The sequence below is a fragment of the Dendrobates tinctorius genome, unplaced genomic scaffold, assembly GCF_039654945.1.
Source record: "Dendrobates tinctorius isolate UK_male_01 unplaced genomic scaffold, ASM3965494v1 ptg000075l, whole genome shotgun sequence".
NCBI classification, from domain to species: domain Eukaryota; kingdom Metazoa; phylum Chordata; class Amphibia; order Anura; family Dendrobatidae; genus Dendrobates; species Dendrobates tinctorius.
The window spans coordinates 41,519,164-41,591,252 of record NW_027361743.1 but is presented as its reverse complement, the minus strand read 5'-3'; positions in this window follow the sequence as shown (position 1 = coordinate 41,591,252).

The following is a 72,089-nucleotide window of genomic DNA, read 5'->3' as shown; positions in this document are numbered from 1 at the left end:
TCAATGCAAGCTGTGGCAAGAAGGGTTGTCAGTTCAGTATCCAGAGCATGGAGAAGATACCAGCAGACAGGCCAGTACACCAGGAGATGTAGAGGGGGTCATAGGAGGGCAACAACCCAGCAGCCGGACTGCTATCTCCTCCTTTTTGCAAGGAGGAACAGGAGGAGCAGTGCCAGTGCCCAGCAAAATTACCTCCAGCAGGCTACTAAGGCAAGCAAACGCTTACTGGCAGATTCCTTTTGAGTACCCCATATACAGTATGACTTATTCTTGAAGACAGTATATATGTTGGTGTTCGAAAGAAGCTACCACTACACTACATGTGACCCATTACAGATGCTTAAGGGATCAGCAGATAGACAAATTCTCTCCTATTTCAGTCTCATGGCCTGACCAGGTTAAGGCTTTGAAGAAAGCATGCAGTGGGACGACAGTCTGAATATGCATATTTGACATTTGTATCAAGTGAATATTTTAATATAAAACACAATGTCTGATAATCAGGGGGTCCATTTACTTATGTGTTGTCTTTACATGTCCAAGGAACAATAATTAGCTCAGTTAGCGTTATTTAAAAGAGAGAAGAGCTTTTATGTTGTCATCTCTGTTTGCTTTGTTCTAGTACATTACAATGGCGCTCTCTCTGAAGTTTTATCAATGTTATGATTACCCTTGAACTATTATTCTTCCTGTTAATATATTCCGAGCTCAGTCAGATGAGCGGCTCTATCAGTTTCAATTAAATAGCCAAGTGGCAGGAATACGCAGTCACTGTGCCGGTTGTACATCATAATTATTTCAACAGATTGGGATGGTCAGTTATGTTAATAGATGACCTTAAGTCACGTTTATGGAACAATTTTATTGTGTAGGATGAGAAATCACATAATACTTACTGGACATGGTATTGGCAGGAAGACCTTTTCTTTTAAAAGATAACTCGCAAATCTGTTCTTACCATTCCTATCAATGATTTACATCAAGGGGGTGGGAACAGAACATTGGAGGGAGTTCAACACCGAATTTAGTTGGTTGCAGTAATTATCAACTGTTGCTTATATAAGATTGTTTTTGTTTTATATGATGTTATCGCTGTAAAAAATGTCAGATCCATTATTAACATATTTTATGTTCATATTGACACACTGGGATTCACCGATAGAAACTATTATATGAATAAAGTATTATCAGGAGAGGTCAGTCCCACTGGTGTTAAGCCCCCATACACATTGGAGAAATGTTAGCCAATCCCGCCGATACTGATGGGTTTTAACTCTAATGCAGTGTTTCTCAAACTAGTTCTCATGGTCCCCAATATGTCATGAGTTCAGAATTTCCTTAGTATTGCACAGGTGGTGGAAGTATCCTCAAGGCATCAAAATTTTTCTCACCTGTGCAATACTATGGAAATCCTGAAAACATGACCTGTGGGGGCCATGAGAACTAGAGTTTTGCAAACAGTGCTCTAATATGTATGGGGGCGATGATCAACTGATTGTTGGGAGTGATGTCAATCGTGAATGTCTGATTTTGGCCTCAATTCTGTGGATAAAGTACGGTATAACTTGCTAAACTGGGAATAAAAGTTCAAGCATCGAATGATTGTCATGCATCCATTCATATACACAATAGAAAGGGTTGATTTACAAAGACATAAACAGAGTATAGAATCTCATGCAAGTAGTCAATGGATTGCGATTATCAAGGCAATGCACTCTTTTTCTATTGACTCACAAATTCATACAATATCTTCTAGTACAGAGAAAGCTTTGCACCCAAAATCTATTGGGAAAGAACTGTGTGAATAATACATCTTAATGCCCTCGGTGTAAAGTCTTGAAAGTGATGACTGATGTATTTCAGTCTTGTATATGTAATTTGGACACTTTGCTCTCAGGTGATAAAAAAGGCTTTGAAGGTCAGTTTACTATGAAGCTCTGTCATTGGTGTTTTCACATCACTAAAACAAAAGTGTAAGGTAATTATGATTATTGTGAGAAAATGTGTGACACACCATTGCCTTATATGAATGAAGGTTCAGATAAGCATGCTTGAGACAATGTGTTAAAAAGGCTTCTAATGTTAGAATATGAGTAATATAAGTAATTCATGGCCTCTTGCTTGACCTTTTTGCTAAAAATTTACTTATCTAATTTTTATGCTAGAGAGCTGCAAGTACAGGGTGTGACGCTATTCACAATTCACGGACAGGCCGTGAGTCAGCGAAGTCAGACGTTCCGGGGTCAATACCAAAAGAGCACGTAGTAAACCAAGGGAACATACAAAGTTGTAAGGCAGGTCACATGCCAGGGTAAGAATACCAAAGAAATAGCAGATAAGCAAAGTCACAATAACAAATGGGTAGTCAGAACACGGTCCAAAGGTCAGCAGCAGAAGATCAGAACTTACAGCACAGGGATCAGGTGAACACACTAGAGTGCACAGGCTTAGAACAAGCTTTTGACTGGCAGTGATCTGTGCCAGACAGCTCACCTACATCACGAAACAATCACTGACCTCAGGGAGACCAGCCAAAGAAAACACTGCGGGAGCCAGCAAAGGCGCTCAATCAGTGAAATCCTAGGTGCATTGCTCCCTGGGAAATACGAATATGCAAATAAAGTCCGTGGAGCCACATTTAAGAGTCTCAAACACGGGATTAGCTAGATCTTCCTCCAGGGAAGGATCCAGCCAAGGAGTGGCTCTTTTCGGAAACCAAAATTACCACCATATTAAGTGGCCCTTTAGGTCAATATCCAGCTCTTTACGAGTTTACTGATATGACAAGGGAAATACCAAGGCCAGGTATCCATCCACAGACAGCTGTTTCGGGGTGTTGACCCTCATCAGTGTGGAGTAGGATTCTGGCTAGGTGGGAGCAATGCCTAGTAGAACAACATCACGAAACAATCACTGACCTCAGGGAGACCAGTCAAAGAAAACACTGCTGCAGCCGGCAAAGGCTCTCAATCAGTGAAATCCTAGGTGCATTGCTCCCTGGGAAATGCGAATATGCAAATAAAGTCCTTGGAGCCTCAGACGTCAGCGAAGTCAGACGTTCCGGGGTCAATACCAAAAGAGCACGTAGTAAACCAAGGGAACATGCAAAGTTGTAAGTCAGGTCACATGCCAGGGTCAGAATACCAAAGAAATAGCTGATAAGCAAAGTCACAATAACAAATGGGTAGTCAGAACACGGTCCAAAGGTCAGCAGCAGAACATCAGAACTTACAGCACAGGGATCAGGTGAACACACACTAGAGTGCACAGGCTTAGAACAAGCTTTTGACTGGCAGTGATCTGTGCCAGACAGCTCACCTAAACAGCAGTGCAATTACCAAAAACAGGAAGTACCTGTAGAAATCTCTGAACCTCCCAGTCAGAAGATAGGTCAACCGAGCTGTCAATCCAAGCACTGACAGCTCAGCACGCCCCAGCACAGGATAGGATGACAGAGCTGTCCATCTCTGAATCCCAGACAATCTGAGCAGAGCAATCGTGACAGAATCCTCTCTTCAAGGGGGGGGGGCCACCAGACCCCCAGGTTTCCTAAGAAATCTACCATGAAAAGCTCTGACCAAACAATCAGCCTTCACCAAATGAACCGGAAACCATGATATCTCCTCTGGTCCACATCCCCTCCAGTGAACAAAATATTGGAGTGAATTTTGGACCCTCCAAGAATACACAATCCTCTGCATCTCATACTCTAAACCTCCATCAACAGAGACTGGAGGAGGAGGGGAAGAGACAGATAAGGCAGAAGGAGCAAACTTCTTTAACAGGGAATTGTGAAAAACTTTGGGGACACAAAGGGACTGCGGAAACTTTACTCTAAAGGCAACTAGATTTGCTACCTCCAGAATCTGGGAAGGGCCAACGAAATTCAGACCCAACTTTGCCGAAGGTACTTTTAGCTTTATATTCTTAGACAATAACCAAATTTTATCCCCAACTTTGAAAGTGGAACCCCCTGAACATTTCCTACTGGCATTACGTTTTGGTCAAAATTGAGCCACCCCAATATTGCTCTGAGCCTCCCTTCAAACATCCTCAAGTTCCTGAATGGTCAACTCCACTCCAGTGCATCCAGAACTCATCATAGAGAATTCACTAAAATGAGGATGAAAACCATAATTACAAAAGAAAGGAGCGATTCCACTGGACTGATTGACCCGACTGTTAAAGATGAACTCCGCAAGAAGCAAAACTGAGAACCAGTCCTCCTGGTGAGCTGCCACAAAACATCTTACAATTTGTTCTAGCGATTGATTTGTTCTCTCTGTCTGACCATTTGTTTCAGGGTGATAAGCAGAGGAAAGTAACAAATCAATCCCCAACTTCCTACAAAATGCACTCCAGAATTTAGAGACAAATTGCTCCCCCCCCCTATCAGGTACAATTTTTAAAGGAATGCCATGCAATCTCACCACATGATTGATAAATAACCTGGAAAGTGTTTCAACATTACGTAACCCAGATAACGGTACAAAGTGAGCTTGTTTAGTGAATCAATCAACTACCACCCAAATAACGGTTTTTCCACCAGATAAAGGCAAATCCATAATGAAGTCCATGGACAAATGATTCCATGGTCTTTCTGGAATAGGCAATGGAGCCAATTCCCCGGCCAGTTACAACAGACTTTAGCCATGCACAGATCTCACAAGTGGATACAAATTCCTTAATATAGTTAAGCATGGATGGCCACCAAAAGAGTCTAGCAACACTTTTCTGTCTAGCAGTGACTCCCGAGTGACCGCTTACGATGGAGTCATGAAATCCCTGCAATAGACATATTCTGAGAAACACAGGCACAAATAATTTAAATTCAGGAGTAGCGGATGGGGCCAACGACTGGACCTCATGAGTTTCAGCTTCCAATTCTGTGGATACCACAGAAATCACAATTCCTAGAGGAAGAATGGAGGATGAAGGCTCTGGAGGAGAAATGGAATCTAGGCTGTGTGACAAAGTGTCAGCCCTAACATTCTTAGTCCCCGGTCTGAACGTGATGGAAAAATTGAATCTAGAGAAAAATAAGGACCATCTGGCCTGGCTAGGGGTTAATGGTTTAGCAGATTCCATATAGACTAAATTTTTACGATGTGTTGCCACAGTAACAGGATGAATAGCTCCGTCCAAAAAATGTCTCCATTCTTCAAAAGCTAACTTGACAATGAGCAGTTAGAGATTCCCCATGTCATAATTTCTTTCAGCAGACGAAAATTTCCTGGAGAAAAATGCACATGGACGCAAGTTGGTCTGAAGTTTGGAACCTTGAGACAAAACAGCCCCTACCCCAACCTGTGAGGTATCCATTTCTACTATCAATGGATTCTGGAGACCAGATTGAATCAAAACTGGATTGGACATGAAGCACTCCTTTAATTTATTAAAGGAGCCAACAGCATCCAATGACTAAACCTTAAGATCCGCCTCTTTTTGTGTGAGGTCAATAAGGGTTTTCACAATCTGAGAAAAAGCCTTAATAAACTTTCTGTAGTAATTGGGCAGCACACTGGCTCAGTGGTTAGCACTGCAGCCTTGCAGCACTGGGGTCCTGGGTTCAAATCCCACCAAGGACAACATCTGCAAGGAGTTTGTATGTTCTCCCGGTGTTTGCGTGGGTTTCCCCCCACACTCCAAAGACATACTGATAGGGAATTTTGTTTGTGATGATAATGTGTGCAAAACTGTAAAGTGCAGTGGAATATGTTAGCGCTATATACAAATAGAGATTATTAGTAGTAGTAATTAGCGAACCCTAAGAATCATTGCTGTGCTTTCAGATCATGAGGGTGAACCCAATGCACCTTCCCAGGAATATTTCCTGAACAGAAAAAGTACATTTTTCCAATTTATCAAACAAAGAATTTTCCCTGAGTTTCTGTAAAACAAATCGAACTAGCTTGTAGTGAGAATTCAGATCAGGCAAAAAAAATTAGAATGTCGTCAAGGAATATCACAATAAACCTTCCAATAATATCAGAAAAAATGTAATTCAAAAAGTTTTGAAAGACTGCAGGTGCATTAGTTAACCAAAAAGGCCTGACAAGATTTTCAAATGAACCCTCCGATATTTAAAATAACATTTTCCATTCATCACCCTCCTAGATACATATCAGATTATATGCCCCTCTAAGGTCAAGCTTTGAAAACCATTTAGCCCTTGTGAGCTGATTACATAGGTCAGGGATAAGTGGAAGCGGATATGTATTCTTAACCATAATTTTGTTTAGTTCACAGAAATCGAGGCAAGGACGGAGGCCAACATCTTTCTTTTTCACAAGAAAGGACCCCACAGCTATAGGCAAGAAGGAAGGATGGATATGACCCTTACATAAACTTTAATTTACATATTCTTTCATAGCGGTCTGTTCAGGTCCTGACAAACTACACAGGCAAGCTTTGAGTAATTTGGCATTAGGAAAAAGATTTATAGCACAATCATTAAGACAATGGGGAGGTAGTATCTCAGCCTCTTTCTCTGAAAATAAATCTCTGAAGTCTTTCAGGTAAGCCGGAAGACCCTCCAGACTAGCGGAGCAAATTTGTACAGAGCTAAAACATTTCTTATGACTGAAGGAACTCCATTTAACAATATCCTTCTGACACCAATCAATTACAGGATTATGGATATGCAGCCATGGAAATCCCAACACCAACCCAGCAGATAAATTATCCGACATATAGCAGGAGCTAGACTCAGAGTGAAAAGTTCCCACTCTAAGTGTGAATTCCACCGTTACCAGCTGGACAAACTTCTGAAGTAACGGTGTCCTGGCAATGGCGACAATTTGAATGGGTCTATTTGATCTAACTGTCCCTAATCCTAATTTAAGAACCAGTTCAGAATCAATGAAATTGGCGGCAGATCCACAGTAAATGAAAACAAGAGCAGATAACCACAGGTTCTGAAAACAAAGTTCCACGTTCAGCAAAATACTTTATCTGAAGAGTAAAAGGATACCTGGAAGTCTGGGTGACCTCCTCAAATATCACTGAGAATTAGATGTTTCCTGATGGCTTGCTGTCTTGAGGGCTTATCAAGCAGTCTTTGAGAAAATGTTCAGCGCGACCACAATAAAGGCAAAGTCCAAGAAAAAATAGATTGCAGCTCTCCCTAAACACCCTAAATTGATCCTTCTTCCCTGAGAACTTGTCAGGAAGCGCCACTACAGGTTCAGGAAAGACCAACTGCATGTCAGAAGGTACAGGAGTCATTGTTACAGTCAATGGTGGAGAGCTTTGGAAAGCATCCATAGTTCTAGAAAACGGATCCAGCCGCTGGGACTGTGAAGATTCTAGTTTTTGGTGTTCCCTTGTCAGATCCTGAACCACCTGGGTCAGATTCGCCAACTGATCACCGAGTACATGAATGAGATCTATAGGTGGAGAAGAAAAAGTACTTTTGTGGCCAGTGATGCTAGTCACAACCCACAGACAGGCCATGAATCAGCGAAATCAGACATTCCGGTGTCAACACCAAAAGAGCATGTAGTAAACCAATAGAAAATGCAAAGTCATAAGTCAGGTCACATGCCAGGGTCAGAATACCAGAGAAATAGCGGATAAGCAAAGGGGCAATAACAAACGGGTAGTCAGAACACCGTCTAAAGGTCAGCAGCAGCAGAAGATCTGAATTTACAGCACAGGGATCAGGCGAACACGGACCAGAGAGCACAAGCTTAAAACAAGCTTTTGACTGGTAGTGATCTGTGCCAGACAGCTCACCTAAATAGCAAGGCAATTAATATAAACAGGGCGCACCTGTGGAAATCTCTGCACCTTCCAGTCAGATAGGTCAACTGAGCTGTGAATCAAAGCACTGAAAGCTCAGCACGCCCCAGCACAGGATAGGATGACAGAGCTGTCCATCACTGAGTCCCAGACACTCTGAGCAGAGGAATCGTGACACAATGGCTTGACCCTTCACTTATCCTGTTATTCTCCTGCCCATCAACCTCTTTCCCCACCCACAGCCAGCTTCCTATCACTGACTAACAGATCACTCTTCTATCAGTGACCTGCTCCACAGCCCGACATCTCTTCAATCCCAGGGACGGCACATGCGCAGATCAATAATCCATCTATCACAATGTCTCAGGACCTTACTGTGCATGCAACATCTGGGAATGACCTAACTCCTGCAAGATCTGGGTGGAGGGGCAGGTCATTAACAGAAGAGTGACCTGTCAGTCAGTGACGGGAGGCTGTAGGTGGGTGGGGAAAGAAGAAATAGAGGCCAGAGAACTGTAAGTGCAGGGCCAAGCCCCTTGTACTTGCAGTTCATTAGCACAAAAATTGGACAAGGTATTTCTCTGAAACAAAAATGTGAATTGCTAAAGGAAAGTGGCCGATTCATGTCTGGAGTTGGCGTGTTGTAGCGCCGGAATCGGCGCCTGCGCAGTCCGTGCTTATCGCCGCCATTTTCTTGAACAAACACTGCACTGTGTCTTCAAGAACATGGCGGCGGAAAGTGAGGACTGCGCAGGCGCCGAGTCCGGCACCACAACACGCCCACTCCAGACATGAATCGGCGCCTGCGCAGTCCGCGCTTACCGCTGTCATTTTCTTGAAGACACACTGCAGTGTGTCTTCAGCAATATGGCGCCGGACAGAGCAGTATGGGCATGTGCGTACTCAGGCACCAGACTCCGGCCTCCGGCAGAACAGGACAGCGCTGGACACAGGGAAGAAAGGTGAGTATGAATGTTTTTTTTTTTATGTGTGCAGATTAATAGGGGTGAGGGGGACCATTCATATCAGGATTGGGGGGTAAGGGGACCATGCACGCAAAGAAAGGGGGATGAGGAGACCATGCATACCACGAAAAGGGGGTGAGCGAACCATGCATACCACTAAAGGGGGGTGAGGGGACCATGCATACCAGGATAGGGGGGTGAGAGGACCATGCATATCAGGATAGGGGGGTGAGAGAACCATGCATACCAGGATTGGGGGGTGAGAGGACCATGCATACCAGGATTGGGGGGTGAGAGGACCATTCTTACCAGGATAGGGGGGTGAGGGGACTATGCATAATAGAATAGGAGGGTGAGGGGACCATGCATACCAGGATTGGGGGGTGAGAGGACCATGCATACCAGGATTGGGGGATGAGAGGACCATTCATACCAGAATAGGGGGGTGAGAGGGCTATGCATACCAGGATAGGGGGGTGAGGGGACCATGCATAATAGAATAGGAGGGTGAGGGGACCATACATACCATGATAGGGATGAGGGGGTACCATGCAAACTAGGATTGGGGGGGTGAGGGAACCATGAGTACCAGTATATGGATAAGGGGGTACCATGCATACCAGGATTGGGGGGTGAGGGTACCATACATACCAGGATAGGGATGAGGGGTGCAGCACATACCAGGATGGGAGACCATATACCAATAAAAATGCCCACCACCCGGGTGTAGAACGGGTTCATAGCTAGTAGACTATAATGATGCCGACAGAGTAAAGGTGTGCTCTGCTATGCATCATCTTTGGGCAGTCTAGGACGTCTGAGTGTCCGCCTCTAGTAGACGTACACACCTGAAAATGATGCATGACAGATGGGTCGCCCTCCCAGGGCTGTGGGGTACTCGGTACCGGGCCGGTGTCAGGGGGATGTGTCACAGCAGCGGTGACCCAGTCCGTGGCCCTTGGCGCCCAAGTAAATGGCGGAATGCCTATGTAGTTAATGGAATGGAATAGTTTGTGACGCCACCTGTGGTGCTTGGCAAGGGAGTTGTTAAGCCGACGCTGCAGACAGATCCTCTGGGACAGATGGTAGGATGCAGCAGTGATGGTATAGCCCTCCACAGGCAGGGCTGATGTCCCAGGGCAGTGTAGTTGTAATGGTTATGGAAAGGCGCAGGCAGTGTAAAGAATGGTACCCAGATGTAGCGGTGCTGAGCAGATTGGCGCAAGAATGAATGGAGGACACCGAGGCTTGCAGTTCCAAAGCTTTACTCACAGTCTGCAGTACACAAGCGTGCCTGCCTCCGGGCCGTGTCCTCCGGGTCAGAGACTCAGCCAACCTCCAGGCCAGATGGAAAGCTCCTCTCCAACACTCCGCCAACATGTATCTTTCCTGAACGACTCCTCTATTGCGCCTTAAGGTGTGAAGATCCCCAGTACCGTGGTACTCTGGAGTTCCTCCTGTCAGATGTTCCTAACAATTCTACTCGTATGGCAGACAGCTGTAGTCTCTCTCGGGGACTCCTTCTCCGGAGTCCTGGCTCTCTATTCAATTGCTGTTGTTCCCCAAGTCTTAGTTGGGAGTAGTGCATTTACAGCCAACTACTCCACCGGTGTCTGCTGCAGAACCATAAGTGTCCATACAACCTCGGGGACCGGGCCCCGGCCTTGCGCTGAGAACCTATAGGCAGGGTTCCTCTTCCAACCCACGTCTCCTCTCTGTTCTCCTACTCCTTCGCTCCGTACTGATCCTTCTCTCTCTTATGGAAGCTTAGGTTGCAGTTCTACGTCTTTCTCCTTCTGTTCCTTTCCCATGCCAGCTGGCTCAGATCACTGAGGCAGCTGCAACACTCCTTCCTCCATCCCTTCTTCCAGGGATCCCCACTCCTCCCGAGTGGCTTCCTTCTTCACTGACCTTCTGTCAGACTGCACTCCAAATCCTTCACTTTCCCACTCTTTTATATATCTAAACTCCACCCACCTCCCAGCACATCCAGTGTTTCATGCAGGGAACCACCAGAGGTGCTCTGCTACTCTCCAAGCACTGAGCCACAATGTGGTTGTGCAGAACTACCCTGTTGTGTGGGGTGCGAGTGTTGGAGTGTGGAAAGGAGTTCCCGTCTTACCTGGATGGTGAGGCACTACACCTTAGGAGAAGGTGCAGTACCTCTGTGGCGACTGAGCCTCAGGGGCACCACACAGAGCACACGTTATCTCTGTCAGCACCATTAAAGTGTTTGGCCCCGTTGTTGCATAAGCCTGAATCCCGTTTTGCTGGCGGGTTGGACGTAAGTATCAAAGGGACCAACAAATAGGTGCCACAATGCAGTGTGAAAACAGCCTTAAGAGTTTCTGTCATTGGTGGAAATATCACATTTTTCTTAAATCACTTTAAAAAGAATGAAAACCAATGCATTACATCATCTCTTACAGTTCATTCTTTTATATGTTCATGTTCCAGTGAATATTGCCGCAAAGAGTTTGTCTGTTCTTCAGCTATTGTAATTCACAGACGTTAGCCAGGGTCAAAATTGTCAGTGTGCAGGCCGACCCGTAATTGGTTTTGCAGGCTAGCGAATAAAAAAAAAGGAAACCCCCCTTCATTTCTGTTTTCACATTTCTTTTTAATCTCAGAAAGAGCATTGTGGTTCAAGCTCCTTCACATTAAATCAACCAAACAGTCACCGCATTTCTATTACAGAGGTCTAAATCACTAAGACTGCAGCAAGCCAGAAACCAGATTCTCTAGAGGATGTGTGATATTTGTGGAGTCCATTGCTAAGTGCCAACTATTTCCAAATGCTTCCTAATGAAATGAAAAGTCGCAGGGTGAGGCAACAATTAAACTGGACTGGAAGTACACAGCATAGTCCTGAGAATAATACAGAGGCAGCAACATATTGAGGACTAATTTTTCATGGTAACATATTGTAATTATGCAGGTTTGTCAACAATATTTTAAAATCACTAAATCTACATTAATAACTGATTGAAATTTTCGTTTGTACAGTCAGTACATCTAATAGCCCTGAAGATATAACAAGAAGGGAAACTTTCTGGAAGATTTTACTAATCAAAGTGAAAGAAGGTGACGCATCCAGCAATGATGGCTTTGCTTTATTACGGTATCACAAATACAAAAGAAAGCAGCAACGCTTCGACTCCTAGTATGGGTATTGGTTTTTGTGAAGCTACCGGTATGGCTGTGTAAAGCAGGTGACCAAAATGCACGAGGCAGGAACAGTCAAATTTAGACAAAATTTTATGATAATGTTCTCATTACAAGGGTGGTACTCCCATTGGTGGGAGGTACCACGCTAGTTTTCATCTACTAAACACATGAAATAGATCACTCTGTTGGTAATTACTCTATATAATATATCAGTTTCAATCATTGAAGAACAGAAATAAATTAACTTTTTGATGATATTCTAATTTTGTGAGAATCACCTGTATTTTTCTCTGAAACACTGCAGTGTTTCCGAATCAAACATACCTGGCTGACATACAGCCAGTGCCTGATACATGTTGCCCACAAATTGGGTAGCATGGATTAGCTGTCAGGTTCACTTTAAGCTAATTTACACATGGTACTGTTATGATATCCGAAATGCTTTTTTTTACATTTGAAAGTCACATATGAACATTATGGAAAAAGAAGGGAAAAGGTAATCCAAAGTTATTGGATAGTGATGCCTTAGGCTAGTTTCACATTTGCGCTTTTGAGTGCAGCGACGGCCCGAGCACGGCCGCCGCTAAGCCCCGCCCCCTGCCGCGCCTCCGCCGGTAGCTCTGCCTACCGGCGCATGACGCTGCATGCGTCCTGCGTCCCCTATCTTTATCACTGGGGGCGCAGGCCGTGTGCAGTATGCGTTTGGCGGTGCATGCGTCCTTTTCACGGTGCGCCGAGCGCAACCAAACTGCAGCAGGTTGCGTTTGGCGCTGGTCGGCGCACCGTGAAAAGGACGCATGCGCCGCCAAACGCATACTGCACACGGCCTGCGCCCCCAGTGATAAAGATAGGGGACGCAGGACGCATACAGCGTCATGCGCCGGTAGGCGGAGATACCGGTGGAGGCGCGGCAGGGGCGGGGCTTAGCGGCGGCCGTGTGCGGGCCGTCGCTGCGCTCAAAAGCGCAAATGTGAAACTAGCCTAAATTGTGTCCCGTAAGTTCTCCCAGAGGTGCATTATTTCATCTGGCACAGCTGCCTTTACCTGTATTAGACATGCGATCTTCTGTATGCTCATCTATGAAGAACATCGTCAAAATACTGTATGCGTGTATATATATATATATATATATATATATATATGTGTGTGTGTATCAGTCTATGTACGGCATTTTTTATATATCCGTGGCCTATGTTTTTTCTTTTAAGGCCACCTTGAACCCATTTGTAAAATACAATATTGTAGCAGAGAGCCACTGTAATATAGCTGATGGGGTTATCCCTCAAAATTATAGGCAGTGCAAAAATCTACAGCTGGAATTGCTCAGGTTCCACAAAAAAATCTCTGTAGTTAGTTACAATGTATAAAGACGCACCAAGTATTTGTGAATAATACTTAACATTATTTGGAGAAAAATAGAAATTAGTATGTAATATGAACATAATTATTACCAAAATCTCAAATATTCCAAATAATCCATCTCATAATGTGAAACAGTGCAAGAGGTAGAAATTTTAGCTAAGTAATAAAAACTTGGGATGCTGCAGTCTGAATGCAATCAACTGTTCTGTTACAATGGATATATTTCGTGCATCTACAGTGACTTTTTTCATTAGATGGGATATGCTATGATTAATTAAAGATTATGGAATAGCAGCAATAACATCTGCAGGAATTTAAGACGCGAGGCCGATCCTCCGGCACTCAAGAGCATTGCCTGTACGTGAGTGATGAGCTGATAAGTCTACGTCTGTAATCAGAAGCTGGTTTTCCATGTGATGACATTGCCTGTTTAACTTAATGTGGCAAAATAAATATTATCACAGAAACCAACCTGATCATAAAATTTCAAGAGCGATGCTGCATGCTGAAATCAAATTGTCTCGTTTTCATTTTTATGAGGAGGTTATCAGGGATGCAACCACTTGCCCTATTTTTTTTAATAAAATGAGAAAACAAAAGATGTGAGAAATGATTGTAATAAAAGCCATAATTATCCCAATCAGACTGATTTAATTAAATAAGTAATTTAGAACCTGTGATTCTTAGCAGTATGCTGATGAAAAGTGATCATTATTCCAAGGTACCAATGCTGATTATATTTCATACAGAATGTCATTACTGTCGAGAGCAGATGTACAGTGAAATTTCTTTATGTCCATATTTCATGATTTCATATATTCTTGTGGTGGCAGGTGAATTGTCAGTTGATTCAGGTTGTTGTGCCATATACTGGACAGCAACCTGGCCAGAAAAAGTTCTTACCCAACCAATATCTCCCTTTATTCGCGTCACCAGCGACCAAGTAATTACACTGTCTTCCTACTTGCTTATGGCCTCTTTCACACATCAGGTTTTCGCCGTCAGGCGCGATCCGGCGCTTTTGACAGAAACCGGATCCGGTGAAATGCAATGCCGGATCCGGTTTCCCCCCCATTGACTTGCATTTGCGCCGGATCGCGCCGGATGGCCATGCGTTTCATCCGGTTTTCGCCGGATCCGGCAATGTGTCGCGATCCGGCGTCTGGAAAAAACGGAGACTGTAACGTTTTTTGTCTCCGGCGAAAAAGCCGGACACGCCGGATCCGGCGCGTCCGGCTTTTTCACACAATGAAAGCCTATGAGCGCCGCAATGCGCCGGATCCGGCGAAAGCCGGATCCGGTGGCCGGATCCGTTTTTTTGGGTCTGAGCATGCTCAGTAGCTCTGCCCACAAGACATATATAAAAGCAAGACAGTGGGACCCACAGCCACACCCAACATGCCACCCAAGAAAGCAACCAAGCGCAGCATGAGAAGGCAGGAGACCACTGCAGCACCATCAGCACCACCACCACCCCAAATGGAGCAGCAAATGGAACATGCTGAGGAGGGGAGGCCAGCAGCAGATGAGAGACGGTAATTATCAAATCCCCCATTCCTCCAAACTAGGGCTATTGAATATCAAGATATTCATTGGCCCTTTGTTTCTCTTTATTCAACAGCCGCCCAATAGATGCAGCAGCAGCAATGGCAGCAGGTGGAACACCACCCACAGGCATGGAGTGTGGCCACCAGGAAGACAGCACATCATCTTCTGGGAGCCCTCCCTCGCATCGTCAGCATTTAACGGTAAGTTTTTATTTCCAAAATCCATCATCTCTGTAATATATGTCTATTCATTGCCTTTTATTTCAAAACAGGATTCACAAGATGAAGAGGAGCTCCCAGAAGAAGAAGGAAGGGGTGGACAGACACTTGGAGTGGGCTCACAATTGGTAAGTTTTTTGCATCAAACGCAGAAACACAACATCACACTACACACAACACATAGAAAACAATGTTCTGCAGACCACACACAGCAAACAAATGCCTACATCCAAAGACATAACATTTTTTGTTTTCTTCTCTAGTCTTCCCAATCTGGTGCTCGGCCAAGAGGTCCTCGCAGTGCCTCCCAGGGTCGTCGGCGACAGCAACGCGGCGGTCACCAGCGTGTAAGTATAAATATTTTTGCTTTGTTTTTTTGCACTTTTTATTTCATTTCTTTTGTGGAGGCTAATTATGTTATTTTTGTCTTTTTCTTTAACAGCCTTCACAGCGTGCTCCCGACTCTGACAGTGAGGATGGAGGACTCGATGTGGACCACCTCATCGATCTCGTCAGAGAAAGGGAGCCGCTCTGGAATATGGCTGACCGCCGCCACGCTGACCTTATCATTACCCGACGACTCTGGGAGGAAATCTGTTCGCTCCTTGTGGGCCGCTGGGAGGACCTCGATGTTCGGGCCCAGATTAAAGAGCGTAAGTATATACAGTACCGGTTGCTTGATGTAAACCAGTGTTTCCCGAACTCCAGTCCTCGTGGTCCCCACGGATCATGTGTTCAGGATTTCTATTTACTATGGAAATCCTGAAAACATGACCCCTGGGGACCATGAGGACTGGAGTTTGGGAAACACTGATGTTTTATACTTACCACTTTGTCCTTTCTCGTTTCAGGGAGCAGAATTGTGAATCGGTGGCGGACTGTGAGGGATCGTTTCAAGAAGGAGTTCAATAAAGAGATGCGGGCCCCGAGTGGATCTGGAGGACGCAGGAGCAAGTACAAGTACGCAGAAGCCCTGTCGTTCCTCCGGGAAACAATGGTCACTAGAAGGTAAATATTACACACCACATGTGAAAAAAATGTTAGATGTAACTTTTTTTTTTCAGACAGGGCCATACCATGTCAGTATTTTAATTGTTTTTTTTTCTCTTTATTCCACAGCACGGTGAGCAGCACTCGGGAGCCTGCACGATTGGACCCTTCTGAGGCGATCCCTGAGGAGACCGGCACCGAGGGACACTTCGACCGCCCAGGTACATCTGCACCTTCCCAGCCTTCCCACACATTCGACCCATCTGTCCCATCCACCAGCACAGGAGCATCGTGGCCGCCTACATTACATGAAGCTGCTGGTGAGGAGATCGCTTTCCCTTTACCCCACCCTTCTGCCCCTGCCACCTCTAGTACACCTGCGGGTACTGGGCGGCAGCGGCAGAGGGGTCAGGAAAAGAGTTATGCGCCACAGTTCTTGCATCTGAATGCATCTTTCCAGAACTGTCTAAAAGTCTTGTCAGAGCAAATCTCCGCAGGCTTTCAGCAGATCAACTCCAGCATTCTGGAGGTGAAGACACTTCTGCAAACCATGCATTCAGAAGCAAGATCTTCGCCAAACCACACCTTTTTCAGGTCTGTTGTGGAGCGCATGGCAACACTATCTCCTACCCAGCAGATGCATGTAATGCATTCGTGCCACGGTGCTCTACAGCAGGATACCTCCCAACCTCCACCTCCCACCACTGTAGTTCCTCCACCTGCACCCCCTCCAGCCACTTTCCATCCTCCCCCTCCTATTACATCTGCACCCCCTCCAGCCACTTTCCATCCTCCCCCTCCTATTACATCTGCACCCCCTCCAGCCACTTTCCATCCTTCCCCTCCTATTACATACCAGCAACCTCACCAGTACCAGCAACCTTCCCAGTACCAGCAACCTCCCCAGTACCAGACATCTCCCCACTTCCAGCAACCTGCCCCGTACCAAACTCCTTCCCCGTACCAAACTCCTTCCCCGTACCAAACTCCTTCCCCATACAACTTTCCATCAACATCATCTGCTCCTACAGTCCCTGCCCAACCCTCCACTCCACCGCCCACCACCTCTTCTGCCTCCCACATGTCCACCCATTCTGTAGCTTTTTCCACACCATCACCTCTAACTGTTCCTTCCCCACCACGATCCCAGTCCTCTCTCCACACTCCCATTGTCGAAGTGTCCTGCAGCCCCTCCAGCAGTATTTCCACCCCACACTACACCGAGTTATAATGTTTTTATTGTAATAAAAATGCCCATTTGGTTGGTTTCAAACCTTTATTAAAAAAGTTTTTTTAACTTTAAAAACAGTTTACACAAAAAAAAATATTTTAAATAAAAGTTAAATTATTGTTTACACTGGTTGTCTGTCATTTCTTTCTGCGGCGAAATATGTTTAAAAAAAAGGTTAAATACAGGGTATTTAAAAGGTAAAAAGGTATTCAAAACCAGTTATATAACTGTGGGTAAATTTTAGCTTTTTGCCACAGTTGTGTTCCTGGTTGTGTTTGAAGCAAAGTATTTCACCTGAAAAGTTGTGTTTATTGTTGGTGATTTCCTAACAATGTACACAACTTTTGTTAAAAAGTGAAATACTTTGCATAAAACACAACCAGGTACACACCTGTGGCCTAAAGCTAAAAATAGTAAGACCATGACAAGATAGCCAACTTTGGTTGGCAAAGGTATATACTGTTGGTCCAGAAAGTACACAAGTTTGGTTAGGGCACAAATCTTTCACACTCTGTCATCCTGCCAGTGTACTCTGCCTTGAGGTGACATAAAGTATAGTGCAAAATTGTCCCTCATTACTGAAACCGTCACAGAACTTCTAGTGGTAATATTTCCAATGACAACATCCATCTTCGCCAGTAACTTGCTCTTCTCTCCAACCTGCACTTTCTCCTCTACAACCTGTCAAAGAAGGGCTGTAGGAACATGCTATATATAGTTTTCCAGTAGCCAATCCCGTTCGGAAGGCCACAAGGGTCAATTTTAAAAACCAGATCCGGCGTAATCCGTCGAAAAACGGATAGAAAAACGGATGAACCGGATGAGACGGATCCGGTTTTGTCTGTCAAGAACAAGACGGATCCGGCACAAAACCGGATCCGGCACATCAGGTTTTACAAAACATTTGCCGGATCCGGCATTCCGGCACGACGCCGGATCGCGCCTGACGCCGAAAACCTGATGTGTGAAAGCTTGCTTATGCCAGATTGTAATGGTTTGCCTTGCACCAAAGTAACACACACCCCAATAAGCCTTTGAACCCACATACTGGATGGCCACAGGAAAACCAAGTTCACATTATTCATTTGGTACTCCCACACTGCTTGCTTATGCATTGAATGCAAGGCCTGCCCTGCACCAAAGTTACATGCACCCCAATAAGCATTTGAACACATGTACTGGATGGCCACATGAAACCAAAGTTCCCATTAGTCTGATTTTTTTAAGTCACCTAAAATTTGCCCATGAAGTGATTACAAGGTCTGCCCAAAATTTGCACACACTCCAGTCACCCAAGGAACAAATGTGGAGGATGGTCTCAAAAAAATGTTTTCCCAGTTTACAGGAGCGGGTCTCCTATACTTATAATGCCCACACTAAATGTATTGGCTGACAAACATTTCCCCCTGGGAGGTACATATCAACCTACTGTGTAAATATTTTTTTTTACGGCTATCATAAACACCCTTGCAAAAAACTATAGTGGCTGTTGCATCACAGACCACAATTACCCAGGGGATCTAGTGGTGGTGTCGGAAGAGACATGGAGGATAGCCTACTAAAAATGTTTTCCCAGTTTACCGGAGTGGGTCTCCTATACTTGTACTGCCTGCACATTAAGTGTATGGGCTGACAAACATTTCCCCCTGGGGGGACACCTCAATATAGAGTGTAAACATTTTTGGAACGGTCATCATAAACACCCTTGAAAAAAACTACTTGGCTGTTGCATCACAGAACACGTTCACACTGGTGATCTAGTGGTGGTGTCGGAAGAGACGTGGAAAATGGCCTCCGAAATATTTTCCCAGTTTAAAGGAGCGGATTTCCTATACTTGTAATGCCCATACACCAAGTGTATAGGCTGAAAAACATTTCCCCCTGGGGTGGGGGGGGCAGCTCAACATAGAGGGTAAACTGTTATGATTGGGTCACTGAGGAGGGAAGCAAGACCAAGCTAAGCCACAGAAAACCAGAGGTTGGTAACTAAGTGGATTGCAGACCCCTGATACTATCCACACAACTAGCAGTAGCCGTGGAGCGTACCTACGATGATTCTAGACGCCTCGAGACAGCCGGAGAACTAAATAAGCCTAAAGCAAGAAAGGGGAAATCTAAACTGCCCCAGAGCAGACCCCAAAGGAATAGATAGCTCCCAAACATATATTGTCGTTGAGACAAGATGAAAACACAAACGCAGGTAGGAAAATAGGCTGAGCAAATGATGGGGCCCACACTAACTAGACAGGACAGGAAAGACACTGTCTGCAATCATGCAAAAAGCCCTGCAAAAAGTGTCCAACACGTCTCATAGAAAAATACTGAAGTCACTCGACTTCGCCCACTATATCAGCACTCTGGCATATTCTGAAAGCAGAGCAAAAATAGGCCAATCTAATAAGGGCCAAAAAAACAAACTGGCACAAGCAGTAACATAAGGATGGAAATTCAGCACAGCCCCTGCCGGGACTGGCTGACCACACAAAACTGAACAGACAAAACCAAATCAAATGTGAACAATAGCAAAAGAACACTTAGCTTGAGCATGCAGGGACTGAGCTGGAAACTAAGACCTCAGGAGGCAGGAAAAAATCACTAGCAGGGATAGAGAGAGTCGGCTGTCTTAAATCCAGTCAAATACTCCAGATGTCCAATCGTCCTCCTCATTATCAGGTGGCAGGCCCCTGTTAATTAGATCAGCTCCATTACCTCCTGTAACCACCAGAGGGAGCCCGGAAAGAGAACTCGCGACCCCTCTGTCAATATAACCAGCTCCACTACCTTCACTAGTAACCAGAGGTAAGCCAGAAAGTGAATTCACAACAGTAAACATTTTAGTACACCTATCTGCCTCTGGAAGAAGATATTGAAAGCTCTCCTTGTAGAGTGGCAGACTGCTAACAGGCAAGACTTCCGTGTCCTCACCAAGAGGACAACTGACCATGCTCTCCTCCTCCAACTCATCCACCTCCTCCCTGTCCTCAGGTCATCTACGCTGAACAGACAGTATGACAGTTGTCCTTGTAGTACCGTCTATAGCACATGAAAGTAGCTCCTGTCCTTCCTCCTCCTCTTCCTCAATGTCAAACAATCCACGTTGGGATGACATGAGGTTGGGCTGTGTGTAATCACCCTCTTTGCTTCCTTGCTTCATCTCACCGTGCTCAGCCTGCAATGCCACCTCTTTGATTGTGAGCAGAGAGCGTTTCTGAAGACAGGGAAGTAGGATGGCGATGCTAGTTATGGCGTTATCGCAGCTCACCATCTTGGTGGACTCCTCAAAGTTTTGTAGGATGGTACATATGTCTGACATCAATGTCCACTCCTGAGGTCTTATGCGTGGAGTCTGAAATGAATACCGATGGCCTTGTTGATGCTGGTAGTCAACAACTGCCGTCTTCTGCTCACAAATCCTTACCAACATGTGCAGTGTTGAGTTTCAATGTGTTGAGAACTTACACACCAATTGATGAGCCGGAATCTGCAAATGCTGCTGCGGCACGTCAAGGGCGGCGGAAGCTGGAGCTGACTTTTTAAAATGGCCACATAGGCAGCATACATTGACAAGCAGATCCGGGAGGTCTGGGTAGGTTTTGAGAAACCGTTGAACAATGGGCCAGGCATGCTATGCGTGTGAGCTCGCCTCGCCTCAGAGCCGCCAGCAGGTTCCAGCCATTGTCACACATGACCATGCCTGGCTGTAGGTTCAGCGATGTCAGCTACATATCTGCCTGCTCTTTCAGAGCTGTCCACAACTCTACAGCATTGTGCGGTTTGTCACCTAAGCATATTAGCTTCAGTACAGCCTGTTGACGCTTGGATGAGGCAGTGCTGCAGTGCTTCCAGCTTGTGACTGATGTGGTCATTTCTGAGATGGAGGCTGAAGAGGAGGAGGAGGATGAGGTGCCAGAGCTGTAGACTGTGGGGGCAACCCTGATTGACGTAGGGCCCGCAATCCTCGGCCTCGGGAGGACGTGTTCCATCCCAAGGTCCTTCTGGGTCCCAGCTTCCACTATGTTAACCCAGTGTGCCGTCAGCGAGATGTAGCATCTCTGCCCACAAGCACTTGTCCACGTGTCCATGGTTAGGTGGACTTAAAGTAACAGCATTGTTCAGGGCACGGGTAATGTTGTGGAACACGTGCTTGTATAATGCCGGGACGGCACACCGGGAGAAATAGTGGCGGCTGGGGACCGAATACCTTGGGATTGGCTGCCGCCATCAGGTTGCGAAAAACTTCCATATCCATGAGCCTAAAAGGGAACATTTCTGTCATGGGAAGCCTAGGTAACTTTAGGCTGAAACCCCGGGGCCCCTGCGGTGTCCCTCGGACTAGGGAAAACCCTGTATGTCCCTCAACCCAGGGTTTACACTGAAGGTGTGCCTGCCTGGGCCTCCACCCTGTCCTTGTCTCCTGTCCAGCCCTAAGCTGAACCCACCACCCTCCACCCAGTGAGGAGACCAAGCACCAGACCCCACAAATAAGTAAGGACAGGGATAATGGAAATGCACCAAACCGCGTACACACAGGGGAATACAGTAATGTGCAAGGGCAACCAAATAATACAACACAGGGAGGCAAAATGGCAACAATGGAATATACTACACCAGCAACCGTATGCTCCTTAGACCACCACTTCAGACCGGTATCGCTTAGCACAAGGCAAGAGCTATAGTCGGCGACGCCCATAGTCACACAGGGCAATTTAAAGACAGAGGGTGTGGCTAAGCCCTCAGCCAGAATGACAGCCTGGTTAACCCAATCCAAGCCGGATCAGAAGACCAACCAGCGCCAATGAGAACCATGTGGTAGGATGGGGTATTACCGCTGTCTGCCGGACACCCTGGTGTGAACAGTGTCCGACATGACAATTTCGAACACAAGCAGATAGGAAATGTGTGACTTTAGTACTTTGGCCTGTGGGGCATTGGCTGCGTATTTATGCTTGCATTCCAATTACTGGGTTATCGACAACTGAAGGCTGCACCGGGACAAGGACGTGCTTTATGATGGTGGTAGTTGAGGGTGGGCAATGACAGGTGCAGGGCAGGAGGCATCTTCGCATGCAACGTGAACGGTGGATTGACTTGCATGCAGTGGAAGAAGCAGTGTTTTCACCCGCAGACACTGTTCCTGGAGCCTGGTGTTCGGTCCACAAAGTCGGGTGCTTTGCTGCAAAGTGCATGATCATGCTGGTGGTGGTCAGGCTGGTAGTTTTGCTACCCCTGCTGATGCAGGCATGGCAGGTGGTACAAATGCCTGTTTGGGGTTATCGGCAGAATCTTTGAAAAACAACCAGACTCGGGAAGACCTAGCAGTTGTACTGCCAACTTCTGTCGTGTTGGTGTTACGAGGAATGGTTGCCTGCCTTCTGTCTGCGGACACCACACTGCTTCTTCCTGCCTGTTGGGGTGCTGCGCCTCCCTCCCCCTGTGTGCTGCTGGCCTCATTGTGCATGTCCACCTGCCAGTTTGGGTCATTTCCTATATAATCAACCACTCCTCCTGACTTTCTGGCAGTTGTGTCTCATCATTGTCCACCTGTTGTGACACGTTCCCACCATCGCCTTCATGTGATCATGGCTGCTCAAATATTTGGGCATTGCTTCATGCGATCTCATCTTGCCCCGCTTCATGTGGACCGGGTGAGAGGCCCGAATCATTAAATGGAAAAGTGAACAGCTCTTCGGCGTGTCCAAGTGTGGGATCAGTTGTCTCCGGACACTCAGCATGGCAGGAGGAAGGAGGATCAGGGTGAGGAATATGAGGTCCAGACTCACAGCTACTCAGACTTGTCTGAGTGGAAGACAGGGTGCTGGTGATGGTGGAAAAGTGCTGTTCTGTGGTCTCCTATGAATTCGGACATGAAGGTCATGCTTGAAGATGTTGGTGTTTGTTGTGGCACAATTTCAGCTTGCCCACGGCCTCAACCTCAGCCTCTGCATGCACCATCACCATCATGTCCACTTCCCCCACGCCTTGCCCATTTTAAATGGACTACAATATTTTCCACGTTCACTATAAATGGCTGAATTGGGAGCGAACTTTTATGTGATCCGTGTGTGGGTAAACCACACTTTAAAATATATGGAATGTAGGTAAAAATTTATTTTTTGTTATCAAACTGGTGTCAATATCTGTTAGGAGTCGGATTTCTGCGTTTACTCAGCAGGGATCCAGATCCTCACATTCTGCACTCTCCTCCTATTTATCCACTGCAGAGGAGATTGCCTTGCAGCAAATCTCTCCTGAGGCTAAGTCCTTCTGTCCTCTTACTGGGCATGCTCATGGGACGATCTCCCATTGGAGATCGGGAGTCATGTGCTCAGGTCCCGCTCCTGTTCTCATTGGTTCCTCTCAGAGATATGGAAGCGTGCAGAAGGTCCCAGATGCTATAAAAGGCGCGCATGGCTGTTCCGCCATGCGCTAGTATAGACTTACTTGCTGCTGTGTGTATGAGGACGGATGCATGATTCTGGTGACTCACTCATTTGAAACCCCTTCCCTCTGATATTACGCATGTGGATAGGGACTGAGTTAGAATCAGCGCCAGCGCTCCTCTGCTGCAACATCCACAGCTGCTAGCTTCCGACATTGCGCTTGCGCCTTGCCTTTGTCGTTTAGCGGCAGTGTCCACGCCGCGCTGCAGTAGCAGCCCCCTTTGCGTTCGCAGTTGCAATGCCGCGCACACGGTAGGTCTAGACGGACGTAGTGCCGCCGTCTTGGGCTACTCCTGTGACCGTATACCGTGTGTGCGTTTTTTACTGAGTACTGTGACTACAGCAGGCTCAGTCATTTGTACGTTTTGGGCATCTCTGTGAGTTAAATGAGATTGCTGTGCGCACCTGGGTGAAGTTTAACCGTGTGTGCATTTCCGCCATATTGCTCCTGCCACCACTTAGCAGCGGTTATATCACCAACTGCACAGTGGACCCCGAGCGGCGAACGCACTTTATTATTATTTTTATTTAGTGCGTTCCGCCGCTCCTAATAATAACTTGGGTAACACACAGCAAATACAGTGGAATGGAGGCCTGAAATGCAACAATTTGTAGCCCATGGATAGATCAGGCGTCTGACGGAGATACCAGACTGTTCAATACGTGTCCTGTATTTTAATTTTTTTACAGGAAAATAGTTTCAAGAACTAGGGTAACAGACAGCCAAAAAAGTTAAATGTTGGTATCACATGCCACAATTTGTAGCCCACAGATAGATGAGGAGTCAGATGGAGATACCACACTGTTTAATATGTGGCCTGTATTTTTATTATTTTTTACCCCAAAATAAGCTATAGAATTAGGCTAAGACACAGCAAAAAAAAAGGTGAATGTAGGCCTGAAATGCCACAATTTGTAACCCACAGATAGATCAGGCATCTGATGGGGATACCACACTGTTCAATATGTGGCCTGTATTTTTTTTATTTTTTACCCCAAAATAGTCTATACAGTAGATCTATGGTAACAGACAGCAAATACAGTGGAATGGAGTCCTGAAATGCAACAATTTTTAGCCCACAGATAGATGAGGCATCTGACGGAGATAGCCACTTTCAAATATCTGCCCTGTATTTTTTTTTTTGGCCAGCAAAATTGTGTCAATAAGTAGACACAACAAAAAATATTCTATGGAGGCCTGAAATAGAAAAATTTTGAGCGCAATGATATGCGATATGTGTTGCGGACAAAACCCAGTGTAAAATATCTGCCCTGTAGCTAAATATTTTGGCAGCAAAATGGTGTGAAAAAATTGATTAAGACACTCCAAAAAAATTCTACAGTACCACAAAAAATGGCAGATTTTTCTGCGCACTCAAATGTGATGCCAGGGACGGGCTAACCTGTTTAAAATTGCTGGATTTTCACGCTGTACTATCAAAAGGATCTGGCTGTAGTCTGCAGTATCTACAAGCAAATGGAGAAAAAAAGGGGTTCTGGATTGCTTCGGAATAAAAAAATTAGGATTAAGATGCAAAAAAAATTTATTCCTAGCCACTGATACCTGGGGCTAGGTATATACAGTCAATATATGTAATAAGCAGCAGCTGCAGACAGTAATGGAATGGACCCTCTTGATGCATGCAATGATATCTATATACCCACATACAGTGCCTGCATGCTTTGCACTGATATGTATATAGCCACATACACTCCCCTACTTACCTAGCACTACAATCTATATACCCCGTAATTAGTCCTTAGAAGGACTGTTGGTTTAGCTGGATTTGTGTATTCTATGATGGTATACCCACACTAATTTATAGAATCTGACCCTATGTCAGCAGCAGCTCTCCCTACACTGTCTGATTCCGGACGTGACTCGGACGAGCAAGGCGGCGGCAGGTCTCTTATAGACCTGATGACGCTGTGCGGCCAGCCAATAACTGTAATACCACAACAAAGATGGCTGCAGCATTACAGTGCATGGCAGACAATCCCTGCATGTTGTTTGGCACTCTAAAGAGCGCCAAACTTGCAGAGTGGAGACCCGAGTTCCCGCCAAATAATCCCGAACAATGCTCGGCGATTGTCGAGTACCGCGAGTACAGCAATACTCGGGCGAGTAACGAGCATTATCGAGCCTGCTCACTCATCACTAATAAAGATTCTAAACACAAATCACAATCCACAATAGACTACCTCAAAACATGCATGCTGAAGGTTTTACAATGACCCTCATGGTCCCCTGTCCTCCTCCTCCTGGACCTGTCGGCTGCCTTTGACACAGTGGACCATTCCCTATTATTACAGACCCTCTCATCCCTCGGCATCACAGACTTGGCCCTCTCCTGGATCTCATCATACCTAACAGACCGGACATTCAGCGTCTCCCACTCACACACCACCTCCTCACCTCGCCCCCTATCTGTCGGAGTCCCACAAGGTTCAGTCCTAGGGCCCCTGCTGTTCTCTATTTACACCTTTGGCCTGGGACAGCTCATAGAATCTCATGGCTTTCAGTATCATCTTTATGCTGATGACACACAGATCTACATCTCTGGACCAGATATCACCTCCCTACTAACCAGAATCCCTCAATGTCTGTCCACTATTTCATCCTTCTTCTCCACTAGATATCTGAAACTCAACATGGACAAAACAGAATTCATCATCTTTCCCCCATCTCACGTGACCCCCCCTACGAACCTATCAATTACAGTAAATGACTGCCCACTCTCCCCAGTCCCACAAGCTCGCTGCCTCGGAGTAATCCTTGATGCTGATCTCTCCTTCAAACCACATATCCAAACCCTTTCCACTTCCTGCCGACTTCAACTCAAAAATATTTCACGCATCCGTTCATTCCTCACCCAAGAATCTGCAAAAACCCTAGTCCATGCCCTCATCATCTCTCGCCTTGACTACTGCAACCTCATGCTCTGCGGCCTCCCCTCAAACACTCTCGCACCCCTCCAATCTATTCTAAACTCTGCTGCCCGACTAATCCACCTGTCCCCCCGCTATTCCCCAGCTTCTCCCCTCTGTCAATCCCTTCACTGGCTCCCAATTGCCCAGAGACTCCATTACAAAACCCTAACCATGACATACAAAGCCATCCACAACTTGTCTCCTCCATACATCTGTGACCTCGTCTCCCGGTACTTTCCTGCACGCAACCTCCGATCCTCACAAGATCTCCTTCTCTACTCCCCTCTTATCTCCTCTTCCCACAATCGCATACAAGATTTCTCTCGCGCATCACCCCTACTCTGGAACTCTCTACCACAACATATCAGACTCTCACCTACCATCGAAACCTTCAAAAAGAGCCTGAAGACCCACCTCTTCCGACAAGCCTATAACCTGCAGTAACCACCGATCGACCAAACCGCTGCACGACCAGCTCTACCCTCGCCTACTGTATTATCACCCATCCCTTGAAGATTGTGAGCCCTCGCGGGCAGGGTCCTCTCTCCTCCTGTACCAGTTATGACTTGTATTGTTTAAGATTATTGTACTTGTTTTTATGTATACCCCCCTCACATGTAAAGCGCCATGGAATAAATGGCGCTATAACAATAAATAATAATAATAATAATAATAATAATAATAATAATCTGAGCGTCATCGAAAATCTGTGGCTAAACCTCTTAATAGCAATGCATGCAAGATGACACAGGACTCTCAAAGAAGTGGAAGAATAGATGGAAGGAAGGAAGGAAAAATAGATGAAAATCCCTCAAACAATAATTTAAAGACTTTTGGCTTGGCTACAAAAAGCGTTTACAAGCTGTGATACTTTCAAAAGGGGGTGCTACTAGGTACTAACCATGCAGGGTGCCAAAACTTTTGCATCAACCCATTTTCCTTTTTGTAATATTTAAAATGTAAAAGAAGAAATTATTTTTATAGCTTAAAATGAAAAGGAAATTTGTATTCTTTTAATTTAGGTCTTTTAGAGACCATTTAATCTTCATCTTGCTTAACTGTTCACAATAACAATAGATTTGACCAGGAGTGCCCAATCTTTTACATGCCACAGCATCTGGAAGAAAATTAAATTGGGCTCTAGCCTTTGTCATGCTCCTCTAATCATTCCTGAACAAGGTTTGCAGGGTGCTTTAATCTGCTGAAAGAGGGCACTGTTAGCAGCTTGGTCTCCCATAGTGTTTTAGGTAGGTGGTACACATCAAAGTACCATCCTAATATATTCCAGAAAGCAATGTTTCACAGTAGAACAAAGCTGAGATCAGTGTTGATACTGGGACTCCTTGGGCTTACCAAAAGAATTTGGAGAATCTAACCTTCTGCAATTGATCATTTTCAGGTTCAGTCATATATAGCAGGTTTGTTGAAAAATTTCTGCAACTATTCCATCCAAGTGAGGACGAGGCTAGCAGAAAATAATATGCTTGCTGTCAAAGCAATTTGGCAACCCCGATCAGTCGCTTGTGTGTAATCCATGTTTTACTTTCATTATCCATGTTTTATTAGGCTACTTTCACACTTCAGGTTTTCGGCGTCAGGCGCGATCCGGCGTCGTGCCGGAACGCCGGATCCGGCAAATGTTTAGTAAAACCGTATGTGACGGATCCGGTTTTCTGCCGGATCCGTCTTTTTCTTGACTGACAAAACCGGATCCGTCTCATCCGGTTCATCCGTTTTTCTATCCGTTTTTCGACGGATTACGCCGGATCCGGTTTTTAAAATTGACCCTTGTGGCCTTCCGAACGGGATTGGCTACTGGAAAACTATATATAGCATGTTCCTACAGCCCTTCTTTGACAGGTTGTAGAGGAGAAAGTGCAGGTTGGAGAGAAGAGCAAGTTACTGGCGAAGATGGATGTTGTCATTGGAAATATTTTGAAGAATTTGGCGGATTTTATAGCGGAGGCGAATCGTTTGAGGGTGATTGTTCTGGAGAAGGAGAGAGCGAGACAGCAGCGCATCAGGCATCGTAGACGACGTTTGTGGATCCACCCCATCACAGCCAAGAGAATGACGCGTGGGGTCTATTCTACACTCTGCATGGACCTTCGACGAAACCCGGATAAATTTTTTGGATATGTTAGGATGAAAATGGAGAATTTTGATTACTTGGTGGAGCGCATTGCACACCTCATAAGAAAAGCGGACACCTATTGCCGCTTCTCTGTTTCACCCGCAGAGCGTCTGATGGTGACTTTAAGGTAAGCCATATTTATTGGATGTGATCGCATCAGAGCACACTTTCACTGCAATCTTGTTGGTGGTAGTTTGTATCTCCAAGTGTATAGCTCAGTTTTGGTATGTAATGCTGTGATTTAAAACTAATTTATTGTTTTTTAATTCCCCACAGATTTCTTGCAACTGGAGAATCCCTTTCGTCACTGCATTTCCAGTACAGACTCGGGATTTCCACCATATCTGGAATAGTGAAGTACACATGCCGTGCACTGTGGGACTCCTTAGCTGAAGAGTTTTTACCAGAGCCCACAACAGAGAGGTGGATTGAAATTGCTGACAAGTTTCAACAGATATGTCAGTTTCCCAACTGCTTGGGCGCTGTGGACGGGAAACATATCCGCATTGTAAAGCCAGCTGGATCGGGATCGGAATATTTCAATTACAAGAAATATTTTTCAATTGTCCTCATGGCCATCGCTGATGTGGAATACAAATTTATTGCGGTTGATATTGGGGCCTATGGCCGCTCCAATGACTCTCAAGTTTTCAAACTGTCTGCCATGGGGCGTAAACTGTATGGAAACACCTTCCAGTTCCCACCACCTAGACTGCTGCCGCAAACATCTGGTCCACCTATGCCATTTGTCTGTGTAGGGGATGAAGCCTTCCAGCTGTCAGAACACCTTTTGAAACCGTACTCTAGCAGAGAATTGACAAGACCAAAACGCATTTTTAATTACCGCCTCACAAGAGCAAGAAGAATGGTTGAATGTATCTTTGGTATTCTGACAGCCAAATGGCGGGTCCTATTGACTGCGATCAACCTCAAGACAGAAACTGTGGATGAGGTGATCAAAGCGTGCGTGGTACTCCACAATTTTGTTATCTGCAAGGAACCCATTTCCATTGAGGACACCTCTGAAGAAACCACCTTGCAAGATTACCATGACATTACCACTAGAAGTTCTGTGACGGTTTCAGTAATGAGGGACAATTTTGCACTATACTTTATGTCACCTCAAGGCAGAGTACACTGGCAGGATGACAGAGTGTGAAAGATTTGTGCCCAACCAAACTTGTGTACCTTCTGTACCAACAGTATATACCTTTGCCAACCAAAGTTGACTATCTTGTCATGGTCTCTATTTTTAGCTTTCGGCCACAGGTGTGTACCTGGTTGTGTTTTATGCAAAGTATTTCACCTTTTAACAAAAGTTGTGTACATTGTTATGAAATCACCAACAATAAACACAACTTTTTAGGTGAAATACTTTGCTTCAAACACAACCCGGAACACAACTGTGGCAAAAAGCTAAAATTTACCCACAGTTATATACCTAGTTTTGAATACCATTTCACCTTTTAAATACCCTGTATTTAACCTTTTTCGCCGCAGAAAGAAATGACAGACAACCAGTGTAAAATAATTTAACTTTTATTGAAAAATGTTTTTTTTAGTAAACTTTTTTAAAATTTTAATAAACTTGTTTAATAAAGCTTTGAAACCATAAAACTGGTCATTTTTATTTAAATACACACATTATAAATCTGTGTAGTGTGTGGTGGAAATACTGCTGGAGGGGCTGCGGGACACTTCGACACTGGGAGTGTGGAGAGAGGACTGGGATCGTGGTGGGGAAGGAACAGTTAGAGGTGAAGGTGTGGAAAAAACTACAGAATGGGTGGACATGTGGGAAGCAGAAGAGGTGGTGGGTGGTGGAGTGGAGGGTTGGGCAGGGACTGTAGGAGCAGATGATGTTGATGGCAAGTTGTATGGGGAAGGAGTTTGGTACGGGACAGGTTGCTGGAAGTGGGGAGATGTCTGGTACGGGGCAGGTTGCTGGAAGTGGGGAGATGTCTGGTACGGGGCAGGTTGCTGGAAGTGGGGAGATGTCTGGTACGGGGCAGGTTGCTGGAAGTGGGGAGATGTCTGGTACGGGGCAGGTTGCTGGAAGTGGGGAGATGTCTGGTACTGGGGAGGTTGCTGGTACTGGGGAGTTTGCAGGTACTGGGGAGGTTGCTGGTACTGGGGAGGTTGCTGGTACTGGGGAGGTTGCTGGTACTGGGGAGGTTGCTGGTGCTGGGGAGGTTGCTGGTGCTGGGGAGGTGGATGGTGCTGGGGAGGTGGATGGTATGTAATAGGAGGGGGAGGATGGAAAGTGGCTGGAGGGGGTGTAGATGTAATAGGAGGGGGAGGATGGAAAGTGGCTGGAGGGGGTGTAGATGTAATAGGAGGGGGAGGATGGAAAGTGGCTGGAGGGGGTGCAGGTGGAGGAACTACTGTGGTGGGAGGAGGAGGTTGGGAGGTAACTTGCTGGAGAGCAGCGTGGCATGAATGCATTACATGCATCTGCTGGGCAGGAGAGAGCGTTTCCATGCGCTCCACAACAGACCTGAAAAAGGTGTGGTTTGGCGAAGATCTTGCTTCTGAATGCATGGTTTGCAGAAGTGTCTTCACCTCCAGAATGCTGGAGTTGATCTGCTGATAGCCTGCGGAGATTTGCTCTGACAAGACTTTTAGACAGTTCTGGAAAGATGCATTCAGATGCAAGAACTCTGGCGCATAAGTCTTTTCCTGACCCCTCTGCCGCTGCCGCCCAGGACCCGCAGGTGTACTAGAGGTGGCAGGGGCAGAAGGGTGGGGTAAAGGGAAAGCGATCTCCTCACCAGCAGCTTCATGTAATGTAGGCGGCCACGATGCTCCTGTGCTGGTGGATGGGACAGATGGGTCGAATGTGTGGGAAGGCTGGGAAGGTGCAGATGTACCGGGGCGGTCGAAGTGTCCCTCGGTGCCGGTCTCCTCAGGGATCGCCTCAGAAGGGTCCAATCGTGCAGGCTCCCGAGTGCTGCTCACCGTGCTGTGGAATAAAGAGAAAAAAAAACAATTAAAATACTGACATGGTATGGCCCTGGCTGAAAAAAAAAAGTTACATCTAAACATTTTTTTGTCACATGTGGTGTGTAATATTTACCTTCTGGTGAGCATTGTCTCCCGGAGGAACGACAGGGCTCGTGCGTACTTGTACTTGCTCCTGCGTCCTCCAGATCCACTCGGGGCCCGCATCTCTTTATTGAACTCCTTCTTGAAACGATCCCTCACAGACCGCCACCGCTTCACAATTCTCTCCCCTGAAACGAGAAAGGACAAAGTGATTAGTATACAACATCAGTGTTTCCCAAACTCCAGTCCTCATGGTCCCCAGGGGTCATGTTTTCAGGATTTCCAAAGTAAATAGAAATCCTGAACACATGATCCGTGGGGACCACGAGGACTGGAGTTCGGGAAACACTGGTTTAAATCAAGCAACCGGTACTGTATATACTTACGCTCTTTAATCTGGGCCTGAGCTTCGAGGTCCTCCCAGCGGCCCACAAGGAGCGAACAGATTTCCTCCCAGAGTGGTCGGGTAACGATCAGGTCAGCGTGGCAGCGGTCAGCCATATTCCAGAGCGGCTCCCTTTCTCTGACGAGATCGATGAGGCGGTCCACATCAATCCCTCCATCCTCACCGTCAGAGTCGGGAGCACGCTGTGAAGGCTGTTAAAGAAAAAGACAAAAATAACATAATTAGCCTCCACAAAAGAAATGAAATAAAAAGTGCAAAAAAAACAAAGCAAAAATATTTATACTTACACGCTGGTGACCGCCGCGTTGCTGTCGCCGACGACCCTGGGAGGCACTGCGAGGACCTCTTGGCCGAGCACCAGATTGGGAAGACTAGAGAAGAAAACAAAAAATGTTATGTCTTTGGATGTAGGCATTTGTTTGCTGTGTGTGGTCTGCAGAACATTGTTTTCTATGTGTTATGTGTAGTGTGATGTTGTGTTTCTGCGTTTGATGCAAAAAACTTACCAATTGTGAGCCCACTCCAAGTGTCTGTCCACCCCTTCCTTCTTCTTCTGGGAGCTCCTCTTCATCTTGTGATTCCTGTTTTGAAATAAAAGGCAATGAATAGACATATATTACAGAGATGATGGATTTTGGAAATAAAAACTTACCGTCAAACGCTGACGATGCGAGGGAGGGCTCCCAGAAGATGTGCTGTCTTCCTCATGGCCAGACTCCATGGCTGTGGGTGGTGTTTCTGCTGCTGCCATTGCTGCTGCTGCTGCTGCATCTATTGGGCGGCTGTTGAATAAAGAGAAACAAAGGGCCAATGAATATCTTGATATTCCATAGCCCTAGTTTGGAGGAATGGGGTATTTGATAATTACCATCTCTCATCTGCTGCTGGACTCCCCTCCCGTTGTTCAGCATGCTGCTCCATTTGGGGTGGTGCTGATGGTGCTGCTGCTGCAGATGTCTCCTGCCTTCTCCTGCTCCTGGTTCTTGGCTTGGGTGGCATGTTGGGTGTGGCTGAGGGTCCCATTGTCTTGCTTTTATATATGTCCTGTGGGCAGAGCTACTGAGCATGCTCAGACCAAAGAAACCGGATCCGGCTGTCGCCGGATCCGGCGCATTGCGGCGCTCATAGGCTTTCATTGTATGAAAAAGCCGGACACGCCGGATCCGGCGTGTCCGGCTTTTTCGACGGATACAAAAAACGTTACAGTCTCCGTTTTTTCCAGACGCTGGATCGCATCACATTGCCGGATCCGGCGAAAATCGGATGAAACGCATGGCCATCCGGCTCGATCCGGCTCTAATGCAAGTCAATGGGGGGGAAACCGGATCCGGCATTGCATTTCGACGGATCCGGTTTTAGTCAAAAGCGCCGGATCGCGCCTGAAGCCGAAAACCTGATGTGTGAAAGAGGCCTTAGTCATAATTAGGGATGAGCGAACATGTTCGGTGATACTTGGTTATCACGTGAGCATCACGGGGCTGGAATTGTGTACGTTATTCAGTGAGTAATGGTCGGTGCTCAATGTAAAACTCGAGTCCCTGCCCCGCATCTTTGGTGCCTGTCACGTGTAGGATCGGTGGGCCAGACTGGGGGGTGGTCCCTCTCTTACCGCGCAGAGATATAACAGAGACACGATGGAGGCAGATATCGGGTACAACAGGTTCAAGTTTTATTCTCTTCGCCGTCCACCTGACGGCCTCCGCAGTACACCGCACTTCAATACACTTTACCTCACTTGACTTCACTTCACTTATCGGCACTCCGTTTCCAGAGCCGTTTCTCGCACACCATACTTTACACCGGGGACGTACATATACGTACCGGCCCCTCTTCACTCTTTGATGCTCCTGTCAGAGCCGTCACTGTGGCCGCCTTAGGCCCATAAACCAACAGTACTTTTACTGAACAGTCGTCTCCCTCTTTCAATACGGTGTGCTTTACCTCGGTGCCTCATCTATACTGCGGTATTTTCCTGTCAGGACCACCCCCCTGACGTTCTCTCTCCTCAGTCCCCCTGGTTTGGTTTTCCTCAGAGTGCACAAACTGTCGTAGTCCTCCTGTCACTCGAGCTCCCCCTGGGGACTGGAACTTTCTGGAACCCTTCCTCAGTATTTATATCATTCCTGGTTCCCTGTAACTCCGCCCCCCATGACCAACGGTTTCCTAAGCCCTAAGCTGTTGTCAAGTTCTTTGCTCACACTCCTCCCTGCCCTCTAATGGTCAATCCAAGGTACTGCACGTCCACTACACTTTCTCAGCTGTTTCCCCAGTGTAGTAACTGACACCTATCTAAACTGTGCAAACCTTCCTTTCTCTATTCTGTCAAGTCTGTCCGTCCGTCAGGTCACCTTCCCTACACAGAGTCAACTGAAAATATGGGGATGGGCTTCGACAGAGTACTACAGAGAAGACCAAGGTCCCGTGCAGACTGCGCATCCACCATATTAGCTCCAGCCACACTATTCAAGAGGATAGATATTTTCTCATTTTTCATACCAATAACCACTTCAGCGGGTAAGAAAAACTGAGATACACATGCGCAGGAGATTTATACATCCAGTTGTTATCCTCCACACAACCTGGAGCTAGAAGTTTTATGACGGCTTTTTTGCTTTATGAAAGGAGGACAGACCCCAATGAAATGCCCTTTTTGACCACAGAGAAACACAACCCCATTTTGCGGTGAATCACAAGACCCAGGGAAAGGCCCCTCCTAACTGCATCTGTTCTTCAGAGCGCACAGAGTGAACTTTGGTTTTAGGGAGTACCATGGAGGGTGGAGTCACCACATGTCTATCCCTGAGGCATTTATCTATACGTATGGCCGAGCCATGGTGACGTCCAATGACTCACGAGTTTAGTAAAAAGCTAGTGCATCTTTTAGGCTATGTGCCCACGTATGCAGAAAAAACCCGCACTTCTTCCCAGGAAAAACGTGCAGGTTTTTTTGTGTCTTTTTCCACAATTTTTGCACATTTTTTTTTGCATTTTTCCCGCGATTTTCGCGTGTAAAATTCAAGCATTTTCCAAGCGATTTGAAGCATCGCTTTGAATGTGATTGACAGGTTGGTCACACTCGTCAAACATAGTGTTTGACGAGTGTGACCAACTTTTTACTATTGAGGCTGCCTATGCAGCATCAGTAGTAAAAAGATCTAATGTTAAAAATAATAAAAAAAGTAAAAAATCGGGTTATATTCACCTTACAGCGTCTCATGCAGCCTTCCCGGGCCTCAGCGATGCTCCCGTTCCCTGTAATGCCTTGCGAGACCTTTGATGACGTTGCGGTCTCGCGATGCTGTAGTGGTCTCGCGAGGAATAGGGACCGGTACATTATCGCGAGACCACGACGTCATCAAAGGTCTCGCAAGGCATTACAGGGAACGGGAGCATCGCTGAGGCCCGGGAAGGCTGCGCGGGACGCCAGAAGGTGAATATAACCCGATTTTTTATTTTTTATTCCATTTTTACAGGGATATGGTACCCACAGCCCGGCGGACAGTCTCCTCTCTTCCGGACCGTGAGTACCATCCGCACATGAGCCGCTCACTTTGTGCATGGTGGGCATAGCCACATGCGGGAAATAAGCGTATCTCATGCATTCCTATGGGTGCGGAATCGCAGCAATTCTTTTCGGAACTGCGGCGATTTCGCAAAAAGAATGAGCATGGTGCATTTTTTTCCGCAATGCGATTCCGCCGCGGAAAAAATTGCAGCATTAGACAGCATGTGCGGAATGCCATAGGAATGCGTGGAGTGGGTTCTACATGTGTTTTTTAAGCATTTTCGTGGCGAAAAGCGCAGCAAAAGCGCTTAAAAATCGCAACGTGTGCACACAGCCTTAATCTTTCAGAAAGGCCGTGACAAAACTGATTCCTAAGAGCAGTTCCTCCTGGTGTCAGTGGCCCATATATGGAACTCTGAGCAAAATTCTTCTGCTGGCTGGTCTCCCTGCTGGAGGTTAAGTAGCTTAGACTCAGTAAGGGAGACATGGTCTGGATCATCATACACAAGGCATAGAGCCTCAAAAGAAACATTATCCGACCGGCAAGACAGTAAATCTGAACCTTGAAGGAGAGAAATAACAATCTCAACCCGTTGCTCCTCATTCCCAGTCAAATCAGGACAAAGCCGAAAATAAAGCTTGCAGGCTTTGCGGAACATAAAAAATGTATCCCATCCACCAGAAAACCTATCCGGGAGGGCCATCTTAAGTTCCGGTTCAGCCTGACTGACTATCTGACCAGCAATCTGCTGCTGTGAGACCCTAGATTGTAGGTCTGACAGTTCAAGCGACAGACCTGCAAATATTTGGCAAGGATTGCAACGGGATCCAGAGCAAGATACAAAATGTTGGGCCAGAGAAAATGTCACACTGTGACAGTCTTTGGTAAGGAATGGGGGCATCAAACTGTCCATGGAATTGCGACCCTAACTATCCCTGTCCCGGGGGTACTTTTGAAGGCCCGAGTCTCTGACCATACTATGCAACTGTTAAACTCTGATCTGTCCCCTCCTCCACGACATGAGGCATCAAACAGAAATGAAATGTAAACCATACACAAAGACAAAACAGGGATAATTGAATACCTCAATCATACAAAAGCACGAACCAACCATAGGGAGGAGAATAGGGACTGGGAGGAATAAACTAAACCAAACCACAGAACACTTCTAAAACAACTCTACTCCAACCAGTTAACTATAGCATACAGCACAGGAAGATTAATATTTCAACACGAGGGTCAGGGAAGTCTGACTAGTTTATATAGAAAGAAGTAATGACAAGATCAGAAGCAGCTGAAATGGAGCTGCATGCTTCTGACCAGCATAGAAAGGGTCATTAACCTCTTCAACAGCAGAAGAAACCAAATCCAATGAATATGGGACTCAAATAACACCATCTCTAGAGAAGACCTGCGATTCATTATCAGGTCTTCCAGGGGGACGTGACACCCTTGTGACAACATGTTATCTTATTTAAAAGCACTTTAATAATGTTTCTCACTTTCAGCACTGTGGCATGTGAATTAGCCCTCATATTGTTAGGAACGGCGGAATGCACTAAATAACAATATAAATAAAGTGCGTTCACCGCTCGGGGTCCACCGTGCAGTAGGTGAAATAACTGCTGCTAAGTGGTGGCAGGAGCAATATGGCAGAATTGCACAAAGGGTTAAACTCCACCCAGGTGCGCAGAGCAATCTCAGTTAAACTCACGGAGATGCCAAAAGTACAAACACAAATAACTGAGCCTGTTGTAGTCACAGTACTCAGTAATAACGCACACACGGTATACGGTCACAGGAGTAGCCCAAGACGGCGGCACTACGTCCGTCTAGACATACCATGTGCGCAGCGTTGCAACTGCAAACGCAAAGGAGGCTGCTACTGCAGCGTGGCGTGGACACTGCCGCCAAACGACAAAGGCAAGGCGCAAGTGCAATGTTGGACGCTAGCAGCTGTGCGAGTTGAAGCAGAGGAGCGTTGGTGCTGAAACGAACTCAGTCCCTATTCACATGTGTAATATCAGAGGGAAGGGGTTTCAAATGAGTCAGTCACCAGAATCATGCATTCGTCCTCATACACACAGCGGCAAGTAAGACTATACTAGCGCATGGCGGAACAGCTATGCGCGCCTTTTATAGCAGCCGGGACCTTCTGCACGCTTCCAGATCTCTCAGATGGACCAATGAGAACTGGAGCGGGACCTGAGCACATGACTCCTGATCTCCAATGGGAGATCGTCTCAGGAGCATGCCCAGTAAGAGGACAGAAGGACTTAGGCTACTTTCACACATCAGGTTTTCGGCGTCAGGCGCGATCCGGCGTCGTGCCGGAATGCCGGATCCGGCAAATGTTTTGTAAAACCTGATGTGCCGGATCCGGTTTTCTGCCGGATCCATCTTGTTCTTGACAGACAAAACCGGATCCGTCTCATCCGGTTCATCCGTTTTTCTATCCATTTTTTCGACGGATTACGCCGGATCCGGTTTTTAAAATTGACCCTTGTGGCCCCTCAAGGCAGAGTACACTGGCAGGATGACAGAGTGTGAAAGATTTGTGCCCTAACCAAACTTGTGTACCTTCTGGACCAACAGTATATACCTTTGCCAACCAAAGTTGGCTATCTTGTCATGGTCTACTATTTTTAGCTTTAGGCCACAGGTGTGTACCTGGTTGTGTTTTATGCAAAGTATTTCACCTTTTAACAAAAGTTGTGTACATTGTTAGGAAATCACCAACAATAAACACAACTTTTTAGGTGAAATACTTTGCTTCAAACACAACCAGGAACACAACTGTGGCAAAAAGCTAAAATTTACCCACAGTTATACCTGGTTTTGAATACCTTTTTACCTTTGAAATACCCTGTATTTAACCTTTTTTTTAAACATAGTTCGCCTCAGAAAGAAAAGACAGACAACCATTGTGAAACGATAATTTAACTTTTATTTAAAATTTTTTTTTTTTTTTGTAAAATGTTTTTAAAGTGCAAAAAACTTTTTTAATAAAGGTTTTAAACCCAATGGGCATTTTTATTAAAAAACACACATTACAAATCTGTGTATTGTGGGGTGGAAATACTGCTGGAGGGGCTGCGGGACACTTCGACACTGGGTGTGTGGAGAGAGGACTGGGATCGTGGTGGGGAAGGAACAGTTAGAGGTGAAGGTGTGGAAAAAACTACAGAATGGGTGGACATGTGGGAAGCAGAAGAGGTGGTGGGTGGTGGAGTGGAGGGTTGGGCAGGGACTGTAGGAGCAGATGATGTTGATGGAAAGTTGTATGGGGAAGGAGTTTGGTACGGGGAAGGAGTTTGGTACGGGGAAGGAGTTTGGTACGGGGCAGGTTGCTGGAAGTGGGGAGATGACTGGTACTGGGGAGGTTGCTGGTACTGGGGAGGTTGCTGGTACTGGGCAGGTTGCTGGTATGTAGTAGGAGGGGGAGGATGAAAAGTGGCTGGAGGGGGTGCAGATGTAATAGGAGGGGGAGGATGGAAAGTGGCTGGAGGGGGTGCAGGTGGAGGAACTACAGTGGTGGGAGGTGGAGGTTGGGAGGTAACCTGCTGTAGAGCACCGTGGCACGAATGCATTACATGCATCTGCTGGGCAGGAGAGAGCGTTTCCATGCGCTCCACAACAGACCGGAAAAAGGTGTGGTTTGGCGAAGATCTTGCTTCTGAATGCATGGTTTGCAGAAGTGTCTTCACCTCCAGAATGCTGGAGTTGATCTGCTGAAAGCCTGCGGAGATTTGCTCTGACAAGACTTTGAGACAGTTCTGGAAAGATGCATTCAGATGCAATAACTCTTGCGCATAACTCTTTTCCTGACCCCTCTGCCGCTGCCGCCCAGTACCCGCAGGTGTACTAGAGGCGGCAGGGGCAGAAGGGTGGGGTAAAGGGAAAGCGATCTCCTCACCAGCAGCTTCATGTAATGTAGGCGGCCACGATGCTCCTGTGCTGGTGGATGGGACAGATGGGTCGAATGTGTGGGAAGGCAGGGAAGGTGCAGATGTACCGGGGCGGTCGAAGTGTCCCTCGGTGCCGGTCTCCTCAGGGATCGCCTCAGAAGGGTCCAATCGTGCAGGCTCCCGAGTGCTGCTCACCGTGCTGTGGAATAAAGAGAAAAAAAAAACAATTAAAATACTGACATGGTATGGCCCTGGCTGAAAAAAAAAAGTTACATCTTTTTCACATGTGGTGTGTAATATTTACCTTCTGGTGAGCATTGTTTCCCGGAGGAACGACAGGGCTTGTGCGTACTTGTACTTGCTCCTGCGTCCTCCAGATCCACTCGGGGCCCGCATCTCTTTATTGAACTCCTTCTTGAAACGATCCCTCACAGATCGCCACCGATTCACAATTCTGTTCCCTGAAACGAGAAAGGAGTGGTTAGTATACAACATCAGTGTTTCACAAACTCCAGTCCTCATGGTCCCCAGGGGTCATGTTTTCAGGATTTCAATAGTAAATAGAAATCCTGAACACATGATCCGTGGGGACCACGAGGACTGGAGTTCGGGAAACACTGGTTTACATCAAGCAACCGGTACTGTATATACTTACGCTCTTTAATCTGGTCCCGAGCTTCGAGGTCCTCCCAGCGGCCCACAAGGAGAGAACAGATTTCCTCCCAGAGTCGTCGGGTAATGATCAGGTCAGCGTGGCGGCGGTCAGCCATATTCCAGAGCGGCTCCCTTTCTCTGACGAGATCGATGAGGCGGTCCACATCAATCCCTCCATCCTCACTGTCAGAGTCGGGAGCACGCTGTGAAGGCTGTTAAAGAAAAAGACCAAAATAACATAATTAGCCTCCACAAAAGAAATGAAATAAAAAGTGCCAAAAAACAAAGCAAAAATATTTATACTTACACGCTGGTGACCGCCGCGTTGCTGTCGCCGACGACCCTGGGAGGCACTGCGAGGACCTCTTGGCCGAGCACCAGATTGGGAAGACTAGAGAAGAAAACAAAAAATGTTATGAGTTTGGATGTAGGCATTTGTTTGCTGTGTGTGGTCTGCAGAACATTGTTTTCTATGTGTTGTGTGTAGTGTGATGTTGTGTTTCTGCGTTTGATGCAAAAAACTTACCAATTGTGAGCCCACTCCAAGCGTCTGTCCACCCCTTCCTTCTTCTTCTGGGAGCTCCTCTTCATCTTGTGATTCCTGTTTTGAAATAAAAGGCAATGAATAGACATATATTACAGAGATGATGGATTTTGGAAATAAAAACTTACCGTCAAACGCTGACGATGCGAGGGAGGGCTCCCAGAAGAAGATGTGCTGTCCTGTTGATGGCCAGACTCCATGGCTGTGGGTATTGCTGCTGCCAGTGATGCCATTTCTGCTGCTGCTGCTGCATCTCTTTGGCGGCTGTTGAATAAAGAGAAACAAAGGGCCAATGAATATCTTGATATTCCATGGCCCTAGTTTGGAGGAATGGGGGATTTGATAATTACCGTCTCTCATCTGCTTCTGTACTCCCCTCCCGTTCAGCATGCTGCTCCATTTGGGGTGTTGCTGATGGTGCTGCTGCTGCATCTCTTTGGCGGCTGTTGAATAAAGAGAAACAAAGGGCCAATGAATATCTTGATATTCCATGGCCCTAGTTTGGAGGAATGGGGGATTTGATAATTACCGTCTCTCATCTGCTTCTGGACTCCCCTCCCGTTCAGCATGCTGCTCCATTTGGGGTGTTGCTGATGGTGCTGCTGCTGCAGATGTCTGCTGCCTTCTCCTGCGCCTGGTTGCTGTCTTGGGTGGCATGTTGGGTGTGGCTGAGGGTCCCATTGTCTTGCTTTTATATATCTCCTGTGGGCAGAGCTACTGAGCATGCTCAGACCAAAAAAACCGGATCCGGCGCATTGCGGCGATCATAGGCTTTCATTGTGTGAAAAAGCCGGACGCGCCGGATCCGGCGTGTCCGGCTTTTTCGCCGGAGACAAAAAACGTTACAGTAGACGTTTTTTCCAGACGCCGGATCGCGACACATTGCGACACATTGCCAGATCCGGCGAAAACCGGATGAAACGCATGGCCATCCGGCGCGATCCGGCGCAAATGCAAGTCAATGGGGGGGAAACCGGATCCGGCATTGCATTTCGCCGGATCCGGTTTCTGTCAAAAGCGCCGGATCGCGCCTGACGGCGAAAACCTGATGTGTGAAAGAGGCCTTAGCCTCAGGAGAGATTTGCTGCAAGGCAATCTCCTCTGCAATCTCCTCTACAGTGGAAAAATAGGAGGAGAGTGCAGAATGTGAGGATCTGGATCCCTGCTGAGTAAACGCAGGAATCCGACTCCTAACACATATGTGCTTCCTTTATTCACAGAGAAGATGGGGGATTAAGTTTTGAATAGATCTTTACAGTAGTTTTACATTTCTTTACAAAAGCCAATCTAGAAATGTTAAATGGTTTTTACTGTACCTTAGAAGTGGTGAACCTTTTCTGTATATCTGCTCACAGTGCAATCTTTGAAGTAGTAACGTCAGTTATGAAACCCTACTGTGTACAAAGGCAAAGAAGAAACCTTTGAAATATTTATTAATAATATTTTAAATTTTGAAAAGAACAAAAAGAAAAAGGAAGTGTTGAGAAACTCGGATAGGCCGGAATAAAAGACCTCACATGCTCCTGAAATTGGTAATAGAACTTTTGTTTTAGAATTGAAAAATATATATTTCTTAATATTGAAAGACAGAACTCAAGTAAGATTGATCTATTGATGGATTAAAGGTATCCTGTTACCAGGGTTTCCCTATATAATGTAAGGCCACCACTTTTAAGGCCTGTTTTACAGCATTATCGTATGCTGTATGTATGTCCTCCACATACATTTTTTAAAATGAACAATAATACCACATACAATGGACAAATACCGTAACACCATGGCCAGACCACATATTACTACCACATGGTGACCGAATAATATCACATACAAGGGACAAATACTGTTACACCATGACCAGACAACATATTACCACCACATAGTGACCGAATTATACCATATACAGGCGACAAATCCCGCCACACCATGGCCGAACCACATATTACCACCACACAGCTACCTAATAATGCCACTTACAAGGAACAAATACCACCACACTATGACCAGACCATATATTACCATCACACACAAAAAACAAATACTGCACACCATGACCAGACCACATGTTACTACCATTTATTGACCAATAATACCACATACAAGGGACAAATACCGCCACACTATGACCGGATCACATATTACCACCACATAGTGACCGACTACTACAATACTGATCATTAAAGAAAAATCACAACACTAATATTACTATAAGTGTCATTATACACAGGAGCTTTGTACATAGAACACAGTGTTAGTGTCAGGAGTGTCAGTGTACAGGTAATATAGAGATCACCAGTGACATTCTACACAGGAGCTATGTATTTAGTGTCAGTGTACAGGAAATACAGTGATCACCAGTGGCTTTATACACAGGAGCTCTGTATATAGTGTCAGTGGACAGATAATACAGTGATCACCAGTGACATTATACACAAGAGCTCTATATATAGTGTATAGTGTACAGGAAATACAGTAATTGCCGGTGACATTATACACAGGAGCTCTGTATATAGTGTCAGTGTACAGGTAATACAATGATAACCAGTGATAGTATACACAGGTGCTCTGTATATAGTGTCAGTGTACAGATAATACAGTGATCACCAGTGACATTATACATAGGAGCTCTGTATATAACATACAGTGTATAGTGTTGGTGTACAGGTAACACACCGACTCACTGGTGACATCTCTTGTTGAAGTCCTTCATCTTTATCCAGCACAAATCGCCATCACTTTCACCAGCCAGGACTCGTCTCTGCAGGAAATAGCACAGTTATCTAGAGCACATTCCCCTATTTACCCCCAACTTCTAAACTATGACAGATGAAGAAAAAAAGTGACTGTTTCCCTGCACAGTAACAGGACAGTAATATCCCTTAATTAGCCCCTACAGTAATAATGTACTCAATTCTGGACCCGACGTGTCTCACATGTCCCCATGTCTCTCTATCCTGGCCTTATGTCTCTCCATCCTGGCCCCATGTCTCACCACACTGCCCCTTTCTTTCTCCACAGTGTCCTCATATCTCTGCACAGTGCCCCCATGTCTCTCCATAGTGCCCCCATGTCTCTCCACAGAGCCCCCATATCTCTGAACAGTGCCCCCTGTCTCCATACTGCTCCCATGTCTCTCCACAGTGTCCCCATATCTCTGCACAGTGCCCCTATGTCTCTCCATACTGCCCCCATATCTCTGCACAGTGCTCCCATGTCTGTCCATACTGCCCCCATGTCTCTCCAGAGTCCCCATATCTCTGCACAGTGCCCCCTGTCTCTCTAAACCGCCCCCATGTCTCTCCACAGTGTCCCCATATCTCTGCACAGTGCCCCCTGTCTCTCCATATTGCCCCCATGTATCTCCATAGTGCCCCCATGTCTCTCCACAGAGTCCCCATATCTCTGAACAGAGTCCCCTGTCTCTCCATACTGCCCCATGTCTCTCCACAGTGTCCCCATATCTCTGCACAGTGCCCCCATGTCTCTCCATACTGCCCCCATGTCTCTCCATACTGCCCCCATATCTCTTCACAGTACCCCCATGTCTCTCCATACTGCCCCTATCTCACCACAGTGCCCCCATGTCTCTCCATACTTCCCCATGTCTCTCCACAGCAGTGTCCCCATATCTCTGCACAATGCCCCCTGTTTCTCCATGCTGCCCCCCAAGTCTCTCCACATCCACAGTGTCCCCATATCTCTGAACAGTGGCCCCATGTCTCTCCATACTGCCCCCATGTCTCTCCATACTGCTCCCCATGTCTCTCCAGTGTCCTCATAACTCTCCACACTGCCCCATTGCCTCTCTACAGTGTCCCCATATCTCTGCACACTGCCCTATGTCTCTCCATAATGCCCCCATGTCTCTCCATACTGCCTACTTGTCTCTCCATAGTGTCACCATATCTCTGCACAGTGCCCCATGTCTCTCCATAATGCCCACATGTTTCTCCAGTGTCCCCATATCTATCCATACTGCCCTGTTATGAATGGGTCACCGAGGAGGATGGCAGGAACAGGCTAAGCCACCAGAAGACCAGAGAGGTTGAAAACTAAGCGGATTGCAGACCCCCGATCCTATCCGCACAACTAGCAGTAGCCGTGGAGCGTTCCTATGATGCCCTAGACGCTTCTTCACAGCCGGAGGACTAACTAAGCCTAAAGACAGAAAGATGAAATCTAAACTGCCCCGGAGCAGATCCCCAAAGGAATAGACAGCCCCCAAACATATATTGTCGGTGAGACAAGATGAGACACAAACACAGGCAGAAAACAGACTGAGCAAACCATAGGGCCCTAGCTGTCTAGACAGGACAGGACAGAAAAGATACTGTCTGCAATCACGCACAAAACCCTGAAAAAGTCAAACACTTCTGATATACAAAAAAACCTGAGATCACACGGTCTCACCCCCGCTAGATCAGCACTCTTGTATAAACTGGCAGCAAAACAAAAAGATACCAACATAACAGGGGACTGAAAAAGCTGCAACATATGAAGCAGGGCCCAGCACTGCCCCCAGCAGGGAGCAAGCTGAACCCTAACAGCAAAACAGAAAGCAAAAAAAGACACAACCAGATTAGATGCAAAGGATTAGCAAAATAATCACTTAGCTGAACATGCAGATCAGGCAGGGGACAAAAGAGCTCCAAATGCACAACGAGGAAAAATCACCTTCAAGAGCAGCCAGCTCCATTATATGCTCCCAGCCAGCAATCCCAGATTCCCAATTATCATCGTCAGGTGGAGAACCTCCATCCACCTGGCCAGCTCCACTACTCTCAGTAACCACCAGAGGGAGCAGAGGGAGCTTCGGCTCAGAAATCTGAGCAAGGGAGTTCACAACACTACCCCGTATATTTCTCCATAATGCCCACATGTCTCTCCACAATATCCCCATATCTCTTCACAGTGCCCCTATGTCTCTCCATATTGCCCGCATGTCTTTTCACAGTGTCCCCATATTTCTGCACAGTGCCCCTATGTCTCTCCATACTGTCCCATGTCTCTCAACAGTGTCCCTATATCTCTGCACATTGCCCCCATGTCTCTCCATACTGCCCCCATGTTTCTCTACAGTGTCCCCATATCTCTGCACAGTGCCCCCATGTCTCTCCACAGTGTCGCTATATCTCTGCACAGTACACCCATTTCTCTCCATACTGCCCCATGTCTCTCCACAGTGTCCCCATAATTTCTCCACACTGCCCCCATGTCTCTCCATCCTGCCCCCATATCCCTCCATTCTGCCCCCATGTCTCTCCATAGTGCCCCCATAGTACAGCTTTACAAAAAAAAGTTTCTCCTTACTTGGCCAAGTTCCAGCGATGTCCTCTCCTCGATTCATCTGAGGCATCTGACATGTGCTGGCATATGCCAGTGATGTGCGCGCTGATGTCAGCTGCCAGCCTGTGATTGGCTGGAAGCTGTTAACTGTTGCTAGTCCAAGCCCCCTCTCCTCACCTGGCCCCATAAACCAGTAAGGGCAGTAGTGCCCTGATAATGACCCTACTGTACCCAACCGCATTTCCAAGGCAAATTATTGCCACTCCAACACAGTATTTTATGATCCCTCAACTGTGACCCCCACAGAGGCCTCCATGCAGTATAATAGGCCTACATACAGTATAATGACTCCACACCTCTCTACACTGTATAATGGCCCACACTATCCCTCCACACAGTATGATGGGCCCCAAACAAACCTTCACACTGTATAACTGCTTGTATACAGTATAATGGGCCCCACACAGCCCTCCAAATATTATAATGGCCCTCCATAGCCTTCTATATAGTATAATGGGCTCCATATAGTTCTCCATATAGAATAATGACCCCCCATAATCCTCGATATAGTTTAATGCACTCCTCATGGTACTCCATAGAATATAATGCGCTTCCTATGGTCCTTCATACAATTTAATGCACTCCCAATGATCCTCAATACAATATAATGCACTTCCCACGGTCCTTCATACAATATAATGCACTCCCCATGATCCTCAATACAATATAATGCACTCCCCATGGTCCTCCATACAATATAATGCACCCCCCATGATCCTCCATAGAATGCAATGAGAACTCCATGGTCCTCCATAGAATATAAAGCACCCCCATGGTCCTCCATACAATATAATGTAGTCCCCATGGTCTTTCATAGAATATAATGCACCCCACATGGTCCTCCTTACAATATAATGCACACTCCATGGTCATCCATGGAATATAATGCACCCCCCATGGTCCTCCATACAATATAATGCACTCTCCATAGTCTTCCATAGAATATAATGCATCCCCCATGGTCCTATATAGAATATAATGCACACTCCATGGTCCTCCATAGAACATAATGCACCCCCATGGTCCTCCATACAATATAATGCACTCCCCATGGTCTTCTGTAGAATATAATCCACCACACATGGTCCTCCATACAATATAATGCACACTCCATGGTCCTCCATGGAATATAATGCACCCCCCATGGTGCTCCATACAATATAATGCACTCCCCATGGTCTTCCATACAATAGAATACACCCCCATATATCCACTAGCCACTGACTAAAAAAATAAAATGAACACAATACTCACCTCTTCTCGTTCCACCCGATGCTCCGGTCTATTGAGCTTGTGGTGTGAAAATTTTTTCTTACAGCAATCCCCTCCAAAATCCTCTTCAAAAAACACTTGAAAATTACTTGGAAAGTGCTTCCTATTTATTTCTATGGAAAATCCACTTTGCTGTTCAGCTTTTTTTTTTAAATACATTTTGAAAAATACATAGTGGAAAAAAGAAAGTGCATGCAACTTCTTCAAAGTAGATCCTGAAGGAAACCTCTGAAAAATAAAAATATTCATGAAAAACTCTACTGAAACTCATCAAAACTGTAAGGCTATGTTTACAAAATCTGTTCTCTTGGCAGTAAAATTGCTTCTTCAAAACACCCGGTTTTCAGCGTTTTTGCTGATTTTTTTGTGTGGATTACTTATGTGATTTGTCTACTAATTGGTCTGGGTGCCTGTTGTCGGACCACTACCAATCTGATATTGATGACCTATTATAGGATAGTTCATCAATATGTTGTGCCCAGTTTTAAGACTCCGTAGAACATGAACATGTGTGAATAAGGAAAATGAAGCAGGAATTTGCGCTAATAATACCCACATAGAACCACTCTCTAAAGAAAGCAAAATTAATGCCAAAGAATTTTGATACACGTCTATATGCAACAATAGTAGTGACACCCCTTAAACACTGTGGGGGTGTATTATACCACTATAAAAACTGTATAACAATCTAAAAAATACAACCAGTCTCACTGCCCAATATGTATAAATGCGTCTGTCACCAAAGAGAAGACATCATACTAACCGTCCAGGTTACTGTTCATACCGTGGGCGATAATGGCAGTCTTGGATTCAGCACATAGCAACTCCTCTTCTGATAGGCTTTGATGAATTCCAATGGTGGTATATTGCTCAGTCCGAAAAATGCACAGTCCGAAAAAATGCAGGCTAATATTGGGTAAAATCCAAAAAGGTCACCTCTACTATAGTCACGGGCGATGCTCCGGCCGGTAGCAATTGCCCAAATCCCCCGTTGTTGCGCTGCCCGTTATTGGTGGGACATGCAGCGGGAGACGTGGTTAATGCCGGCAAGGTACAGGACCTTGCGTGACGTCACAGTCACGTGTTGAGTCACGTGATCGGCTTAGAAAGACTGACAGAACCAACAACCAAACCTACGCATTTCGGAGGCTTACTGCTTCCTTCCTCAGGGATAATTCCTGTCATAGAGGTGACACATATATACCCAATCCGTATAATGTATTGGTCCTATTTATTAAAAGCAAATAATTCGATCTCGCTATTTAAGCCATTTGGTCTGAGCGTGTTCATTTTAAATATCCACTCACTTTCTACTTTGGACATTTGTTCAATGAAGTTACCTTTTCTCCAACTTTTCTTAACGATTTTAATACCGGTTACCGTAATTCCCCTAATAGAGCCTCCATGATGTGTAAAAAAAAAATGGTTGGAGAGAGGATGATCAGTAAATTTGTTAATTATATTGCGAAGATGTTCAGCAATTCGTACCCGCATTGGACGGATAGTTCTTCCAATATATAATTTACCACATGGACAAGTTACCCCATAGATAACCCCTTTTGTGTTGCAATCAATAAAATCAGTTATGTTATTCTCAATACCTTTATTGGTGATCATTTTTTGTTTCTTAGTGTTTAATTTTTTACATGGTCCACATTTCTTACATGGGAAAAAACCACTAAGAAGGTTTCGTTCACCATTAATTCTACCATTTGGAACCCTTGGGATTGAAGGTGCTATCAAATTCCCAAGATTGTTTGCCTTCCGAAAAACAAATCTAGGGTGCGTAGGCAATAGTTCCCCGATAATTTTGTCATTTTGTAAGATATTCCAATGTCTACTAACAATATTCCTAATAATCCTGACATTGGAATTGTATTGTAAAATAATCGGAATTTCATTTTTGACAAAAAAATCATTAGGATTACGTTCTTTTATAGGGTCCAATAGTTGGTCTCTTGTATTTTTCTAACCATTTCTGTAGTTTTTTTTCAATGATTTTACATCATAACCCTTATATTTAACCCCTTCATGACCCAGCCTATTTTGACCTTAATGACCTGGCCATTTTTTGCAATTCTGACCAGTGTCCCTTTATGAGGTAATAACTCTGGAACGCTTCAACGCATCTTAGCGATTCTGAGATTGTTTTTTCGTGGCATATTGGGCTTCATGTTAGTGGTAAACTTAGGTCGATAATTTTTGCGTTTATTTGTGAAAAAAACAGAAATTTGGCGAAAATTTTGAAAATTTCACAATTTTCAAATTTTGAATTTTTATTCTGTTAAACCAGAGAGTGATATGACACAAAATAGTTACTAAATAACATTTCCCACATGTCTACTTTGCATCAGCACAATTTTGGAAACAATTTTTTTTTGTTAGGAAGTTATAAGGGTTAAAAGTTGACCAGCGATTTCTCATTTTTACAACATTATTTACAAAACCATTTTTTTTAGGGACCACCTCACATTTGAAGTCACTTTGAGGGGTCTATATGGCAGAAAATACCCAAAAGTGACACCATTCTAAAAACTGCACCCCTCAAGCTACTCAAAACTACATTCTAGGAGATTATTAACCCTTCAGGTGCTTCACAGGAACTAAAGCAACGTGGAAGGAAAAAATGGACATTTTATTTTTTGCACCACAAATTTTCTTTTATCATTAATTTTTTTCATTTTCACATGGGCTACAGGATAAAATGGATCCTAAAATTTGTTGGGCAATTTCTCCTGAGTACACCGATACCTCATATGTGGTCATAAACCACTGTTAGGGCGCACGGCAGGGCTCAGAAGGCAAGGAGCGCCATTTTACTTTTTGAATGGAAACTATGCTGGAATATTTAGCGCTTGCCATGTCGCGTTTGTAGAGTCGCTGTGCGCCTAAGCACCGGAGCTTCCCCACAAGTGACCCCATTTTGGAAACTAGACCCCCCAAGAAACTTATCTAGATGCATAGTGATTAGTGTTGAGCGATACCGTCCGATACTTAAAAGTGTCGTATCGGATGGTATCGGCCGATCTACAAAAAATATCGGGTATCGCCGATTCCGATACCGGAAGTCCCATTCAAGTCTATGGGACTTCCGGTATCGGAATAATAAAAACCCTATTTTTGCCTTGTACAGCCTCTCTGGGGTCTGTGTGGGCCTTTCGGGGGGCTGTGCCGGCCTGCCGGGGGGTCTGTGCAGGCTCCGGTGGTCTGTGCAGGCCTGCCGGTGGTCTGTGCAGGCTCCGGTGGTCTGTGCAGGCCTGCCGGGGGGCTGTGCCGGCCTGCCGGTGGTCTGTGCAGGCTCCGGGGGTCTGTGCCGGCCTGCCGGGGGGGCTGTGCCGGCCTGCCGGTGGTGTGTGCCGGCCTGCCGGGGAGCTGTGCCGGCCTGCCGGGGAGCTGTGCCGGCCTGCCGGTGGTCTGTGCAGGCTCCGGTGGTCTGTGCCGGCCTGCCGGGGGGCTGTGCCGGCCTGCCGGTGGGCTGTGCAGGCTCCGGGGGTCTGTGCAGGCATCGTCCGATGGGACTACAAGTCCCATCGGGCGATGCCTGCTACCATGACAGTGATTGACACATTAGACAATGATGGGACAGTAGTAGTCCCATCATCCGGCTAATGTGTTGAATGTAAAAAAAAAAAAAAAAAAAAAATTTTTACATGCTACATACATACAACATGCATACTACATATATACTACATGTAACATACATACTACATATATACTACATGCAACATGCATACTACATACATGCTACATACTACATGCATGCTACATACATGCTACATACTACATACCTACTACATACATAATACATATATACTACATGCATGCAACATACATACAACATATATACTACATGCATGCAACATGCATACTACATATATACTATATATATACTACATGTAACATACATACTACATATACACTACATGCTACATACATGCTACATACTACATACATGCTACATACTACATACATAATACATATATACTACATGCATGCAACATACATTCAACATATACAGTATACTACATGCATTCAACATGCATACTACATATATACTACATGTAACATACTTACTACATATATACTACATGCTACATACATGCAACATACATACTACATACATGCTACATACATAATACATATATACTACATGCATGCAACATACATACAACATATATACTACATGCATGCAACATGCATACTACATATATACTATATATACTACATGTAACATACATACTACATATATACCACATGCTACATACATGCAACATACACACTACATGCTACATACATGCAACATACATACTACATACATGCTACATACATACACACTACATGCTACATACATGCAACATACATACTACATACATGCTACATACTACATACATGCTACATACATACTACATATATACCACATGCATGCAACATGCATACTACATATATACTGCATATATACTACATGCATGCAACATACATATATACTACATACAATACATACATATAGACATACAGTACATATAACATAGAGTACATACTCACAGTCACTTGTCACTTTGATCCCCGAAGCGTGGGAATTTCCCACGCAGCAGTGGCATAAAGTGAGACTAGGGACTTTTTTTTTTTTAAAGTGGTGGAGGAATACAGTGCGGAAGGATACCTACCTTCCGTCATTGTATTCCTGGAGCTGGTAGAGAACGGTAGCATCAGCTGATGCTGCTGTTCTCCACGCAAAATGGACGTGGGACCCTCGTGGACTTCTGCGGATCGGGGTAAGTATATTGGTGTTTTTTTATTTTGATATTTATTCCTCAAGGGGACAATGGCTTCAGGGATCAAAGTGACAAGTGATGGTAAGTATGTACTCTATGTTATATGTACTGTATGTCTATATGTATGTATTGTATGTAGTATATATGTATGTTGCATGCATGTAGTATATATGCAGTATATATGTAGTATGCATGTTGCATGCATGTGGTATATATGTAGTATGTATGTAGCATGTATGTAGTATGTATGTTGCATGTATGTAGCATGTAGTGTGTATGTATGTAGCATGTATGTAGTATGTATGTTGCATGTATGTAGCATATAGTGTGTATGTTGCATGTATGTAGCATGTGGTATATATGTAGTATGTATGTTACATGTAGTATATATAGTATATATGTAGTATGCATGTTGCATGCATGTAGTATATATGTTGTATGTATGTTGCATGCATGTAGTATATATGTATTATGTATGTAGTATGTATGTAGCATGTATGTAGTATGTATGTTGCATGTATGTAGCATGTAGTATATATGTAGTATGTATGTTACATGTAGTATATATAGTATATATGTAGTATGCATGTAGTATATATGTTGTATGTATGTTGCATGCATGTAGTATATATGTATTACGTATGTAGTATGTAGCATGTATGTAGTATGTAGCATGTATGTAGCATGTAGTATATATGTAGTATGTATGTTACATGTAGTATATATAGTATATATGTAGTATGCATGTTGCATGCATGTTGTATGTATGTTGCATGCATGTAGTATATATGTATTATGTATGTAGTATGTATGTAGCATGTATGTAGTATGTAGCATGTATGTAGCATGCATGTAGTATGTAGCATGTATGTAGTATGCATGTTGCATGTAGTATGTATGTTACATGTAGTATATATGTAGTATGCATGTTGTATGTATGTAGCATGTATGTAGCATGTAAATTTTTTTTTTTTTTTACATTCAACACATTAGCCGGATGATGGGACTACTACTGTCCCATCATTGGCTAATGTGTCAATCACTGACATGGTAGCAGGCATCGCCCGATGGGACTTGTAGTCCCATCGGACGATGCCTGCACAGACCCCCGGAGCCTGCACAGACCACCGGCAGGCCGGCACAGCCCCCCGGAGCCTGCACAGACCACCGGCAGGCCGGCACAGCCCCCCGGCAGGCCGGCACAGACCACCGGAGCCTGCACAGACCACCGGCAGGCCGGCACAGCCCCCCGGCAGGCCGGCACAGCCCCCCGGAGCCTGCACAGACCACCGGCAGGCCGGCACAGCTCCCCCGGCAGGCCGGCACAGACCCCCGGAGCCTGCACAGACCACCGGCAGGCCGGCATAGACCCCCGGAGCCTGCACAGACCACCGGCAGGCCGGCACAGACCCCCGGACAGTCGGCACAGCCCCCCCGAAGGCCCGAACTGACGGCACATCATGATGCGCACAGACAGCGTATCATGATGACGTCATTTCGGCAGCCAATCAGAGCCACAAAAGTGGCTCATTGCATTTTGGACTTCAGATTCCGGTATCCGATACGAAAAAAGTATCGGTACTCGGTATCGGAATTCCGATATGGCAAATATCGGCCAATACCCGATACTTGCGGTATCGGAAAGCTCAACACTAATAGTGATCACTTTGAACCCCCAGGTGCTTCACAAATTGATCTGTAAAAAAAAAAGTACTTTTTGTTCACAAAAATTATCTTTAGCCTCAGTTTTTTCATTTTCACGTGGGCAACAGGATAAAATGGATCCTAAAATTTGTTGGACAATTTCTCCTGAGTACTCCAATACCTCATATGTGGTCATAAACCACTGTTTGGGCGCAGGGCAGGGCCCGGAAGGGAAGGAGCACCATTTGACTTTTTGAATGGAAAATTCGCTCCAATCGTTATCGGACACCATGTCGCGTTTGGAGAGCCTCTGTGTACCTAAACATTGGAGCTTCCCCACAAGTGACACCATTTTGGAAACTAGACCCCTTAAGGAACTTATCTAGATGTGTAGGGAGCACTTTGAACCCCCAATTGCTTCACAAAAGTTTATAACGTAGAGCAGTGAAAATAAAAAATCATTTTTTTTCCTCAAAAATGATTTTTTAGCACGCTATTTTTTATTTTCACAAGGGTAACAGGAGAAATTGGACCACAAAAGTTGTGGTCCAGTTTGTCCTGAGTACGCTGGTACCCCATATGTGGGGGGGAACCACTGTTTGGGCGCACGGCAGGGCTCAGAAGGGAAGGAGTGCCATTTGACTTTTTGAAATGAAAATTAGCTCCAATCGTTAGCGGACACCATGTCGTGTTTGGAGATCCCCTGTGTGCCTAAACTTTGGAGCTCCCCCACAAATGACCCCATTATGGAAACTAGACCCCCTAAGGAACTTATCTAGATGCATAGTGAGCACTTTGAACCCCCAGGAGATTCACAGAAGTTTATAACGTAGAGCCATGAAAATAAAAAATATTTTTTTTTCTTAAAAAAAATATTTTTAGTCCGCAATTTTTTATTTTCACAGGGGTACCAGGATAAATTGGACCCCAAAAGCTGTTGTACAGTTAGTCCTGAGTACACTGGTACCCCATATGTGGGGGGACCACTGTTTGGGCACATGTCGGGGCTCAGCAGGGAGGTAGTGACATTTTGAAATGCTGACTTTGATGGCATGGTCTGAGGGTGTCATGTTACATTTGCAGAGCCCCTGTGTGCCTAAACAGTAGAAACCCCCCCGCATGTGACCTCATTTTGGAAACTAGACCCCCAAGGAACTTATCTAGATGTGTGGTGAGCACCTTGAACCCCAAGTACTTCACAGAGGTTTATAACGCAGAGCCGTGAAAATAAAAAATCATTTTTTTTCCTAAAAAAAAAAAAGATTTTTAGCCCGCAATTTTTTTTCCCAAGAGTAACAGGATGAATTGGACCCCAAAAGTTGTTGTACAGTTTGTCCTGAGTACGCTGGTACCCCATATGTGGGGGGGAACCACTGTTTGGGCACACATCAGGGCTCGGAAGGGAAGTAGTGACATTTTGAAATGCTGACTTTGATGGCATGGTCTGCGGGCATCATGTTACATTTGCAGAGCCCTTGATGTACCTAAACTGTGGAAACCCCCCACAAGTGACCCCATTTTGGAAACTAGACCCCATAAGGAAGTTGCCTAGATGTGTAGTGAGCATACTGAACCCCCAAGTGCTTCACAGAAGATTATAACGCAGAGCCATGAAAATAAAAAATAATTTTTTTTTCCTCAAAAAATGATTTTTTTAGCTAGCAATTTTTTATTTTCACAAGGGTAACAGGAGAAATTGGACCCCAAAAGTTGTTGTCCAGTTTGTCCTGAGTACGCTGGTACCCCATATGTGGGGGGGGGACCATTGTTTGGGCACACGTCGGGGCTCGGAATGGAAGTAGTGACGTTTTGAAATGCAGACTTTGATGGAATAGTCTGCGGTCGTCATTACGTTTGCAGAGCCCCTGATGTGCCTAAACAGTGGAAACCCCCCACAAGTGACCCCATTTTGGAAACTAGACCTTCCAAGGAATGTATGTAAGATGTGTTGTGAGCACTTTGAACCCCCAAGTGCTTCACAGAAGTTTATAATGCAGAGACATGAAAATGAAAAAATCATTTTTTTTTCCACAAAAATAATTTTTTAGCCCCCAATTTTTTATTTTCCCAAGGGTAACACGAGAAATTAGTCCCCAAAAGTTGTTGTGCAATTTTTCCTGAGTACGCTGATACCCCATATGTTGGGGTAAACCACTGTTTGGGCACATGTCAGGGCTTGGAAGGGAGGATGCACCATTTGACTTATTGAACGCAAAATTGGCTGGAATCAATGGTTGCACCATGTCGCGTTTGGAGACCCCCTGATGTGCCTAAACAGTGGAAACCCCTCAATTCTAACTCCAACCCTAACCCCAAACACATCCCTAACCACAGCCCTAACCCTAACCCATCCCTAACCACAAGCCTAACCCTAATTCCAACGCTAACCCTAATTCCAACCCTAACCCTAATTCTAACCCTAATTCCAACCCTAACCCTAATTCCAACCCTAACCCTAATTCCAACCCTAACCCTAATTCAACCCTAACCCTCTTTCCAACCCTAACCCTCTTTCCAACCCTAACCCTCTTTCCAATCCTAACCCTAACCCTCTTTCCAACCCTAACCCTAACCCTAACCCTCTTTCCAATCCTAACCCTAACCCTCTTTCCAACCCTAACCCTCTTTCCAACCCTAACCCTAACCCTCTTTTCAACCCTAACCCTAACCCTCTTTTCAACCCTAACCCTAACGCTAATGGAAAAATAAAAATAAAAATATTTTCTTTACTTTATTAGTTGTGCCTACCTATGGGGGTGATAATCGGGGGGTTTATTTCTTTTTTCTTTCATTTTGATCACTGTGAGAGTGATCAAAATGAAAGAATGGAATCTGCAGCTGGCAGATTCGGGCGGGCGCACTGCGCATGCAGCCGCCATTTTCCAAGATGGCGGCGCCCATGAACCGGACCCGCCGGACACCGGGAGCGACAGGGGGACTTAGAAGGTGTCAGGGGAGGTGAGAGGGGGTGAGGGGGTTATCGGAAGCTGGCGGGGAGCAGAGGGAATGGGAGGGGGGCAGATGATGACAGCGACGGCAGATCGCCGCTGTCATTCAGTTGCGGGGGGGCGATCGCCGGTGTGGGGGGGTGGAATCGGTGTCTCCAGTCATGTCCGATGCTACAGCAGCATCGGCCATGGCTGGATTGTAATATTTCATCAATTTTCATTGATGAAATATTACTATCGCTCTGATTGGCTGTTTCACTTTTAACAGCCAATCAGAGCGATCGTAGCCACGTGGGGGTGAAGTCACGCCCCCTGTGGCGAAGAACAAAGCCCCCTGTATCTGCGGGTCGGGTGACCTTTCAGTGACCTAGGTCACCCGACCCGCAGGGGGGCTTTAAAGTCATGACGCCACATAGGCGTCATGGGTCGTTCTGGCAAACTTTTCATGACGCCTACGTGGCGTCAAAGGTCGTGAAGGGGTTAAACTTAATATTCATAGACTCAGCTTCTTTCTCAAAATCTTGCTGTTTGGAGCAATTTCTATGCGCTCTAATAAGCTGACTCTTAGGAACATTGAGAAGCCATTTCGGAAGGTGGCAACTATCTAGAGAAATAAAATTTTTTGAATCCGTGGGTTTGTGATATAAATGAGTCTGAATAGTGTTCTCCTCAATAAAAATCCTCAAATCTAAAAAATTTAGCTCTTTATGACTAATATTTGCAGTGAAATTTAAAAAATAACAATTTTTATTTAGATCACTTAAAAATTCATTTAATAAAATTTCACCCCCTGACCAAATGAAAAAAATATCGTCGATAAAGCGACGCCAGAGCACCAAATTTGCCCGTAATTCCCCATCCATATAGATTGTCTCGAGTTCCCATTTTCCCACATAGAGGTTGCCATAGCTAGGGGCAAATCTTGTGCCCATAGCTGTGCCCCATTCCTGGGAGTAGTAGTTCACCCCAAATTTAAAATAATTGTGCGTTAGGATGAATTCAATACAATCCAGAATAAATTCTCTCTGTTCCTTAGGTATCGCACTATCCTTTGCCAAGAAGAATTCGGCTGATTCACACCCTTTTTCATTTTGTATCACAGTATATAATGAAGTGATATCCAGGGTCCCCATATTTTTTCATGTGTGTATAAGGGTCTAAAGAAGATATATTTTATCATATAACTCAGTGCTGGTTTTAGAATAAAAATAAGGATTATAAGTCTGTGAACTTAGTTATTTTGTTATCTTTTCATTTAAAAAATAAAGAGTTCCCAAACCACCTTGGCAGAGATTTTTGCAGGGTGAACTGGCAGCTAAGCAAGAGAAGGAGTTGATTGCTTATTCGTCGAAGATCTGTCATGACCCATGCAGGATCAGGACTGATATAAAGCACAGGTAACCTTTTTTTTTCCTAAGCTGTGCTTAAGGTGTTTTTGCCCCCCGGTGGCCATTAGGATTATTGCACTGTGTGTCATTTGTTCTAAGTTTTCCCCCCGGTGGTGGTGAGCGTCATTGCACTCTAGTTTCTTTTGCTTAGTGCACATGATTATAATACAGGTGTGATTGCTGGCTCTGCTATAAAAGAGTCACAGGTGTTGCAATCAGTGTTGGTGATAGTGTTCATTTCAACCATCCTTGGTGGTGGAAGGAGCTGGAGAGCAGCTCTGACAGACCCTGGTGTGAAAGGAGTCATGGGGATTTCCTTAGCTCTGACAGAGCTTGGTGGCAGCGATTCAGGAGGAGAGCTGCATGCTGGTGGTGGACTCTGTTGCCAGGAGCAAGTGCAACAGAGTAAAGCTAAGTTGTGTTTCCCCGTTTGTGTTTTCTCCTTAGTGTGTATTAGTACAGCGGTGGGGCCAGTGCCTGCGCCACCCAGCTCCCTAGCAAGGAATAGGTGTAGGGTGTGCTAGGGCAACAGGTTCGTGATCGGGGCCGGTGCGGAACCGGCATAGGGAACTTAAGGAGCGTTAGGGACACTGACTCAGGGGAGTGTTGTGAGTTCATTTTCCCCTTCACTACTGAGGCCCGAGGAACTCCCTCTTCTGGTGAAGAAAGGTAGTGAGCCTGATTGTCAAACACCTGGGGCTGATGATGATGACTGGCTGAGTGGAGTTGATGACTGGATATAAGGCTGCCGACGCCCTTCTGGCCTGCGGGTGATTTCTCTGTGGACTTCTAGGAAACCAGTCTGATTCCTGCTCATCTAAAGCTAAGATTTCTGCTTTGCCTTTTTGCTTTAGTGTTTTGTTTTCCTTGCTTTTCTGGATTCTGCCATTCCCTGCTGGGATGAGCTGAATCTCCTTTTGCCTGTTGCTCTGTCTTCAGAATATTCCTGAGTACTGACATAGCTTTTTTGAAGCCTAGCGTCTTCAGGGCCTTTTTTACTGTCAGTTTGTTGGCTCTTATTTTCATAGGGCTTTTCATGGATTGCAGACAGCAGCCTTCCTGTCCTTTCCTATCTAAGCTAGCGTGGGCCCCATCTTTGCTCAGTCTATCTTTCTGTCTGTGTTTTGTTCTTTCTTCTTGCTTCACCGTCATTATATGTTGGGGGCTGCCTTTTTTCTTTGGGGTCTGCTCTGGGGCAGTTCAGATTTCCCCTTTCTGTCTTTAGGCTGTGTAGTCCTCCGGCTGTGATCGAGGGGCCTAGGGCATCGTAGGAGCCTCCCACGGCTACTGCTAGTTGTGTTGATAGGTTCAGGGGTCTGCAATCCGATAGCTGCCAACTTCTCTGGTTTTCTGGACTTAGCTAGCATTACTATTTTTGCCTCCTACGGTGACTCAATCATAACAGGGGAGTGCAGGAGGTCTCCACGTCCCCTTTCCCTATTGCAGGGCCCACCGTTGTAACTGTTTCCCTACCCCTTGTCTTGTTGTTTTAGTTACCGGCCTGCGATCCGTGTCACACAGGACAGTATCAAGTAGCCGCGTCCTGTTGTTTTAGTTACCAGCCTGCTGGTCGCGTCACACAGGAAGGGTCCACGTGACAAGATCCCTGTGATCCACAGCCCATCTATATTTCATGAATACTTGTAAGCTTATTGCAAAATATTACGACCTTGTGAATAGGAGGATAAAACTTGCTGATACTTCACATTTCTAACTTTTAGAATTTAGTCATTCCTTATCAAGGTGTTTTGGATGGTTTCATAAGGACAGTTTCCTTCCAAATCGACTATTGAAGAGATGTTTGTAGGTGAGAGTAGCAAATTATCTATAAAAGGGATAGGGATTGACTTCCAGATTGCTGGGCGTCCAACTTTTTTGTTGGTACCATTTTGGGGTACAGCAAATATACCAAAATGGTTGAAGACTCCACTAGTGACCCAAAACAAAAAAAAAAAAAGTTTGACTGTCACTTCCAAACAGAAAAACCGGTGTGTACAGGTGCGGACTAAGAGTAGCCATTTCTATACATAACAAACAAAGTTGCACTTTGTAGCACTATATCATGTAAATGTGAAATATATGAAATTTGAATTGCATTACTGCTCTAGATAATAAGAAAAAATGGAGCACATAATTTGGTCAATTCATGCGTGCTCAGCAGCCAACGACAAGGCGATCTCAGGTTTGCTGGGAACCTGTCTAATGTGAATCCTCTCCTAGGCTAACGCCTGCATTTGTTTGTTATGCATAGAGAGAGCTCTTCCTTGCCCTAAAGTTGGTTCCTAGCTTGCTACAACCAAGTTTACGCATTTCACCATATTCTGCTTCCTGTTAACGCCCCAGCTTGTTCACCCTTCCTGTCTGACCTCTCTGCTCTTGACCTCGGCTACATGTGTCAAACCTGTGCTGCCTGCTCTGACCTCGGATTGTCTGACCACTCCTTTGTCTTTGCCCTCCTGTACTGCGTACCTGTAATCAGCTGCTTCAGTCCTGGGGACTGCTCTGGAGTGCTACCTGGTGTCTTCCGGCAGTAGAAAAGCAATAAAACTGTAATGGGGGTGGTGGAACAGCTGCGTTATCAGCTGAGGAGAGCCTGGAGGAGTGTGACTAGGCGAACACCTTACTTTTTGCTAGAGCTCCTGATCATGTGGTTATACTTTGCTCCAGATGGACACCAGGTTCTCCTCCAGGACAAACCTTGGGCGCACGGCAGCTGACCCCCAAAGGAGCAGGCAGATGGAATGGCCAATACTAGATGGACTTGACAGGAAAATGGTGAAACACAGCAGGTGTAGACAGGTTTGGCTGGTATACAGACTGACACAGCAGGTGCAGGCAGGTATGGCTGGTAAACAGACTGACATGTCTGGAGCAGGCAGGTACAGCTGATAGGACATAAGGCATGTGTGGGCAGGTACAGAACAGGTAAACTGACTGGCAGGTACTGGAGACCCGTCAAATAGCAAGCGTGCAGACAACTGACTTAACACACCGCTCAGGCACCTCCATTCAAGTGTACGGAGCTGAGCCATGTGTGTACGGAGCGGAGCAGAGCCGTGTATGTACGGGGTGTATGGAGTGGAGCCGTGTGTGTATGGAGCAGAGCCGCGTGTGTACGAGGTGTACGGATCAGAGCCGCGTGTGTACGAGGTGTATGGAGCAGAGCTGCATGTGTACAAGGTTTATGGAGTGGCGCCATGTGTGTACAAGGTGTACAGAGCGCTGCCGCGTGTGTACAAGGTGTATGGAGCAGAGCCTCATGTGTACGAGGTTTATGGAGTGGAGCTATATGTGTACTGAGTGCAGCCGTGTGCAGGCGAGGTGCACGGAGCGGAGCCGCGTGTACGAGGCATACAAAGTGGAACCGTGTGTGTATGAGGTGTGCGGAGCCGTGTGTGTGCAAGGTGTATGGTGGTGAGCATTCATACTTCCCAACCATCCCGGATCCAGTGGGATAGTCCAGATTTTGAGAGTCTGCCCCACTGTCCCAGCCGGGAGCTGACTTTTCCCACGGACATAGGAATACATGGCAGAGCCCCGAGGAGCACTTTAAAATTCTAATGTGACATTCCACCGGAAGTGACGTGCAAGAAGCTGACCAGAAATAATGTAATTTCAGGAAGAGATTGCTTCAGATCCATCACCGTGTCATTCGACAGAGCGGACAATGGGATCGCCTTGGACTCGGGGATGCCGGCCATGTGAGCGGATCATGATATATCAGGCTCAGGTGGGCACTACAATAGGAGCCGGGCTGCTATAGTTTCTTTATAGAATCTTCTTTTCTCTCTCTGTTCTCTTTGTTTCCCCTCTTTCTTTCTCTCTGTTCTTTCTCTCTCTCTGTTCTTTCTTTCTTTCTTTCTTTCTCTCTCTCTGTTCTTTCTTTCCCCTCTTTCTTTTTTCTCTCTCTGTTCTTTTTTTCTGTCCCCTCTTTCTTTTTCTCTCTGTTCTTTCTTTATTTCTCTCTTTTCTTTCTTTCCCCTCTTTCTTTTGCTCTCTCTGTTCTTTCATTCCCCTCTTTCTTTCTTTCTTTTTTTTTCTTTCTCTCTCTGTTCTTTCTTTCTTTCCCCTCTTTCTTTCTCTCTCTGTTCTTTCTTTCTCTCTCTCCTTTCTTTCTTTCTCTCTCTGTTTTCTTTTTCTCTTTCCCCCGTGTCGGCACCACGGAGAGAGAGGGATCTGCCCTCAGGGACAGGAAACATACCGGTGGACCTTGAGGGTGAGTGGGGAGAGGCAGTGAAGACGAGGAGCAAGTCTGCCAATCCTAAAAAGAAAATGAGAGTGCCTCCCCCAGGTGTAGTGACGGGGGGTCACTAGAGAGGCGCCTCCTGCCGGGCGATGGGCCTCGGAGCGGTCAGTGAAGGATGGCGGTGGCCACAGAGAACCGCATAATACAGGGCCTCTGCTGGAGCCAGGGAGGGCAGACACCAGCATTAGCGCACGCGAGCACCTCGCCCTTAAGGAGAGGCGCAGTGCACTGCTGGGTAAATTCGCAGTGCACATGCGCAGGTGGCGGTGACGCGGGGCATCACTGGGAACGGCACTGCGCCACGCTTCAGGAAAAAAAGAAAAAAAAACATATTTAAACCCCCTAGAGGGGAGCAGAGGAGCCTACTGTCACCATGAGTGACAAGGGAAAGCTGTAAAAGGAGCAGGAAACGTAGCAGCAGTCCCCGAAGCAGGTGCAGCGGCAAACTCAGGGGAAGTGCCAGCACTCACAACGCCAGCGCACCTCTTCCCAACAGCGCAGCAGCAGCGGTCATTCAGGATCGCAGCGCAGTCGAAGCTCCACCATGGCGGCACAGCCAGAAGTGGATCCAGCGGTGGAAATAATCCCTACGCCCGAGACGGTATCTCTCGTTCCACAAGGAGGGTGAGTGATATCCGTGAAAGTCCGCTCGTTAATGTGCTGTTGTTATTTTTTTTTAGGGGGGGAAATGCACAGCCAAATCCAAGCACAGGGTATGTGCTATATGCACTGAGGAGCTACCCTCTACATGGGAGAAAAAGCTCTGCGCGGTGTGCATAGAACAGACAATCCAGGAGGAGTCCCCTCAAAACACTGATTAGAACCCAGGTCGAAGACACCCTTAAGAGCGTTAGAACCTCAAAGAAAAAAACGTAGATCCAGGATCACCCCCACATAAAAAACTTACACATGACAGCTTGGCTTTTGAGAGGGAACTCCTAAGTAATAGGGGCTTCTCGTCAAATTTGATATCCACTCTACTATACAAAGTAGAAAGCCAGTAACCACTAAGGCATATGGGAAGGTATGGAAAAAATTAATTACAGTATCAGGTTCTGACCCAACGGGAGAAATCCCAATAAACAGAATTCTGGAATTCCTACAGAAGGGGTTGGAACAGGGATTAGCTACCAGCACCTTGAAAGTTCAGGTGGTGGCCTTGGGAGCATTGTATAACCATGACTTAGCCAAAAATCGTTGGGTTATGAGATTCATTAGAGCCTCAAGTAGATCCAGGCTGATCCCTCTACGCACCACCCCCCCGGGACCTAAATCTAGTGTTAAACGCTTTAACCAAATCTCCCTTCGAACCCATAGTGGAGGTTCCATTAAAAATATTATCCCTTAAGACCTCCCTCTTCGTAGCCTTAACTTCTGCCCACCACATTAGTAATATGCAAGCTTCATCTGCCCACTCACCCTTCACTCAAGTACTGGATGATAGGGTAATCCTTAGAACCGACCCAGCCTATCTCCCTAAAGTTCCGTCACAGTTTCATAGGACCCAGGAGATCTCCTTACCCTCCTTCTGTCCCAATCCCAAGAACAAAACAGAAGAGGTACTGCACACCTTGGATGTAAAAAGGTGCCTGGTCCAATACTTGACAATCACAAGGGAGTTTAGGAAGGATAGGGCTCTGTTTGTCTGCTTTCAGGGTCCACGGAAGGGTCAAAAAGCATTGAAGGCCACACTGGCGAGATGGATAAGGGACGCCATCACCCTATCCTACTCCTCTTGCGGGGAAGCCATCCCAGAGGATGTAAGGGCCCATTCAACCAGGGCGGTGGCATCATCCTGGGTGGAGAAAGCCGGCGCTTCAATAGACCAGATATGTAGAACTGCCACTTGGTCTTCCCCCTCTACATTTTTCAAACATTACCGTCTAGACTTGACCTCCTCCTCAGATCTCACCTTTGGGAAAAGGGTTCTGGAGGCGGTGGTCCCTCCCTAAAATGTATAATCTTTGTAATTCTCTTTGTGGTGCCGTCATGGGGGAAAGAGAAAATCGTAGTTACTTACCGATAACGGTATTTCTCTCATCCCATGACGGCACCCGTTCATCCCCTCCCTTTCACACACAGGTGTGTACTTTAGAGTGAGTTAATTAGTTTTAGTATTTAGTCACGCGGTGCCTCTATTAAGCTTAATTTGATTAATTTTGGATTTTGTATAAATTATTTGAGTTGCAGCTGAAAGTTCTGTGTAATGCTCTTTAAACCAACTGATGTGAGAGAGAGGTACCGCCTTTTTCATCTGTAGGTTTCCTGTCCCTGAGGGCGGATCCCTCTCTCTCCATGGTGCCGTCATGGGATCAGAGAAATACCATTCTCTCTCTATTCTTTCTTTCTTTTCCTCAGTACCAGTCAGTGTGCCCACAGTACCAGCCACTGTGCCTATAATGCCAGCCACTGTGCCCTCAGTACCAGTCAGTGTGATCAGCAGTGCTAAATGGGTGTGGTTGGGGTGTGGACATGGGCGGGACTAGTTATGAAATGGATGTGGTCAGGGACATGGCCTAAAATTTGCCATGGTGCGCAATGTGACCCCTGTTACAGCTATGGGGAAATGTATGTGCTCCTCAGGATATGCATGTAGTCGTTTCCTTGATTGTGATGTTGAAACAGTGTCCGGCGTGATTGTAAATGGTCGGTATGTGTCAGAGGTCCTCTGTGCTGTAAGCCCAAAAATGATGTTGTTGTGCTGGGACTTGTAGTTCCATGAGTTTATTTACCTATAAGGGGCCTTATAGGTCTAGTCGGAGAGCTGGGCGGGATCGGCTAGCCACACATATACCGCCCACATATGGGGGTGGTTTCGGACATATAATGTGACTGAGGTCTGTTCACATGATGGAGTGTGTGAACCTGAGTGGTCAGAGTGCAAGATCCTGGAAGGCCTGTGTGTTGGAAGTTGCTAACTTCCTGAAGAGCACACGGTGAGGCTTTGAACCTGGAGGCCTGGGTGTTGGACGGTCCCAGGGGGATGGACATCCTGAATAACACCCAGAGAGGCCATGTGTGAGCAGAGTCTGTGACGACCTGCGTTGGGGGAGCTACCGACCTTCTGAGGGTTTGGACTGTCAGGAGTGCCCTGGTCACAAGGACGGTGATCCCAACAAGGCAGCTTCCCCGGGAGGGAAGACTGACAAGGAGCCAGCGTCTGGAGCAGGAGCTCCTGTAACGTACCTCCACAGACTGTTGGTGCTTATTAGTAGAGTTGAGCGAAACGGGTCGAACAATTTCAAAAGTCGCCGACTTTTGGCAAAGTCGGGTTTCATGAAACGAAACCCGACCCTAGGATGAGGTCGGCCACGAGGTCGGCGACTTACGCGCCAAAGTCGCGTTTCAAAAGTTTGTTTAGCGCTCTTTTTCAGCCAATCAGGATCCACGGACACTGTGGGCAACGTGATGACATAGGCAGGGGTCGCCACCATCTTTCAGAAGGGCATGCAAGTGATTGGCTTGCTTTGGTGGGCGTCACAGGGGTTATAAAAGGGCGTGCACGCCGACCGCCATCTTACTTCTGCCGATCTTAGCATAGGGAGAGGTTGCTGATTCTGTAGGGAGAGCGTTAGGCAGGGAAGAAGACAAAAAAACTGCTTCTGCTGCTAGCGATTTTGCCTGTGCAACACACCAGTCACTGTGTGTGCAGTGCAAGGGGAGGCTATATTGTGGTGGATCAGCGGTGTTGGTTGTTAGGCTGCCTTCTAAGGCTTCCTGACAGCTGCATTGCTGATTCCCCACTGCTCTGCAAACTGCTTTTTTAAAAGCAATCCCAATTTTTTTTTTGTCCTGCTAAGGTACTGAGCGTGCATTTATTCACACCACACAGCGGTGTACGCTCCTCACACAGTACCGTGTAGCGGCTGTTATCACAGCCACAGTGAAGCTATCTGTGTGTCACTGTGGAAGGATAAGTGGAGGACTTGTTCCGTTCTTACAGACCTACACTCTAGGGAGACTCCTATTCTGCCCAATTCTACAATTCACTTTTTTCACACCTGTGCCATCGAGCCTGTGACATAGCGCTCTGATATTCAGTGGGCCTCACACAATCCAAAAGTGTCCAGTGTCCACAAGTGTCTGCAGAAATTCAAAATCTCCCTTATCCTGTAGTCACTTTTTTCACACCTGCTGCATGGAGCCTGTGACATAGCGCTCTGATATTCATTGGGCCTCACACAATCCAAAAGTGTCCAGTGTCTGCAGAAATTCAAAATCTCCCTTATCCTGTAGTCACTTTTTTCACACCTGCTGCATCGAGCCTGTGACATAGTGCTCTGATATTCGTTGGGCCTCACACAATCCAAAAGTGTCCAGTGTCCACAAGTGTCTGCAGAAATTCAAAATCTCCCTTATCCTGTAGTCACTTTTTTCACACCTGCTGCATCGAGCCTGTGACATAGCGCTCTGATATTCATTGGGCCTCACACAATCCAAAAGTGTCCAGTGTCCACAAGTGTCTGCAGAAATTCAAAATCTCCCTTATCCTGTAGCCACTTTTTTCACACCTGTGCCATCGAGCCTGTGACATAGCGCTGTGATATTCAGTGGGCCTCACACAATCCAAGTGTCCAGTGTCCACAAGTGTCTGCAGAAATTCAAAATCTCCCAGAAATTCAAAATCTCCCTTATCCTGTAGTCACTTTTGTCACACCTGTGCCATCGAGACTGTGACATAGCGCTGTCATATTCAGTGGGCCTCACACAATCCAAGTGTCCAGTGTCCACAAGTGTCTGCAGAAATTTAAAATCTCCCTTATCCTGTAGTCACTTTTTTCACACCTGTGCCATCGAGCCTGTGACATAGCGCTGTGATATTCAGTGGGCCTCACACAATCCAAGTGTCCAGTGTCCACAAGTGTCTGCAGAAATTCAAAATCTCCCAGAAATTCAAAATCTCCTTTATCCTGTAGTCACTTTTTTCACACCTGTGCCATCGAGCCTGTGACATAGCGCTGTGATATTCAGTGGGCCTCACACAATCCAAGTGTCCAGTGTCCACAAGTGTCTGCAGAAATTTAAAATCTCCCTTATCCTGTAGTCACTTCTTTCACACCTGTGCCATCGAGCCTGTGACATAGCGCTGTGATATTCAGTGGGCCTCACACAATCCAAGTGTCCAGTGTCCACAAGTGTCTGCAGAAATTCAAAATCTCCCAGAAATTCAAAATCTCCCTTATCCTGTAGTCACTTTTTTCACACCTGTGCCATTGAGCCTGTGACATAGCACTGTGATATTCAGTGGGCCTCACACAATCCAAGTGTCCAGTGTCCACAAGTGTCTGCAGAAATTCAAAATCTCCCAGAAATTCAAAATCTCCCTTATCCTGTAGTCACTTTTTTCACACCTGTGCCATCGAGCCTGTGACATAGCGCTGTGATATTCAGTGGGCCTCACACAATCCAAGTGTCCAGTGTCCACAAGTGTCTGCAGAAATTTAAAATCTCCCTTATCCTGTAGTCACTTTTTTCACACCTGTGCCATCGAGCCTGTGACATAGCACTGTGATATTCAGTGGGCCTCACACAATCCAAGTGTCCAGTGTCCACAAGTGTCTGCAGAAATTCAAAATCTCCCAGAAATTCAAAATCTCCCTTATCCTGTAGTCACTTTTTCCACACCTGTGCCATCGAGCCTGTGACATAGCACTGTGATATTCAGTGGGCCTCACACAATCCAAGTGTCCAGTGTCCACAAGTGTCTGCAGAAATTCAAAATCTCCCTTATCCTGTAGTCACTTTTTTCACACCTGTGCCATCGAGCCTGTGACATAGCACTGTGATATTCAGTGGGCCTCACACAATCCAAGTATCCAGTGTCCACAAGTGTCTGCAGAAATTCAAAATCTCCCTTATCCTGTAGTCACTTTTTTCACACCTGTGCCATCGAGCCTGTGATATAGCACTGTGATATTCAGTGGGCCTCACACAATCCAAGTGTCCAGTGTCCACAAGTGTCTGCAGAAATTCAAAATCTCCCAGAAATTCAAAATCTCCCTTATCCTGTAGTCACTTTTTTCACACCTGTGCCATCGAGCCTGTGACATAGCACTGTGATATTCAGTGGGCCTCACACAATCCAAGTGTCCAGTGTCCACAAGTGTCTGCAGAAATTCAAAATCTCCCTTATCCTGTAGTCACTTTTTTCACACCTGTGCCATCGAGCCTGTGACATAGCACTGTGATATTCAGTGGGCCTCACACAATCCAAGTGTCCAGTGTCCACAAGTGTCTGCAGAAATTCAAAATCTCCCTTATCCTGTAGTCACTTTTTCACACCTGTGCCATCGAGCCTGTGACATAGCGCTGTGATATTGAGTGGGCCTCACACAATCCAAGTGTCCAGTGTCCACAAGTGTCTGCAGAAATTCAAAATCTCCCAGAAATTCAAAATCTCCCTTATCCTGTAGTCACTTTTTTCACACCTGTGCCATCGAGCCTGTGACATAGCACTGTGATATTCAGTGGGCCTCACACAATCCAAGTGTCCAGTGTCCACAAGTGTCTGCAGAAATTCAAAATCTCCCTTATCCTGTAGTCACTTTTTTCACACCTGTGCCATCGAGCCTGTGACATAGCACTGTGATATTCAGTGGGCCTCACACAATCCAAGTGTCCAGTGTCCACAAGTGTCTGCAGAAATTCAAAATCTCCCTTATCCTGTAGTCACTTTTTCACACCTGTGCCATCGAGCCTGTGACATAGCGCTGTGATATTCAGTGGGCCTCACACAATCCAAGTGTCCAGTGTCCACAAGTGTCTGCAGAAATTCAAAATCTCCCAGAAATTCAAAATCTCCCTTATCCTGTAGTCACTTTTTTCACACCTGTGCCATCGAGCCTGTGACATAGCGCTGTGATATTCAGTGGGCCTCACACAATCCAAGTGTCCAGTGTCCACAAGTGTCTGCAGAAATTCAAAATCTCCCTTATCCTGTAGTCACTTTTTTCACACCTGTGCCATCGAGCCTGTGACATAGCACTGTGATACTCAGTGGGCCTCACACAATCCAAGTGTCCAGTGTCCACAAGTGTCTGCAGAAAATCTAAATCTCCCCTGTCCTATAGACACCTTGTACCTTGTTTTACATTACTATATAGTTTGTAGGATTTTGTCTACATTTCTACCAAAAATGAGGAAGGCTGGTGGAAGAGGCCGTGGAATTGGGCGGGGGTTGGCAGCTGGTAATGATGGTGTTGGTGGTGGATCTGATGGTAGTGGCAAAAGCAAAATAGGACTGAATGCAGGAGGTGTTGAGCCTGCGTCATCGTCTGGCTCCATAAGGCTTCGAAGGCTTAGTTTTCTAGGAGTTGGCAAACCGCTTTTAACGCCAGAGCATCAGGAAAAAGTTTTGTCTTACATTGCTGACTCAGCCTGCAGCTCTATCGCCTCCTCTTCTGAAGTTGTAAAAAGTAAAAGCACTGAGTCGTCATTGGAGGCTCATGTTCATGAACCACACCTTTCCTTGTGTCCTTCACCACAACCAAGATTGAAGGATGACGCAGGCCATACTACTGATTACTCCATGGAGCTGTTTTCACATACCATGCCTGGATTATCAAGTGAAATGGTGAATTACCCAGGCCAAGATGAATCTGACATGGAGTGCACTGATGCACAGCCGCTGATAGATGATTCTGCTGGTACATTCACTCAGAGCACTACATTGTCCTCGCAGTGTACAGAGCCAGATTCTGACCCTGATGAGACTCAGGTGCCCCTTCCCGCACACTATACCACCATACACGGTGACACAGAGGAAGGTGCACATGACATTGAAGAGGAGGTGATGGATGACCCAGTTGTTGACCCAGATTGGCATCCATTGGGGGAAGAGGGTGCTGCTTCCAATAGCTCAGATGAGGAGCATCCACAGCAGACATCGACATCGCAACAGCTGTTATCTGGCAGGCCCAGAGCACTCCAAAGACAGGTTCCAAAAATCAAAAGAGTTGCTGGACAGCTTGTCCAGAGGGTCAAAACATCACAGCGTGCTAGGCCGCAAAATGTCTGCCAAAGTAGGAAGAGTGCAGTGTGGCACTTTTTTGAACAAAATCCTCATGATCAGGCCAAGGTTATCTGTAAGAAGTGCGCAAAGACCTTTAGCCGAGGGAAAAATCTGAAAAATTTGAATACCAGTTGCATGCTTAGACATTTAACCAGCATGCACTTGCAAGCGTGGACACAACACCAAACCTCAAGTGCCACATGTGCAACTGATCACAAAGAAGGTAGTCAGCAATGCTACATTGTTTCCCCCACTGTAAGCCCACCGGTTAGCACAGCAGCAAATGTTGAGGTGTCGTTGCAAGGCCACAGCAGTCAGGGAATCCCACTGTTATATCAACGAAATACTGAATCTAGGCCATCAGAAAGAACACCAACTCCATCACCATCATCAACCCTCTCTCAGTCCGCCCTGTCCACCGCTACTTCCACCATATGCAGCTCTCAAGTCCAGCTCACCCTCCCAGACACTATGAGTAGGTCAAGAAAGTACTTAGTCTCTCATCTGCGTACACTGGGTTTGAACGCCCACATTGCCAAACTAATCTCGTTTGAGATGATGCCCTATCGGTTGGTGGAAAGCGCAGCTTTCCGCGAACTCATGGCCTATGCAGTACCACGCTATGACCTACCCAGTCGCCACTTCTTCTCTCGCAAAGCCATCCCAGCCCTCCACCATCATGTGAAAGACCGCATTGTCCATGCACTCAAGCAGTCAGTGAGTGGAAAGGTGCACCTCACAACTGATGCATGGTCCAGTCGGCATGGCCAGGGCCGTTACGTGTCCATCACTGCGCACTGGGTTAATGTGGTGGATGCAGGGTCCACACGAGACAGCGGTGGTGGGACAGTGCTGCCTAGCCCACGGTATAGGAAACAGTTGGCTGTAGGCGTTCCACCCTCCTCCTCCTCCTCCTCCTCCAGAAGCGAAAGCTCGTCCACAGAGCGCAGTCGTACGAGCACTCCATCTGCAGCTGCCACTGTTGCACACGAGGTGTCCCCCTATCGAGCAGCTAGTGGAAAGCGTCAGCAGGCTGTGTTGCAGATGATGTGTTTGGGCGACAGACACACCGCCGAGGTGCTGGCTGAGTACTTGAAGCGACAAACTGAGTCATGGCTGGGCAGTGTACATCTTGAGGCAGGCAAGGTAGTTAGTGATAACGGCCGTAATTTTGTGGCAGCCATAGCCCTTTCAAAACTCAGCCACATACCTTGCTTGGCTCACACCTTGAACCTGGTGGTGCAGTGCTTCCTCAAAAATTATCCGGAGTTAACAGCCCTGCTCCATAAGGTGCGAAGACTGTGCGCGCACATCCGCCGGTCGCCTGTACACTCCGTTCGTATGCAGAAGCTGCAGCGATTGCTCCACCTTCCCAACCACCGCCTCATTATCGACATTGCAACAAGGTGGAACTCCACCCTGCACATGGTGGAGCGGCTGTGCGAGCAGAGGCAGGCCATAATGCATTTGTGGGAGGATACACGGCCAGGCACTTTGAGAGCAGACATGGAGTTGACAGGTGTGCAGTGGTCGAAGCTGAAAGACCTCTGTAAAGTCCTTCAGTGTTTTGAGGAATGCACACGGCTGGTAAGCGCAGACGACGCCATCCTAAGCATGAGCATCCCACTTATGCGTCTGCTCATGCAAACTTTGACGCACCTTAAGGAGCAGG